Source organism: Talpa europaea, assembly GCF_964194135.1.
Source record: "Talpa europaea genome assembly, chromosome: 9".
Classification (NCBI taxonomy): domain Eukaryota; kingdom Metazoa; phylum Chordata; class Mammalia; order Eulipotyphla; family Talpidae; genus Talpa; species Talpa europaea.
In genome coordinates this window covers 57,345,710-57,417,798 of record NC_140076.1, presented here as the reverse complement: position 1 = coordinate 57,417,798, position 72,089 = coordinate 57,345,710, and the positions used below count along the sequence as shown (strand labels likewise).

The window sequence follows — 72,089 nt, the reverse complement described above, 5'->3', positions numbered from 1 at the left end:
TCCAGCCTTCACCCTTGAGAACCCTGACATCCAGTACCCACTATAACTGATTGACAAGCGTATGGTACTTAATACCAGCTAATAATACACAGTGGTTCTACTTCAAATAGACCAAAACCTAATTAATCATTCAATCCCACACACCCAGCTCCACTCATGACAATAAAGGCTTCATGGACTTGTGATCAATGTTCCCTTGGAAGACACCCATCCCAAGTTTTCTGCTGGAAGGTAAGATATCCCAGTAACTGAAAAACATGCAGAAAAACTTATTTCCAGAGCCCAAACAGACTGCTAGTCTACAAGGTCAAAGGAAAGTCTGTCATCTGTCCAGACAAGCAATGTAACCCTGTACTCAAGATGGCATGATCTGGGCAGGTGCGGCATCACCTGGATTCTATGGGTGATGCCACCATGGAGGACCAGGGCAGCCATACCTTGTGCCAACTGCTGTTTGCTAGTCAGACTGAGAAGGACCTCTTGCTGCAGCCTGAGGTAGAAAAAGTGAGAAACTAACATTCAACTTGCCTCAAGTTCTGATACATAGTGGACAGAGCCCCTGAAACCTGGGACTATAGCAAGGTTTTATGAAGAAAGGAATGCCTTGGGACCACCTGCCACCACCTGGGGTGGAGCCCCTGTGCCGAGGTGTGGACCCAGCCCATGAGCCAGGACACCTACATGTCCAATCTACTCTACATGGGCCTCTCCAAGAGCTACTTGGTCTCCTGAGGCCAGGCACAGGCAACAAACACCCCCAGAGTAGTTGTGCCTGTCCACACCAGCTCCTCCCTTGTCATCATTCTTTAAATGCTGCACTTTTTGGATTCAGTCTGGTCTATCCATGTCCTGGGTGGTCCCCCAGGTGGGTTAACCTGAGGAGTCCCCTTGAAAGCAGAGCTCTGTTTCAGCTCACCATTTCCTGTCTTGCTCTCACTCTGCTCTGAGTCCTCATGACTCTTTTGTCCTCCCCCCACACCCCAACACTTCAGGACTGAGGTTGCCATCACCACCTCTTCCTGCAGGAGACCACAGTCTGGAAATAAACAAAAATGTATCAGCAGCCTGGAGCTGCAGGTGCCAGGGTCACCCCAGACATGAGTCAGGGCCCTTTGCTTGCTACTCCTTGCTGTCTGCCTCAGAACCACCACAACATAACACCTGACGCTACATAATACCAAACTATCCTAGGTTGGAGAAAAGGGAAGGCTCCAGGGAATGAAAAGTTGGCCCCACCCTAGGGCCCAAGCAGACCCCTGTCAACCTGAAGCCTCACTGTGCAGGAGTGGAGTAGGAAGAGGATGCTAGCAGAGGAAACCATGGGCTGGCCCACAGGCCATTCTGAGTTGTGGCTTTTTCCCCTAATACACCCAGACTTTCAGGCAGCCTTTTGTATTCAAAACTGTTTCCTTGACAGTGTCCCACCTACTGTGCGGAGGGGAGGGGATAGGTGGTGGGGGAACCTGGGAGCCTAAATGGAACCACTAACCCTAATGACACAGCTCTACCTCCTCCCCCTGAATTTGGCCCCAATGCGGGGGGGGGCGGGGGGGGGAGGGGGGCATTTTGTGGTGCCTCTTGTCTGAGAGTCTCTCAGTGGCTTCCACATTGCCTTTATGCAACAGCTGTATTAGCTTCTTGCTTATGGGCTTTCTCAGTTATATAGGAACAGAAAAAAAAAAAAACAAAACACCTGAAGTAAAACTTGGCTTATATTAAAGAAAAAAGAAAGTGAAAAGACAACCCACAGAATGGGAAAACATATTTGCAAATCATCTATCTGATAAGGGCTTAATTAAGAACTTCTACAACTCTACGAAGGACAAACGGTCCATTCTAAAACCCAAAAGGACTTGAATAGACCTTTCTCCAAAGAAGATATATGAATGGGGGTCTCCCTGGTGGCACAAGAGATTAAGACACAGCACTGTGAAGTTATCCACAGCCACTGCAGCACTAGTTCGATCCCTGTCCAAGGAGCTGACCCACATGGCGCAGCAGACCTCTCCTGTCTTGCCCGTTGCTCCCCTCAGCAGTATATTTCAGTCAATCTGCCTGTTCTGTTCCCCACTCTGTCTCTGGTGAATCTTCTCACCACCACCCCCCGACCTCTGACCTATACCCCAGTTCTTGTATGCGTAAATAAATTAATCTTAAAAAAAGAAGATATTTGAATGGCAATAATCACATTAAAAAAATGCTCAGTATCATTAGTCAGGAAATGCAACTCAAAATCATAATGACATGCCATTTCATACCTAAGAGAATGACTTTTTTTTTAAGACTTATTTATTTATGTGCATACAAGAACTGGGGTATAGGCCAGAGGTGCAGGGCTGAGAGGGTTCAACAGAGAGAGAATGGGAAGCAGAACAGGCAGAATGACTGAAATACACTGCCGAGGGGAGCAGCGGGCGAGATAGGAGAGGTCTGCTGTGCCATGTGGCCGGCCAGGGATTGAACTTATGCTGCAGAGGTTGCGGATAGCTTCATAGTGCTGTGCTTAAACCCCTTGCACCACCAGGGAGGCCCCGAGGATGACTATTTTAAAAAATGGAACTAACAAGGGTTAGCAAGGATATCGAGAAATTAGAATCCTCATCTACTGCCGATAGGAATACGAAAAGGTACCGACCTACAGAAAATACTTTGGCAGTTCTAAAAAAGTGAAATATAGAATTACCATATGACCCAGCAATTCACTCCTAGTATACACTCAAAAGAAATGAAAAGATGAGAAGAGGGACTCTAACAAATGCTTGTATGCTAATTGTCGTGGCAGGGACTCTTGGAAACATTCACTCTTGGAAACCTTGCAAGAGTCCATCAACAGATGGATGAACTAACAAAGTGTATATACAATAGAATAATATTCAGCCATTAAAAAAAATGAAGTTCTGGGGCCTCCCTGGTGGTGCAATTGGTTAAGATACAACTTAGGGGCGTCCCCAGTGGCGCAGCGGTTGAGCTCTGGGTTGCGAAGCTTCCTGCAGCCTCTGCAGCGCCGGTTCGATCCCCAGCTGCTCCCCAGCCACCGGAGGAGGGTCCCACATGGTGCGCAGACCTCTCCTGCCGCCCGCTCCTCCTCTCAGCAGTGTACTTCGGTCCTTCTGCCTGCCCTGCTCCCCACTCTGGCTCTGGTGAATTCTCTCCCGCGCTTCTGACTGTACCCAGTGCTTGTATAAATAAATAAATAAATCTTAAAAAAAAAAAAAAAAAAAAAGACACAACCTATGAAGCTGTCTGCAGCCACTGCAGCACGAGTTCCATCCCCGGCCAGGGAGCTATCCACATGGTGCAGCAGACCTCTCCTGACTTGTCCTGCTGCTCCTCTCAGCAGTGTATTTCAGTTGATCTGCCAGTTCTGTCTCTGGTGAATCCTCTCACACATACCCCATACCTCAAGCCTGTACCCCCAGTTCTTGTACGCATAAATAAATAAATCTTTAAAAAAAAGAAGAAATGAAGTTCTGATGCATGCTACAATGTGGATGTACCTCTTCCCACCATGTGAGGATACAATGAGAAGAGGGTAGTCTGCAATCCAGAAGCGGTACCTCACCAGAACCCAGCATGATGCCACCCTGATCTCAGATTTTCAGCTTCCAGACTGTGAGAAATCAATTTCTATTGTTATAGGCCACCCTATTTATGGTATTTTGTTAGAGCAGCCTGAACTGAGACACTAATCTACTTTCAGGACAGAACTGCAGTGAGATTTAAATGTGATACTGTACCTATGGAAGTGCTTAATAATTCCTAAAGTACTACATATGGACATAACCCTGTCCATATACCAATATACCCATAATTCCTTCACTGAGTCTTGAATCTAAGCAACTCAAATCTCCTATGTTGTCTCTATTCTAAGCTGTTGATAAATGCCTCTTCTCTGGAACTAGAAAGAGCCAAAGAGGGAGCAAAACCTGTTGGGTGTTAATCATTTACAATCAGATCATTGTCCCAATCAATTAACCAATTACATCTAAAGTTAAAGCCCATTTGCAGCCTAGGATTAGGAGATTGATAGATTTTTATAATGGTAAACTCTTTAAGTATGTAAAGACTTATGCTATAAACCCCCATTAGCAATAATGAGAGTTATGCCTGTTAGGCCCATGGAGAGATGAGAGCTGAACATGATCCATAATATATCTTACTTAATGTCATCAGTTTCCCTATAGTCCCTTCAAACAATCAGACGCCACTGGAAAGCCGTAAATGGAACTAATAGCATTGATTTAGAAGAACACTGATGGTCTATTTCAATGATGCTTTCCAACATGAGAAGCCTATAACATTTTGCAATCTTGAAATGCCTATGCACATTTATTTTTCTGTTTATTAAAGGAGAAAGGCAATCCTTTAATGATGAGCAGGTACTGGAAGAATGTAATAAACATGAATATATCAGTCAAAATATTTCTCCCTGATACTTGAATTTCCCTTCTTTGCTTTATAAAATTGATTACATTTCTTGAGTCTTTTATAAATGGAAAACCTTTTATTTTATGAATACATTTGGTTTGCAAGAAATGAACAAACCAAAAGAAAAGTGATATTGGTCTTTTTAAATTCCCTTCAAAATAATCACTGAAGCCACCTTCTCTGTTAAGAGACATGATGCTTGGTTAGAATTTTTCCAGTTACATAAACACATATACCATCTCTCCCTTATTCTAATTCCACACATTCATTCAGTTATGAACTTCTGTCAGATCTCCCTTTAAATATCTGATGTCTGCCCCTTTCCTTCCAGTGCCATCATGCCCACCCGAGGTTAAGTCTCCCTTACAGCAGACCCAGGGTGAGGGTCTTTAAATCTCTTCACACTTCAATCCATCTTGCACTTCTATACTATAAAGAATGCAAAGCTTTTGAGGGCAGGGACTATGCTCTGTATTTCCTTATATTATAGATAGATGGCCATATTTCCTGTGTAAAAAAAAAATCTAGACACATGATCTGGCAAGTACATTTATAGAAGAAAAGGAAGTAGAAACCTGAGACTGGACTTTACTCTCCAAATATGTGGTTATTGTATCTACCAGATACATTCTAGCAGAACGCATTCTGCATTGTATGTATAGACTACACACGGATTGATTGCTTACTCTACTTAGAAATAAGTGGATAGAGTGAATCTCAGATACAGATCCTGGTAAATTTTTTTAGTCCAGCAAACAAACATATATTGGTTGCCAACATCTAAAACTTGCCGAGGGCCTCCTCGGTGGCTCAGCGGTTGAGCGCTGGGCTGCGAAGATGCCCACAGCCTCTGCAGCGCCGGTTCGATCCCCGGCCGCTGGGCGAGGGTCCCACATGGTGCGCAGACCTCTCCTGCTGCCCGCTGCTCCCCTCAGCAGTGCACTTCTGCCTGCTCTGCTCCCCGCTCTGACTCTGGTGAATTCTCTCACCCTCCCGCGCTTCTGACTGTACCTAGTGCTTGTATAAATAAGTAAATGAATCTTTAAAAAAAAGTTGCCAAATTCACATAAAATTCAAACTCCTCTTGAGAAACCTGAAGATCTAAGAAGACTGGGATTTAAAGAAATCAGCACAAGATAAAGTGCACCTAAGATGGGAAATCTAGTAAAACTATATAACGATGAACAAGAAACCTACTGCACAGAAAAGGACAAAAAGGATTTTGGATTTTGAGAGAAAATATTTTAAACTCAAACAAATGGAGTGATCAGTTCTTGAGATTTCATATTAGAAAACTCCCATTAGCCATTTTCACTTTTCAAGATCAACTCCCCTCGCTGGTGGGGCAGGGGTTAAGACACAACCTCTGAAGCTACCTGTAGCCACTGCAGCACGAATTCGATTCCCGGCCAACCGGGGAGCAACCCACATAGCGCAGCAGACCTCTCCTGTCTCACCCACTGCTCCCCTCAGCAGTGTATTTCAGTCAGTCTTCCTGTTCTGTTCCCCACTCTGTCTCTGGTGAATCCTCTCACCCCCCTGCATCTCTGGCCTGTACCCCAGCTCTTGTATGTATAAACAAACAAACAAACAAACAAACAAACAAACAAATAAATAAATAAATAAATAAATAAATAAATAAATCTTTTTAAAAAAATTCGGCTCTGGTCTTGAAATGATGCTATGAAAGGATTCTGTCCCATTTAGTACGTTCCTTCTTATCTTCATCTACATTCACTTGAAAATTCCACAGCCCCAACCATCCCCAGCGCCCAACATTCTGTGTGTCTGTCTGTTCCCCTCCCTTGCATCTTTCACGACTGCAGCCCTTCCCACTGACCCAAAAAGACCCAGCCCCTCCAGCAGAGACCCAGTCCTGTAGGGCTGGCTCCCCAGTCTGCCGCGCATGGTTTCCCTCTCCAGGGGTGCAGGCCAGCTTGGAGGCTGGTGACTCGACTTCCTCCTTCCCTTCCCGGAGGTCGCCCGCCCACATTACTACCATCAAGGCTCTGAGGAAGTCCCTTTCTTAGAGCTGATCTGAAGCTTCTGGGAAGACAAGGGGGGGTAACATTGCAAGGAACCCGGGAGGGACAGGCCCCTTACCTCCGCCTCTGTCACGAATTAATTAGAGGGCGGCGGGGCTAAACGATTTTCTTTTGGGAGGATTAAGTCCTTCTCCTGCCAGACGGGCTACTGCCTAGACTGACTGAGTCCCCTCTCCAGTGTTAAGGAGGGTGAATACCTAGATGTCCCCAGAGCGCTATAAAGAAAAAAACATTGAGGGACCCCAACGTGCTACTACAGGATTCCTGACTCCCAACACACAGTTTGAACATAGAAGCAAGGTGTGCGGAATGCTTTCCAACTTTTCCACTTCGATACCCAGGTGGGAAATGCTTTTTCAGCACACCTGGACAAACGAGTGGGCATCCGTCAAAAGTAAAATGACTCCTCGCCGGGGAGAGAAGGGCTGAGCTCGCAGTTGGCCTGTCTCACCTGTCACCTGTTCTCTGCTCACCGGAATGAAACTGTCAAGGGTCTGATCCAGAAAAGTGTGATCCAGCTGTCAGGACAAACCTAGATTGGATTCGCAGCTCTGCCTCCTCACTGAGTTCAAGCAAGTAACTTGGTTTTTCCGTGTCCTCGCATCCCAGTGAAGATTAACAGCAGGCAGGTCACTAAAATGGTGACAGAAGTAATGAATTTAGTCGAATGGTTATCATCGCGTCTGCACCCTGCGATCACTCAACAAGTTTAACTCTCCTAGAGCGGGTCGAGTCTTCGCTCCTTCCGCGACACCTGGTCGCGGGCAGGTGCAGCGCGGGCCCCCGGGGCGACCAGGGCGGGCCGCGGGCTGCGGCGTGGGGAGGCTCGGGCTTTCCGCGCAGACTTCTGCTTACTCCGCCAGCTGCGTCACCCTCCGAAAGTGCGAGCTGGGACGGCGGGGGCGGAGCGCGGCGCCGCTGGAAGCCCGGGTGCTCTTACCGAAAGCACAAGCCCGGAGTTCCCAGCCGCGAGCGACGTGGCGAGTTCGTCTCCCGCCGCCGCGTGCGCCCCTGAGCGGCTGTGCCCGCGCGCACCCCGATCCCTCTGGATCTCGAGCGCGTGGCGTGGCAGCCAGTCTCTGCCCAAGAGAACGGACACCCACGCGCTTCTCCCACCCCTTGCCCCTTGCAGGGAAGAGAGGCTTTCTAGGCCCACTTTCGGGTCGGAACCCTGCTGTCTTGGCTGCACCAATGTCCTCACATTTGGGGGAGGGGTGGAGTCGAGTGGGGGAGGAGTTGGCAGTGTAAAAGCCCCCACCCCCCACACTTCTTTCCACCCCTGACACCAGCCAGACTTGCCTATTGCACAACTCCTGCCGTGGAACTGCCGCGTGACACGGCCGGAGTCCAAAAAAAGTTTCCCCAACCGAGAAAGGATCGGTTGTGTATCCCGCCCTGACCCTAGGGGCCCTTTAAGTTGTATTTCTTCGGGTGATTGGGTTGCTCTTTACAATGCAGATGTGGCCCTTTACAAAGAAAGAAAAGCTCACTGGCCCGCTGGCACACTCGTTCTGGGTTGGCAGGTTGGCGCCTGGTGACTATAACTGGCATATTTCTTTACTGCCCGCCCTGACCGCCCCCCGCACCCCCGACCCCGCCCCCGCCCGCCGTCAATTTTCAGACCGCAAAAGTGTTCCCATGTAGTTGGGAGAGAATTCAGGAGCTGGTTTTAAAGGAGGGCGAGTATGATGCATAAAAGCCTTGGAAATACAATCTGGAGGTCTCCAAGATTTAGTGTTACTTTCACGGTAGGTACCAAATAACAAATGAAAGCTATTTCAAAGAGAGCTCGAAATGGCTGTATGTAGACCAATGCTTTCATTTTGCAGATGATGTGGGAGTCTCGAAGTGAACTGACTTGCCCAAGTTCACCTCGCTAATTAATGTGGAAAACAGGATAGAATCTGTCTCAAGTTTCAACTCCAAATACTTGTAATTATGAGACGGGTGTATTTCTCCCACTTAATGAAAATAAAATGCATTCTAAAGTAATCTCTGCAAAGGTTTACCCATGTCTTCTCCCTCTCCCCCATCTAAAAAGAAAACAAAAACAAAAAACAATCTCTAAACTCAATACATGCATGCAGTAGACTATAGCAATGCCAAAACAAGATCTTTTCAAGGAATTTTGTCTTTTCCACTATAAGTTAATAGCACTTCATCACACAAATACTCCAAAAAAGGAAAAGAGAAGGAAACAAAAGCAAAACACTGCTTCCCCAAGATTATGTGGAAGACATCAGGTTCCACTAACAGCAGGTCCTCACGTCTGTCAATAAGGTCTCCATGGGCACTGTTAGCCTCAAGAATGACCATCAGGATTGCTCTGAGGCTGGTAGGTTATTTCACTGGGACTTGAAATAGATTTGTTAGAATAGACAAGCTACAATCTGTAAGAACAAACAGAACTTCAATGATAGAGTAGGAGTCAGCTGGACAATTTGTTGTCTTTGATATTTCAAGGGTGACCAAGTATTCCAAAAGTATAATTTAGGGACCAAAACTGTCAAACAAGTAGATGTGAAGATCAAAAGAATCAAAACTATAAGTACCAATCATGAGTAAAATTTGATTCTTTTGTGGGTTGTCAACTATGGTTTCCACAATGATGATTAGTGACCCAGTTATAATAATATAATCCAAATGTAAATTTTTATCCAAGAAGATGCTGGATTTTCCAGTGAGGGGCAGAACAGCAGATTTATGAACTGTTTCATTTCTTAGATCAACTAGATTCTGAAATTGGGCAATCCTGTTTTTCTAACTCTGCTGTCTTGTCTACCTCTTCTCTATCTCTAGTATCTTGAATAAGGGAATGAATACTAATTGCTACAAAATTCTGAAATTCTAGGCAGCTAGACAGAATATATTAGTTCTATCTTGATAATCTTACACAATGTTCATGAAATTAAAATATCATTAAAATTCTCTCCATACTGATCAGGAAAAAAATAATTATAAGAAATTAAAAACAAAAATTAACAGGCAACTATAAATCAGAGACATTCTGCAGGGGAGTGGGAGAAAGAGGGATCAAAACAGGGGAGGCACAAGCACAAAGGACTATAGTGATAGTGCATAAGCGGACTGGTAATGGGAATTTTGCGGGGACTACACCTGAGAGGAGAAAGCATACATTGTACAAAAAGGAAGAATGATGTAAAAATATGTATCTATATATAATTATAAAATAAAAATAAATAAATTCTCCCCATACTGTAATTTCTAGTTTTTTGTTATAGCAGGTTTAAAAACCCAAACTTTAGAAACACAAGACTTTTGGTCCCTATTACTGCCCTGCTTTGCTGCTTAAGTAAAAGAACCTGATTAAACAAAAGCCATATTTTCCAAGTTAGAGTTTAAGAATAACAGCCCATTTGCATACAAATTATACTTTTTAACATATTACATAATTCATTAAACACCATTACATATAGGTGCTGAATTTTTTGCAAAGGAAATATCTCAGGACAGTTTTGATTGCTATCAACATTAATTATTGTTGATATTTATCAGTCTGATTTATCAATGTGATATTTATCAGTCATCAATGTCATGATACAACATTTTGGAATTGGTTAGGTTGGTAGAGAAAATTTAATTATATTCCTTCATTTTAGAGATGGGAAACTGAAGGCTACTGAAATCAAACAACATATGAAGTTCCTGACAGTCAAAAACAGAACTGAGGATTCTGATTTGCCATGTGTTTTACAAATTATCACCAGTCATGATAATTCATGACTGTGCTTGGAATGGGGGATATGAAAAGGAGCTCTCAACCATTTTATCATCTAATTGGTGATGCAGACCAATTCTTCTTCTTAAACTTTAATATTCCATTAAACTTTAATGTCCCTTTAAACTTTAATGTCCCTAAAAATCACCTAAGGTTCTTGATAAAAATGCAGATTTTGATTCATTGGTAAACTGGACTACATTAAAAATGAGAACATTTATTTAACAAGACTTCATTAAAATACCTTCTATCAAGTGGGAGCAAATACATATTTGCAAAACATTTAAGTGGTAAAATAGTATTAAAAATGTACAAAGAACACTTATGAATCAGTAACAAAGAAACACAAGATAGAAAAAATCGGCAAATGACTAAAGTGGATACTTGACAAAAAAGGGAAACTCAAATATCTACTAAATATATGATAAGATAGTCAACCTTATGAATGAGGAGGAAAATGGAAAGTACAACTACATTGCAATATTTATATATAATCATCAGATTAATAAAAATAAGTCTGACCATTCCAAATGTAGAAGATGGGAATTCTTATACAATGCAGTTAAGAGCACAAATTTGTACAAATTATTTGAAAAAAAGTAAGATTCAACATATATAAATCCTATGACTCTGCAATTTTGCTCCTAGTTATATACCTTAAACTAGAAATTCTGGCTCTAGGAAACATAAATATGAATGTTCATAGCAGCGTTGTTCATAATAATAAAAAAATCTTACACACAATCCAAGTGTTCACCAAGTGTGACTATAACGTTACTTATTTATGTGTGTATGGTATATAGGTATATATATACACACACACATATTCATAGAAGGGAATATTATACAGGAATGAAAATACTCAACTAAAAACTACACACATCAACATAGATAACATAAATACAATACTGAAAGAAGCAAATCCCAGAAAAAATAGTATATAATTCTGTTTATATTAAGTTTATTATTTATGCATACAAGAACTGGGGTACAGGCCAGAGGTGCGGAGGGTGAAAGGATTCACCAGAGACAGAGTGGGGAACAGAACAGGCAGACTGACTGAAGTACACTGCTGAGGGGAACAGTGGGGGAGACAGGAGAGGTCTGCTGCACCATGTGGGTAGCTCCTTGGCTGGCTGGTGATCTAACTCATGCTGCAGAGGCTGCGGATAGCTTCACAGTGCTGTGTCTTAACCCCTTGTGCCATCAGGGAGGACTTAAACATTCTTTTCTTTAAGAATACAAATGATACAGGGGTTAAAGACACAGCACTACCAAGCCATCACCAGCCACTGCAACATGAGTTTGATCCCTGCTCAGAGAGCTACCCACATATAGCGTAACAGAGCTCTCCTGTCCTGCCCACTGCTCCTCTCAGCAGTATATTTTAGTCAGTCCACCTGCTCTGCTCCCCACTCTGTCTCTGGTGAATCGGCTGACCCACCATTCTTCTGCCCTACACTCCAGTTCTTGTATGCATACAAGTTAAATAAATCTTAAAAAAAAAAAAAAAGAATCTACACGATAAAGCTAAAGAAAACCAAGGGAATGACTATGGTAAAAATCAGGACATTGACCATCTCAGTGGTGTCAGGGCTGAATGAGAAGGCCCACACAAGGAGTTACATTAAGAAGAACCACATTCTGGGTCTCCCCTGGTGCGCAGGCGGTTGAGCACCGCACTATGAAGCTGTCTGCAGCCTTTGCAGTGCTGGTTCGATCCCAGATGGCCAGCGAGGGTCCCACATGGCGTAGCAGACCTCTCCTGTTGTGCCCGCTGCTCCCCTCTGTAGTGTACTTCGTCAGTCTGCCTGTTCTGTTCCCTGCTCTGTTTCTGATGAATCCTCTCACCCTTCCGTGAATCTGGCCTGTACCCCGGTTCTTGTATAAATAAATAAATAAATAAATAAATAAATAAATCTTTTTTTAAAAAAGAAGAACCATGTTCTTTTTAAATATCTTTTTTTTTAATAGAGGCATGTTTATTTATTTATTTGTTTGTTTGTTTGTTTGTACATGCACTGGGTACAGTCAGAAGCGTGGGAGGGTGAGAGAATTCACCAGAGCCAGAGCGGGGAGCAGAGCAGGCAGGACCGAAGTACACTGCTGAGGGGAGCAGCGGGCGGCAGGAGAGGTCTGCGCGCCATGTGGGATTCTCCTCCGGTGGCCGGGGAGCGAACCGGCGCCGCAGATGCCGCGGGCAGCTTCGCAACCCAGCGCTCAACCGCTGCGCCACCGGGGAGGCCCGAACCATGTTCTTTTTAAACCTGGGAAAGGTCAGAGTGTTCAGTTTACATTTTATTTTTCAGAACGCATGTCTTATGAGCATCATTCTTTTTTAACCTATTCAATTGAAAGTAAAATAAAAATTATCCTGGACATTTTGTAGGTAGAAGTGTTTAGTTATAAACCAAAATAAATGAAATAAGATCATCAAAGTTTAGCAGTAAATATAATTTACAAATTCTCTTGATTGGAAACAGATGACACTCATTTTAAGACATTGCACAACTAAATCTTTTTCACCAAGTTTGATGTTCAAATAGAAGGTTGCATGCCTGAGTTTCTTTCTCTACAAAGTCCCCTCACCTGCTGCTTTGCTTCTAAAGTGTAAAGGAGTGGCAACAGAACAGACAGATCTACTGAAATACACTGCTAAGGGGAGCAGTGGGGAAGAGAGGAGAGGTCTCCTGCACCATGTGGGTAGCTCCCTAGCCAGCCTGGGATTGAACTCATACTGGTGAATCCTCTCACCCCCCTGCACCTCTGGCCTGTACCCCAGCTCTTGTATGCATAAATAAATCTTAAAAAAAAAAGTAGGGGCCTCCCTGGTGGCGCAAGAGGTTAAGACACAGCACTGTGAAGCAATCTGCAGCCACTGAAGCATGAATTCAATCCCCAGCCAGGGAGGTGACCCACATGGCACAGAAGACCTTTCCTGTCTCGCCCACTGCTCACCTTAGCAGTGTATTTCGGTAGATCTGCCTGTTCTGTTCCCCGCTCTGTCTCTGGTGAATCCTCTCACCTCCCCCCAGCAACCCTAGCCTGTACCCCAGTTCTTGTGTGCATAAATAAATAAATCTTCAAAAAAAAAATAAAGTGCAAAGAAATGGAAAACAGTTCAATACTGACACTTCCAGCAACCTGTTGATTCCCACTAATGGTCCCTCTCCCTTTTCTCCAGAAAGCATGAGTTAATTTAGCAAGTTGACAGAATTCAATAAGGAAATGTCCTAATAAACTGCCCCTGGCACATACAGCTGAAGGAAGCTTGCATTAGGTGGGGGTTTATCCAGAGATGCCTCTAGGTTATCCAGTGGGGTGATCAAGGAAGCCATCCCAGATCAGGAATAACTTGAAGGCAGATATAATCTTACTCACTTTTATGCATGCAAATGGAAAAAAAAAAAACAGCTTTTGCAAGTCCAGTAGCTGACAGAATCCAAGGCAGGAGTAATTGGGTCTACGAAAAAGAAGATCCAGATGCTATCTTGGGAAAACATCTAACATCTGTCTCTCATTTCTTCTCTATAGACCTTCTTATTTTTCTGTCTTTGCTGGCCAGCTTTGGCTGCATTTCTGGCCCCTATGAATCAGATAACCATCCCACAGCTCCAGGTGTGGCCATCTTGAGAGTGGCTGACCCTCTCCTTTGGCTCCAATTCCAAGTTCCCACAGTAGAGAGTCTTGGCTAGCATTAGCTTGAGCCTGGTGCCAAATTCTTGTTTAAACAAATTTGATCAGGGTTGGAAATCAGGAAGCCACCTCTCTGGATAAACAAATCATCCAGTGGTTACCCACCACGGAAGGATAGGAGAGAAAAGCCAAGGAGAACAGGAAAAGCTTTCCTAGTCAAAGGCCTGAGCGCAGAAATGTATATGGTATGTTTTAGTAACACCAAATGGGGCAAATTGGCTAGATCGGAGTTTATGCAAAAACACTAAGAGATAAAATTGGAGAAATAGTTAGAAGTCACATTGGAGAAATTCCCTGAAGTCAAGCTAAAAGATTTAAAACCTTGTAGACTTTTTCATTAGAGCTGTATAGATTCAATGAGTGTATCAGGTCTTAATCAAAAATATTTATAATGGGCCTCCCCGGTGGCGCAGCGGCTGAGCACTGGGTTGCGAAGCTGCCCGCAGCCTCTGCGGCGCCGGTTCGATCCCCGGCTGCTCCCCGGCCACCAGAGGAGGGTCCCGCATGGCGCGCAGACCTCTCCTGCCGCCCGCTGCTCCCCTCAGCAGTGTACTTCGGTCCTTCTGCCTGCTCTGCTCCCCGCTCTGGTCTGGTGAATTCTCTCACTCTCCCGCGCTTCTGACTGTACCCAGTGATTGTATAAATAAACAAACAAATAAATCTTTAAAACAAAAAAACTATTCACATTAAAAAAATATTTATATTCATGAAATCTTTGAAAGTTATAAAGTCCATTTAAATATTGATAATAATAAAAAGTTGGCAACCACTTGGACGTCCGTCAATAAAAGAATGGTTAAAGAATTAATGGTATAGGGCCTCCCCGGTGGCGCAGTGGTTGAGCGCTGGGTTGCGAAGCTGCCCGCAGCCTCTGCAGTGCCGGTTCGATTCCCGGCTGCTCCCCGGCCACTGGAGGAGGGTCCCACATGGCGCGCAGACCTCTCCTGCCGCCCGCTGCTCCCCTCAGCAGTGTACTTAGGTCCTTCTGCCTGCTCTGCTCCCCGCTCTGGCTCTGGTGAATTCTCTCACCCTCCCGCGCTTCTGACTGTACCCAGTGCATGTGTAAACAGAACAAACAAACAAATAAATAAATAAATAAACATGCCTCTATTAAAAAAAAAAAAATAAAAAAAAAAAAAGAATTAATGGTATAGTCTATCCTATAATATGTAGTATAGTCAATAAAAGAAGTGATGTCAAGTTAGAGTTACTAGCATGAAAAGATCTCCCATTATTACCCACAAAGAGCGATCAAAAGAAAGTGTATATGATTACACTTACATTAAAATAATTTAGAAATACATAGCTTTTAAATTGGCAGAAAATTTTCTGAAAGAACATTCATGAAACTGTTAAAGTGGTTTCCTGTGGGGAAGGAAGTGGGATTGATGAGTGGGTGGGGATGGAGGTGAAGGGCAACACTCACATTTTACTCCATATGTTGTGTGCTTAAAAATAAAAAAAGTACAAACATGTCAGAAAAACTAAACAAAAGTTAATTTCATATCAACAAGACAGGCATAAAACTATGTACCTAGTCTCAGAAATTCAACCAATAATACCTTTCATTTTTGAAGCAGCTTGTAGTTTACAACTGTTATTAACTAACCTGCTAAGTTTTAGGCAACTTTTTTTTTTTTTTGACATTGCTCCACAACTCTTATTATTAAAAAGTAGAAAGCATTCTAGACTTTTGGAGGGAGGGCACCAGGGATAGTGGAGAGGTGGAAAAGCATCTCATAAATGAGAAAAGGACATCAGATTAAGTTACAGGAGACTCTACGATGACTCCATTTTGGCCTGTAGATTGAAAAACATGCAGAACTGACAGGTCCTACCAAGTTGCCAAGCCCAAATGCCTGGCATCTCTGCAAAAGCCACAACAGACACTGACCATATGAAAAAAATTTTTTTAATTGATTTAAAGCTCTAATTTGTATTTAAGTCAAAATTATATATAGGCAGCTTTTAAAGCTTTTTCTATATGTAAGTTCATTTCTTCTCACCAGGACTCTATGAGTCATTCTCTGTTATTTTTTCGTTGTTATTCTCCCATTTTACTGATGAGGAAACTGAGTCATAGAGAAGTTGAGTTACTGACCCAAGCGTCAGTGCTGGAATTTGACTGCCAGCATTCTGATTCTTTAAACTCAGCTGTTAATTGCTTTCGCTAAACTATCAATGTACTTAATACAAAAGCATTTTCACGTATATTGACTTATGTGCCCATAGACATCTGTTGTCCCCCTCGTCACACAGGAGAAAATGAGGACCCATATCTCAGTGTACTGTGATTGTCTGTTTTCATGATAAAACCCTGTAGACTTGCAAGGAATTCTTGTTTAGTTATTGACTTTTGTACTCTGGCACATAGGAAGTAGGCAATAAATGATTTTAATACTGCCGTGGTTTAAAATGTCCACAAATTCCTTGACACTATCTTTAAGAAGTGGAACCCAATTCCCTTTCCTTTGGTTACAGGCTGGATTTAATGGCTCATTTCTTACAAATAAAATAAAGCAAAAGTGGCAATGTGTGACTTCAGAGACTAGAACATTATGTTTCAGCAGGTCTGTCTGTCTGTCTGTCTGTCTCTCCCTTCTTCCCTCCCTCCCTTAACTCCTCGCCTCAGTTTACCTGCCCTGAAGGCAAGTCAATTGACAGGACCTGAGCACAGGCAGGTAGTGAGAAACTGAGACCTCCAGTTAATATCTCTTGAACTGAAGCTAACAGCGATGCGAGTGAACCTGGAAGTTGATCCTCCAGTCCCAGTCAAATCTGCAGAACCCCTGTCATCTGATCCATAGCCTCTTTGCAGACCCTGAGTCAGAATCACCAAACTAAGTTGCTTCCAAAATTCATGATCCATAGATACAATGAAATAAAAAATGTTAATTGCTTAAAGCCATTAAATATTGGTATAATTTATTATATAGCAATAAGTAATTAATACAAATGCTTCTGATTTAAAATGATACATACATGTACCATGCATATTTCTGGAACATAGTAATGTTCTTTTCTCTTTGGCACTATCATTCATATGATCTTTTCCTCGATTGGCTGAAAGCATCCATTTGCCTGAGGGCGGTGTGTGGAGGGTGAGATTAGGACTATTAGTGCAGGAAATAAAAAGGAAGAGTTAAAACTCAGATTTCAACATCCAAAGAAGGATTTTAAAAATCAAAATAGCTATTTAGAGTACCAGAAACAGTGAATAATGACAATTAAGTTAAAAGTGAGTGAAGCAAAGAGGTGAGGAAGAAAAGATTATCCATGTTCCTTTGGCTACCACTGCCATATCATGGGTTAAATGTGGTAGACTAGGTCATGGAGTTTCCTTTACAGTGTAGGGAGACAATTTTGTCCACCCATGATGACTAGACCCAGATAAGGATATGGTGTTGAAGAAGTGGAGTGTTTGAACCTTTTTCCTCTTCCACTGGACTGAAGGGAGAAGTTGGAGTTGTGCCTGAGGTCAGATAGTGAGATGTTTTCCTAATGCCAGGAATAAGTCCCAGACAGGGAAGGTGTGTGAGACTGGTTGAGGGGAAAGCTAAGCCCAGAGGGACTTCTCTACTTCCCATTTGGGCTTCCAGAAATAAATCACTGTTTAAGATGAGTCAGCAGCAAGGGGGTTGTGCCTAGAAGAGAAACAGAGCAGAACAGAGAGCAAGAAGAGCATAGAGTAAAAAACACATAAAGAAAGAGCACACATAAAGAAAGAAGTGCCATGTATAGAATTAGAAGAAACAACGGGAGAAAGAGAACCAAAAAGACTTCACTGGAATCTCAGACATAGATTATTTTAAAATTATGCCTACTCTTATTAAAGGTAGAAAAGCAAGCTTGAAAGCATATTCAAGGTATTAGAAACTTTACAGATTGACTCCCCCCAATTTTTTTTTTGAATGAACCAAATAAAACTTCTCTAGACATGAAAATCACAATTACTGAAGTTAAAGGCAAAACAAAACCAGGTGATTTAGCAGTATGCTAGACATAAATGAAAAGAGAATTAGAGATTACAAGTAGAGAATACAGGTCATAAGATTTTACAAAATGCAGCACAGAGAATCAAAAAAGTATGAGAATATATGAGTGATTAAGATTCATGGAAGACAGTGAGAAAATCAATCCCATATCTAATTAGTGTTCTAGAAGAAGAGCAAGATGATAGAGCAGGGACAGTATTTGAAGAAATGTTCTATACTTTTCCAGATTTAATGAATGGTATCAATTTCACATACTACAAAAAAGGTAAAACAAATCCTAAATTTGTTCAAGTTTTCCCCTTGAAAAAAAGAGAGAGAGAAGAGAAGTTGCTGGTGCTCCAGGGAAGAGAAGGAAAAAGGAGAGAGAAAATGCACACATACATTATCAGAATGAAAATGGGAGTATTACTCCAAATGTTGCGGACATTGGAAAGATAACAAGAGGATATAGTAAATGACTAAATGCCAATGCTTTTCAATATGTAGTCTATGTGGACTAATTTCTTAGGGCAAAAATTAGTCAAGTCTATAATAATATAAAAGACGTGAATAATCCTCTAACCACTTTTTTAAAAAAACAGTGTCATTCCTAGAAAATTCACAAAGAAAATTGCAGAACCAGAAGGTTTTAATATGAATTTTACCATTCTTTTAAGTACTCTAAAATCCCATAAACAAAATAAAAGAGAGAACAATTCTCAAACTCATAGAAGAGTAGAACTCATCATGGACAGTTTGACAAAATATAATTACAGATTAATTTGACCAATGGACATTAGCTGAAAAATCTGAAACCAAACATGGGCAAAATGAACCCAGCAATACAGAAGTATAATACATATAGCCAAGTTGGACTTACCCTAGGAATACAAAATACTCAAAATATAACAGTATAATTTATATAATAGAATAAAGGCAAAAAATTAGATGTCCACCTTAATATATTCAGAAGAATCAAATGGTAACAATCAATATGGATTCGTATTTTAAAATCTAGTAAACTTGAAATGAAAGAACTTTTAAAGTCAATTAAGAGCTATCAACAGAAAAGCTATAGCAACATAATGCTGGATAGTAAAACATTTGAAGCTTTCCCCTTGAAATAAGGAAAAATTAAAAATTAAAAAGTTGTTTACTATCCTTTCTTCTGTTCAATAATATATGGTGGGTTCTTAAAGGTTAACTGCAATGTGGGACTCCCTGGTGGCACAAGGGGTTAAGATGCAACCTATGAAGCTGTCCGCAGCCTCTGCAGCAAGAGTTAGATGTTCAATCCCGGAGTTCAATCCCTGGCTGGCCAGGGCGCAACAGACCTCTACCCACATGGCACAGCAGACCTCTCCTGACTCGCTGCTGCTCCCCTTAGCAGTGTACTTTGGTCAATCTGCCTGTTCTGTTCCCCACTCTGTCTCTGGTGTATCCTCTCACCCCCCCCCCAACCTCTGGCCTGAACCCCAGCTCTTGTATGCATAAATAAATCTTTTAAAAAATAAAATAAAAATAGTTATTTTCTCACATACCCTTGAAAAGATCAGGAAACTTTAGTAGTCCATAGACCACTATTTGAGAACTGGTGCTCCAGGAGATAAGCCTAGGAGTGAGACTGCTGTGTGAGAAGGTATGACTATCTTTACTAATAGTGTCACTCCTTTCCAAAGTGTACTTTGGAAAGTATGCTTTTCTACTTCCATCAACAGCCCATGAGAATTCCCATTATCACCATGGGTTAGTATGGCATTGGTCATTCATTGGGTTTTCTGCTGCATTTCTCTCATTACTAACAAGGGGTATGAAGTAGAGAGAGTCTTTGTATATCCATTGTTTCCTTTATTTATGAGGTGCCTATGCAAATCTCCTGCACATGCCCTGTTGGGTTACCTGACTTTTTCATATTGATTTGTATGAATTTTTATGTTTTCAATTCAAGTTCCTTGTTGGTTATATCTAGAGCTAATATCTTCCCCTATATTGTAGCTTGAGTTTTCACTCTCTTAGATATCATTTCATGAATAGTTTTTTTTTTTTTTTTTAAAAATCTTTTTCTTTTTTAAGATTTATTTATTTATTTGTTTGTTTATTTTATTTATTTATTTAGTTATACAAGCACTGGGTACAGTCAGAAGCGCTGGAGGGTGAGAGAATTCACCAGAGCCAGAGCGGGGAGCAGAGCAGGCAGAAGGACCGAAGTACACTGCTGAGGGGAGCAGCGGGCGGCAGGAGAGGTCTGCGCGCCATGTGGGACCCTCCTCTGGTGGCCGGGGAGCAGCCGGGGATCGAACCGGTGCCGCAGAGGCCGCGGGCAACTTTGCAACCCAGCGCTCAACCACTGCGCCACCAGGGAGGCCCTCATGAATAGTTTTTTAACATTGTCTAATTGGCCAATTTCCCTATGGTTTTGCTTGATCTATTGTTTGTTTGTTTGTTTATTTATTTATTTATTTAGGAATTCTTTCTCTATCCCAAAGTCATAAAAAGTTCTTTCACAGGCCTCCCCTGGTGGCGCAGTGGTTGAACACTGGGCTGAGAAGCTGCCTGCAGCCTCTGCAGCGCTGGTTCGATCCCCGCCCACCGGCAAGGGTCCCAAATGGTGCACAGACCTCTCCTGCTGTGCCCACTGCTCCCTTCAGCAGTGTATTTCGTCAGTCTGCCTGTTCTGTTCCCTGCTCTGGCTCTGGTGAATTCTCTCACCCTCCCGCACCCAGTGCTTGTATAAATAAATAAATAAATGTTAAAAAAAAAGTTCTCTCACCATATCTTCTTAAATTTCACAGGTTTTTATTAAAAATATTTATGTTAATATGCAATAAGTTTATTATTTTAAATTATTCTGATTTAATTTCTATTGCAGCAAACATTGATAGATTAAAAAAATCCAAGATGTAAAGTGTTTATATCTAAGAAATAAAATGTAAACAAAAGTCCTATAAATTTTTTTCCTGCCAAGAAAATTTTATTTTTGCCCATCATTAGCCATGTATTTTTGTCATCAGTTATTACATAAATGCCGCTTGTGCCATTTTCCAAATGGCATGACCATTTTATATCCACAATTCACTTCTGTAATCTCAAGTGAATTTTTATGATTCACTTAAGTATATTTATCAGAGAAGGTTTAACAGTGAGATAGAGCATAGCATCCACAATATCTGATGTTTTTCAATAGTAACATAAATTTACTTTTAATCACCTCTCATTTGAGGCGACCATATGCAAAATATAAATCTAAAATAATTTAGAAATTCTAAGTCTTCAAAGGAGATTTTCAAATGTACTTATAAAAACTGTCACGGTAAGGTTTTTAAGAAACATCTTCCATGTCCACATCCTGTTGTAATTTTTGCACCATTTTTTCTTCCAGCTGCTTTCCTTTACCTGCAAGAGGGGCTCGGGTAAGATCAATGTTTTGTGTGACTTCTTTGATGTCCTGAACTTTCTAAATTTCTACATTTTCTTTAACCTGTTCATTATAAATTTAGCTTGGTGTTTCTGTTTGATCTCTTAGTCTCTCTTTCTTGCATCAATAGTTTTATTCCATAGCTCTCGCTGATATTTGACAGGTTCATTTCCATGTTTCTCAAATTCAATTGAATTATCCACTGTAAGCTCTTCACCAGCTGCTTTCTGGAATGCTTTTGTCCATCTGACTTTTCTACAATTATGCTTCTTTTTAAAGTTTTTATGACACTAGATTTACAGAACCCCAACACCTTGCAGTCACTGCAGACAAAAATTATTCTGTGGCTGGAATAGCTAGCCCCTGAACAGAAGTAACTTTTCCATATGCATGTTGAGCCTGTGTAGTTACCATCCAGCCCCAAAATTCTGTAACTTAAAGAGTCTAAAAGGGATCATAAAGTGTGATGACCACTGTCCTAGAGAAACTGCTGCATTTCCAATAGATGTAGGTATAAGAATTTTCTTAGCTTCATTGTTATGAATTGTCTGAAACTGAAAACAGTTCAAACATTCAACAACAATAGAAAAGATAACTTAAGAGTTGAATATTGTTCCCACAGAGCAGTATACAGCAGTCAAAATGAACAAAGTGCATTCCAGTGAAATGGGTGCCATATACAACAATATGGTTGATTCTAGCATAAGAATGAACAAAAGACACAAAATAATATCATAATATGATACCATTTGTACATAAGTTCTATAGTAGGCAAAATGAAACTGTAGTTAAAGGATGTTTACACAATCGGAAAAATGCACATTTACTGGTAAAATGTAGAAAGCAATGAAATAATTGCTAATAAAAGCTAAAACAAAGGTGACTTTAGCTGGGGGGTGGGAAGGTTGTATTTCTGGGGACCCAGCAATGGACTGTTGTCTGGATCATAACACTGGTTACATTAGGTGTTTGCTTCATTATTCTTCACACTATATATCTCCCCTTTTCTTTTCATTTTTTTTAAGATTTATTTATTTATGCATACAAGCACTGGGGTACAGGCTAGAGGTGTGGTGGCGGGGGGGGGGGTGTGTGTGTGAGAAGATTCACCAGAGACAGAGTAGGGAACAAAACAGGCAGATTGACTGAATGCACTGCTGAGGGAAGCAGCGGGTGAGTCAGGAGAGGTCTGCCTGTGCCATGTGGGTAGCTCCCTGGGCAGGGATCGAACTCTTGCTGCAATGGGGACAGCTTCATAGTTTGTGTCTTAACCCCTTGCACCACCAAGGAGGCCCTTATCTCCTGTTTTCTACACATGGGTTCTATGGCCGGAGTATCCCCTAATGACCTGGGGGAAGTCTCAGCTACCATTTCTTTGGAACCATGACTATTACGCTTCCTGTTTTTTGAGTGAGGAGAGTGAAGCCAAGAGAATTTGTGTTATCTGCCTTAGACTGTATAGTGGTACAAGAGCTGGGACTAGCAGCTTGGCCTCGTGACTTTAAGACTTATTTGGTTACCACACACTGGAGGAGTATGTCTTTTCCCTGTAACAGGTGGAGAGAGGAAATAGTAGCAGAACGATAGATTGTGATAAAGGTGACTCAGGGGAGAGAGAAACACACAGTAGCAGATGTCCTCTAAATATTAAGGCACCACAGGGAATAAAAAGACATTTGTCATCCTGCTGTCTCATTGTGCCAAGCTAGGGGATTGAAGATGTTTGTGCCCTGTGTTTTTCCACAGCAAGTGCTTTTCCAAAACAACTCAGTGTGATGAGTATTCAAGTGCATTCTAATGCGTTTGCTAATAAAATTTCCTTGGTATTGGAGAACAATGCCATTTTTCTTTTGTAATGTCTTTTCTCCATTCCCTAAAGGAGCTCACATTGCCTTTTTTTTTTTTTTTTTTAAATCAGGGAAGTCCACACTAGTGAGGCAATAATGATTGCTTCTAATAGCTAAAGCATCATCAAAATGGATATCCCAGTGAACCCACAGGGATTTCTGGAATCATGCTAGGGAAGTTTATAAGTGATTTTTGCATTTTAGGATTTCTAAAGGCTATCTAGAGCTCATTAAACTAGTCAATAAGTGGTAAGTGATGAAGCATAAGACTGAGAAGTAAAGAAAGAATTGCAGAAAATAAATGAGTTAACAAAGTAGAAACTTAGTATGTAAAGGTTGGTGGCTCTTTAACTTCCTTATTTTATTACTTTCTTTTTAATTTCTGGGTTTTAAGATAGACATCACCTGTTCTCTTCACTAAGTGTGATGGAGTGAAGAACTCTGTCACAAACCTTTGTAAGAAAAGAGGAGAGTTTGGAAATGAATGCTTTATAAACACATTCCATTACAAGATGAGGGAGAGAGCCTTGAATAACTCACGAATCAGGGCATTGTTTTGTACTCCTGTCAGACTGGGTTCTCCAGGAAGCAGATAGACACCAGGCTACCATTAGAAGTGAAAACAATTTATTGGAGGGTAATACCTGAGAAAGGTAAAAGCAAGCTGAAGGAGTATCAGGGAAAGCCTCTTACCTGTGACATGGGTCTGGTATTTGTAAAAGGAGAAGGGGAAGGGAGGGTGATTAGGTAGGTAGAACTTCAGACTGTGGTGAAATTCTGGAAATATTATAGCCAGTCTGACAGGGAACTCTGGCACAAACGTTGCCCTTAAAGGAGTCCCATGTTACATAACAGTGCTCATGCCCTAGTATCTCTATCATGGCCAGTCATTGGCTGAGGACGGCCAATGCATCTCAGATACTGGAGTGGATTTAGGAAATTCAACAGCTGGAGACTGTCAGCTATCTGCAGACCTGGAAGCAGGTCCTTTCTTGAATAGAGGTCTGTGTGGTATCCCTTACAGCTGCCATCACTCCAGACATCCAGCCAGCCATTCCACTCTTGCCTGCCATCATACTCACAGAAGGAAGCAGGAGTGCTGTTATGCCGCGTGGAACTGCCTGGAATTCATTTATGACTCCCAAAGGGAACTCTCAGTAAGTCATTCTATGTCTTATTTTCCTTTTCTCTGAAATAGTTCTTCTACCTGGAAAGTTCCTCCCTCAGACACTCTCATGTTTAATCCCTTCCTCTCCTCAAGTCCCGGCTCACATGTGCCTCATCAGTAAGTTCTCTTGTCTAATTAAAACAGTAAGCCCCTCACAATCCTTATTACCCTTCCTGGAAAATTTTCTACATAGTACTTACCCCAGATGTTTAAAAGTTTGTTTCTATACTTACCATCTGTGCCCTTTGATTAGTATACAATTATGCCAAGTCAGGAAATTTTTTCCTGTTGCTCTATCTTTACTGCCTATAATAGTGAAGGCACATAGCAAGTGCCAGTAAATTTATGTCAAATGAAACAAAGGAAAGAGAGGAATAACATACTGTAACTCCATGAATCATCTAAAAGTTAGAGATACCATTAGGCCTTTCTCTTTCTGCTGCAGACTTCATATCTAGGAAAATCACCTAACCTCTTAATGCAAATCAAACACCCAACCACTAGCAAGTCAAGTAATTTGCAAAACTGTCACCAACAATTGGAATTTGTAAAAAGATTTATTTATTTATGCATACAAGAACTGGGGTACAGGCCAGAAGTGCAGGGGGTGAGAGGATTCACCAGAGACAGATTGGGGAACAGAACAGGCAGATCAACTGAAATACACTGCTGAGGGGAGCTGCAGACAAGACAGGAGAGGTCTGTTGCACCATGTAGGTAGCTCCCTGGCCAGGGATTGAACTCAGGCTGCGGATAGCTTCATATGCTGTGCTTAACCCCTTGCACCACCAGGGAGGCCCAACAATTGGAATTTTATAGGGAGAAAACATTTATTAACTGCTTTCTTTTTGAAATAAGCACATCAGCTCTATTTTATGGAGAAAGAAACTAAAGTTCAAAAAAGTTGCCCAGCATCACATACACAACTGAAAGTCTGGGATTTAAATCCAGATTTGTCTGATGGGAACAACGAAAAACAGGTTTTAATGCTAAGTGAGAGAAGAACGGCTAAATTCCTTCACCGTTTGATAGTAACATTAAATAAAATTAATTTAAAAAATAAAGTTAGGCATATGGGGAAAAAGTAAGCAATTACTTTTATCAACAGGGGTTTCCAGTCTCACTTTTCAGTTATTTGGTCCAAGGAAAAAACTGTCTTCTTACAGTGTTTTTCTTTTTCTTTTTAAAAAGTCTATTATGAGGGCTTCCCCGGTGGCGCAGCGGTTGAGCGCTGGGTTGCGAAGCTGCCCGCGGCCTCTACCGCGCCGGTTCGATCCCCGGCTGCTCCCCGGCCACCAGAGGAGGGTCCCACATGGCGCGCAGACCTCTCCTGCCGCCCGCTGCTCCCCTCAGCAGTGTACTTCGGTCCTTCTGCCTGCTCTGCTCCCCGCTCTGGCTCTGGTGAATTCTCTCACCCTCCCGCGCTTCTGACTGTACCCAGTGCATGTATAAACAAACAAACAAATAAATAAATAAAACATGCCTCTAAAAAAAAAAAAAAAAAAATATCTAAAAAAAAAAAAAAAAAAAAAAAAGTCTATTATGAATAGAATATTTGTGTCCCCCAAATTAATTCATTGAAGACTTGACCCCCAGTGTGATGGTATCAGGATAAAAGGAACTTAAGATGTAATTAGGTTTCGATGAGGTCATAAAGGTGGAGTCCCCATGATGGGATTAATGAGTTTATGAAAAGAGGAAGACACATCAGCATTCTCTCTCTCTGTCACAGAGACCAGAGAAGTTGGCCATGTGTAACCTGGTAATGTAACAGGGTGGTCCCCAGGAAAAGGGGAGGTTCCAGGTTCCCTGCCCCACCCAAAGGAGGGAGGAGCTGAGCAGGGAGGAGAAGAAGCTGGAGAGGAGACTGAAGTGGGAAGGAAGCAGGAAAGAGAGCCAGAAGGAGACCTGGAAGAGGCACATGGAGCAGGGAGACATGTGAAGAAGCTGACCTTTTTTCTTGGTCCTGGACAGGTTGAAACAAATGTGGGTGAGAGACCCATGGGGAGGTTAACAATGGCAGCTTTCATCTTGATTTTGCTCTTTTCCTCCCAGGCTTGTCTGTTTCTGACCCTATTCTATGGGTCCCCGCCAGAAGGTGCTTTAGACTTGAGGCAGGCTTTTGGGCCTTGCTTTGCGCCAGTCCTCTTTGGCTGGACTCTTACCCATAACAGGAAACGTTGGGTGCTAGATTTGGAAACTATATTCTTTGTCTTGTCTGTATTGCACACTAATTGTATTGTTTCCTTTCCATTAAAGGTCTTATAGGGGCCTCCCTGGTGGCACAGCGGTTCAGTGCTGGGTTGTGAAGCTGCCTGCAGCCTCTGCAGCGCCGGGTAGATCCCTGGCCGCCAGTGAGGGTCCCATATGGCACACAGACCTCTCCTGCCGCGCCCGCTGCTCCCCTCAGCAGTGTATTTCATCAGTCTGTCTGTTCTGCTCCCTCCTCTGGCTCTGATGAATCCTCTCACCCTCCCACGCTTCTGAATGTACCCAATGCTTGTATAAATTAAAAAAAAAAAATAAAGTTCTTATGTTTTGTCTTGATGTGGGGGATGGCAGGACCTATTTAGAAAGGGCCGGTTTGGGGATTCTGGGGTGCCCCTCTCCCTGCCCTGTAACAGGAACAGAGCTCTTCACTAGGTACTGAATTGGCCTACATTTGATCTTCCCACCTCCAGAACTATGAGAAATAAATTTCTATTGTTTAAGTCACCCAGTCTACCCACTCTTGTTATTGTAGCCCTAGAAAACCAAGACAAAGTCTCAGAAGCATTTAGCCACACAGCAACTGAAACTTTCTCTTAGAAAACTATTTTTGGAAAATCATCACTGTATGCTAAAGCTAGTAAATGAATGTTGGATGAGGACAGGAATATTTACATAGTCCCCCAAAACGTCCTACAAATTATTTATTAATTAAAAAAGAAAATAAATTTACTGTAAAGAAATCTGGCAGATGCCACCTTAACCAGTGAGCTAAGTAATCATAGGATGCACTGAGAAGGACAAAACACCAACTCTGTGAAATGCTAACAAAAATGTACATTCTGAATGTAATCATGAAGCCTGAGTGTAATCTAGGTATTATGAACAGAAGTGTTTGTTTACAGTGAGTCTTTTTGCAAGCACACCCAAGTTGAAGGACATGCAACTAAATAACTACCCTGTATTCTTAAAAGAATGTCAAATTAGAGAAAGTCAAAGAGAGGCTAAGGAACTCCATGTGAAAGATTAAAGGGAAATGATAACTAAAGCATTGCACCATCTGAGACAATTCTGGCCTGAGAAAATAAAGTAGCTACGAAGGACATTATTGGGGCAATGTACATGGACCATGTGTTAGGTAATGTTTAAGGATCTTATAACATATGAGGTCTATAAGCCTTATAACATATGAGGGAGTGGAACGGGGGAGAGACAGAAAGTATATGGGTAAAAATGTTTACAATTTTACTGGGGCTAAAGGCCATACAGAAGTTTCTCCAAAATTTTAATTTCCTTCAAAATTTGAAATTGCATCAAAATTTAAAATTATAAAAAGATGCACTTAACCTCAAAAAAAAAAAAAAACAACAACCCTTTGATGATGTTAATATAGGGGCTGAGAAAATACTTCAAGTAATTGCCATAGATTTTCCTTTCCAATGGCTGAATTGTTTTGTAAATCAAAATAAGAAACTCAGGAGAGTTCCAGAAATGTGTAGCATTTCTATTGGAAATGTAATCTACTCTTTCTCTCTAAGTGCTCATTAGATATTGCCCCGAGTACTGGTCATTTTGTCAGAAGTGGTTGTTTACAGTAGTCTTTTTGCAAGACAGAACATTTTATAATTCCAATTTTGTAAATGGAAATAAAATGTATGCAAAGAGTAAAGGCTGAAAGAAACACAATGAATGTATTTAAAATGATTTCAAATGCTTAGGCCTTATTTTATTAATCTTGATGTTAGTTTTATAAGCATTCCATACACTACACCTGAGTGACAGCAGGGTTGTTTAGGGAGAAGATAGTGGGCATTTGCTTTCTTATGAAGTATTTATATATTAGAAATCAGTGTGACTACTGTCTCTTTAGTTTCATTTATCAGTCTTCTAAATGACCTTTTCCCACTCTCCATCTTGCTACATTAGACTGTCTACCAGTGTTTATGGAGCTTCTTCTAGGTATTATGAACAGAAAGGCAGCTTACAGATGGGTTTTGTGGTATAAGCCATTAATCTCCTGTTTAGCATCTATTTTTCCCCCAGAAACACAATACTATTATTGTTGGGTGGATCAGTGTACTTAGCTCTAAAATCTTTCTCAATCTTCTTTGAAGATGTGGTGATCAAAGAGATATACACAGAAATTGTAAGGTGAGACTTCTAGAAATGGTCTTTAAAATTTGGCTGAGAGGTCTAACTCTTCCCTTTCTTCCATCTTACTTGGAACACAAATATGGTGGCTTGACTGTCAGATGCCAACACAAGAATAAGATCTACATCCTGGGGACAGAAGGGGGAGAACAAAAACAGGGACCTCTCTTAAGGGCCACATTTTCAGTCTTGACCTGCTTTCTCTGGACTCCTTTCAGTCAGAGAAAAATCAAATTTTTTTTTAAGATTTATTTATTTATGCATCAAGAGCTGGGTTACAGGGCAGAGGTGTGTGTATAGGGGTGTGTGTGTGTATGTGTAAGGATTCACCAGAGACAGAGTGGGGAACAGAACAGGCAGATTGACCGAAGTACACTGCTGAGGGAAGAAGCGGGGTGAGTCAGGAGAGGTCTGCTGCACCATGTGGGTAGCTTCCTGGCTGGCTGGGAATCGAACACGTGCTGCAGTGGCTGCAGACAGCTTCATAGGTTGAGTCTTAACCCTTGCGCCACCAGGGAGGCCCAGAGAAAAATCAACTTTTACCTTAGATCTCTGTAACAAGCAACTGAATGCAATTCTTAAAATTATATAGACCCTGATTTTAAGAATTAATTGAGGAGAGATGACTAGTGCACACAAAATGCTTGCAGAACACAGCTAGGATGTATGGTAGTTAAGAGCATAGTTGGAAAAGAGTAACAGCTTTAGAACCTGTGATGACTGCAGATCATACCTCAGTTTAACAACTGAGGGTATGTGATCTGGGCAAATTATCTAAACTTTCTGAACCTCAGTCTTCTCATTTATACATTGAGGATGATAGTAATAGTTACCTTGTGTAGTGTAAAGAGATGAAGCACCTGGAACTTAATAGGTACTCAGTAAATGATAGTAGTAATTTATAAGTTATATAAACTCACAGAAGGATGAATCTTTATGTGTTGAAATTGTCAGGAAAGTCTTAAAGAACAGGCTGGATTTTGTTGGCAGTGAAGGATGAGTGTGTTTGGGATGGATAAAGGGATAGGCCAAGTACAGCTGAGTAAGGATATGGGGACTGACTGAATATAACATATTTGACAGTTACAAGGAAATCAATATAGCTGGTATTGCAGAGTTGAGGAAAATGGGGTTGCATGGAAAGGGGATGACAGGGTAGCATAGATTGGGTGGGATCAAGTTGAAAGCCAAAGAGAAGCTTTATGGCTTGATGTGGAAGGACACAGGAGAACCCATACATTTTATACAAAAGGAATGACCAGTGCAGTCATTTTAAAAACTCATCACACTAAGGTGTTCAGTTATCCTAAGTGATTTTATTTTAGAAAAAATGACCAGGAAATGAGTCTTGAGTGCCAAATGGAAGGAGCGTCTCATCCAAAAACATAGTCATTAGTTTAATGGAAAAAATTGTCTAATAGTAAACATTAATCTTGTTAGAAAGGTGCTTATGGGGTAAGTTGAGTCCATAAACTTTCTTCCTGTGTTTTTTTTTTTTATAAAATGAATACTTAAGGGATTTGGCAAAGATATTTTTCACTAAAAAATTTTTAAATCAAGCCAATCAGACAAAATATGTTTCTCTATACAAACCATAAAACATCATCAGAAACTCACCCATTCTGATTCTAATGGTATCTTTTTCTCTCGCTTTAAAAATCTGCTTAGTAATACCATTTCTTTCCAGCAAATATTTCAGAATATTCTCAAGGTATAAATTAAGAGGTCCATTAACCAATCTCTTCAACTTTCTGGTTTTCACAGGATCAGCATTGTACATTACATTATTATTGCTAGGTATGTTGTGCACTTTGTATCTTTGTTAGGATGGAAACTGGTAAACTAAACCAGCTGTCAAATTTTTTGTAGACTTGTGATTCCCATAGAGCCCACCTATAAATTGTAGTTTAGAATTTTTTGCTTCTTTTTCATAATCTGAGAAAAGCAACTATAAATAAACAGGTAGAAAGCTTGACTAAGTAATCACATCTTTGAGACATCAAAGAAAGTCACAAACTTGGAGTGAGAAAATGACCTTAAGTCTTGACTCAAGATCAGAGATGTCAGGCAAGTCAGGTTTCCTGAACCTCAGTCTGCTCCCCTGTAAAACCTCTTCCTTTTTTCATAAGTCCTTCCTTCCTCGGCAGAATTGCATAAAAGAAAGTGTGAAAGTGCTCTGTAAGATGTCAAGAATTGCAAAAGTGTGGTATCAGCAGTAGACACTTGGAGTGCCTAACTACTTTGTTTGTCTCATTGGGCAGGTCCCCATTACACCCTTGCTTCCAAAGGAAGCCATATTTGAAATACCATAACAATGATAACTCAAAAATCGAAAGCTACAGTTTGTGATAAAAAAAATTCTGGGCATGTTTAGTAGTGATGGCTGCACCACAATGCAAATGTAATTCATCCTACTGAATTGTACACCTAAAAATAGTAAACATGGGGCCTCCCTGGTGGCCTAGTGGGTTAAGTCTCAGCACTATCACCTCTATGTCCTGAGTTTGTTTCCCCACCAGGGAGCAAACCCACGTGGTACAGCAGACCTTTCCTGTCTTACCCACTGCTCCCCTTAGCAGTGTATTTTGGTAAATCCACCTGCTCTGCTTCCCATCCTCTCACCCCTGCACCTCTGGCCTACACCCCAGCCAAAAAAATATAAACAATAAATGTGGCAAATTTATGTTATGTATATTTTTCCATAAAAAAACTTTTAAAAGCTAACACATGTTGAGAATTATGTGTCTTTCTTATAACCCCTGACAAGGATTATTATATTTCATCTCCCAATAACTTCATGCAGTAGGCATCAATGTTATTCTCATTTTAAAGATTCTCACTAATAGAAACACAGAGAAGCTAAGTAAGTGACTCAAGGCTACATGGCTAGTAAGTGACAGAGTATAAGAGTTGACTCTAAGCAGAATCCAGAGGCCTGTGCCCATTGTCAATGAGATTCCCCCACCAATGGAGGAGAAAACAGGCCACAAAGTCAGGGGAGCTTGTCTAGTCAGGCTCTTGCTCAGGAATCTGATATAAGAGAGAGAAATTTAAATCAGATAGTGGTCCGCTCCAAACTTGTGGTCTCTGGTTTCTAGGCAAGTCAAAGTCTTATGTGATCCAAGCTTATAAGGCAACCAGGAATAGGCAGAGCAAGTCAGTCTGAAGAAAACAAGAGGCCAGAGATGGGAGATGGGGAGTGTTGAACAACTTTCCATTTCTTAGGCATGTTGTGCACTTTATATCCTTGTGGTTTTTTTTCTATATGCTTACCATCAAAACCTCTTTTACTCAGGCTATTTCAATGAACTATGCAATTTAAAACCAAATGAGTTCTAATTATTCTAATAAGGTATTTCAAAAGTGATGAAAAGCTGTGTATGCAAAAATACCTAGAGCACTGCTCCTTATAATAACTAAACATGGGAAAACGCTGAGTCACCCAATAATAAATAATAAATGATACTATGTTTGCTCAATGGAATATTATGCAGTCATGGTAATGCATAAGTAGAAAAAAATGTATGTAAGTAAAATTTTTTCAATAGGGAAAATAAATTGACAGCTAATAGGAAAGAAAGGTAGGAGTGTGTGTGTGTGTGTGTGTGTGTACATGCACACACACTAAGTGTAAATGATCAATATTGTCAAAAATTGTGCTAAATTTTTGAGAATAGGTTGAGCATATTTAAAATCCCCTGAAAGTATTTAACAGAATTTTCAAGTCTCAAAACTGGACAAAATTTTAGAAGTCAGTATAATTTTTATTTCTTTAGATTCTGAATATTTTTAGGCCATTGATACAAAGCCATCCGTCAAGATTCCTTTCCTCAGAAGTCCCTGTTTCAGGATCACAGAATTAACCATGTTAAATCATAATGCCTAGTAACACCCAGCTTTCCCTTTCATTCCTCAATGAGCAGCATGAAGAACCCACTGAAACACACTTAACATGCAAGCCCTGCTCAGCCAGGAAAATGATTTCAGTGATTGCTCTCAGCTCCAAATCCTGCACCTGGAACAGACGTGATAGGCTAGCTCCTAATAAAACTGGATTCTGCTCCAGTTTAATTTACCAAGGCATAAATTCTAAGCCACCTGAGTGAAATCAATGTAGCCCACTGGATTAAAATTCTAAGTGCAGCAGCGCCTAAGAAGGGAAAAGAAGGAAGCAGGAGAGAAGATTGGAGGGCATGAAGCAGGTGAGTGTACAAAACCAGTTTCATGTTTTCAGGACGTTGAGGGCTTGGGGGAAGAAGGGAGAAAAATAAACTATCCCAGTAATTTAATGAACAGTAAGATGGGAGCATTTATGGCTATTCCGGGACACTCCAATAAAAAGCTTTTCCTGGATGCACAGACATCGATAATACTGATAATGCTCAGGAGACAGCACTGGCTTGTACACGTGGTCGCCTTTTGCACAGCCTGACATGAGCACAACAGCCTGCCCAAGAGGCATCTGGACAGCACACAGAAAACAAAAGCCTGGGCTCCCCTCCACAAAATCCACTAGAAAGCAAAATCAGTCTGTTACAAAAACATGTTTCCTATTTTCTGTTTTATAAAGTCAGCGATGATGGAGGGTGTGTAGCAGAATCTGCTCTCCAGGAATAAGTAAAAAAGGGGAGCGTAAGGCTCAGGGATATCCCTCAGTGAGCAGAGGGAAGGACTGGCTGTAGAGTTCCCACCCGGTTTTGGACAAACACACATGTCCAGTTTGGGGCTGCAGTTGCTAGGTCACTGCCAGTCTTACTGAAATAATGTTCTCCTGGAACCAAAGACAAAAGGCCCATAGATGTCCCAGACCATGGACTTTCCCTTAACATGACCAAGATGAAATTCTCCCTGCAACAGGATGCCAAGCCCTTCCATGGCCAAATCCACTTGCCACCATTTTTATTTGCATCAACTTCCCGCATGGACTTAATTTCCGTGCTGCGCTGTCGAATTTTAGGGAGGGGCCATGTGGCTATAAAACTGCCAGAACTGCCCTGTAAGGCAAAGGTGCCAATCTTTTTGCTATTCTGTTCACAGTCTCGTGAGCTGGTGGGATGGCAATCCTGGAGCATGAGAACGTGTAGCGGTACTGCCAGGGTGCTCTTTTGGTCCAGGCACCATAGCCCTTCTCTTGCTGGCACTGACATTCATCTCATCCCGTTTCTCCCTTCTCTTCCCTTCTATGTGCGGTTTACTTCCTGCTAATCATGTTATTTCTCAAGGCCTCAAACTTACTCATCTTCTCCCTGCTACTGTTGTTACTGCCTCAAGGAGTAAGTTTGCTACTTCCTACGTGACGGGCTTCATGGGTATGTGAACTGTGCACCAGGCACCGTGTTCAGATGAGCCCTGTGCTTGGTTAAATGTTCTGCTGGCTTAATGTTCAAGAAATTCTTTTTTTTTTTTAAAGATTTATTTCTTTATTTTTACAAGCACCGGGTACAGTCAGAAGCGTGGGAGGATGAGAGAATTCACCAGAGCCAGAGCGGGGAGCAGAGCAGGCAGAAGGACCGAAGTGCACTGCTGAGGGGAGCAGCGGGCGGCAGGAGAGGTCTGTGCGCCATGCGGGACCCTCCCCCGATGGCTGGGGAGCAGCCGGGGATCGAACCGGTGCTGCAGAGGCTGCGGGCCGCTTCGCAACCCAGCGCTCAACCGCTGCACCACCAGGGAGGCCCTTGTTCATGAAATTGTTAACAAAATTTTGAGCAAGCAAATCTACTTTTTCATTTTGCAACAGACCCCACAAATTATGTAGCTAGTCCTGAAAATCCTTCCAGTAACTTCATATCAAATCCCCCTACTCCTTTGGACTTTCTTTTTTTTTAAAGATTTATTTATTTATGCATACAAGAGCTGGGGTACAGGCCAGAGATGTGAGGGGTGAGAGGATTCACCAGAGACAGAGTGGGGAACAGAACAGGCAGATTGACCGAAATACACTGCTGAGGGGAGCAGTGGGGTGAGACAGGAGAGGTCTGCGGGACCATGTGGGTTGCTCCCTGGCTGGCTGGGAATCGAACTTGTGCTGCAGTGGCTGCAGATAGCTTCACAGGGTGCGTCCCAACCCCTGAGCCAACCAGGGAGGCCCTGGACTTTTTTTTAATGACCTGATTGAGGGCCTCTAACCATTTTAATTGTTCTTTTCTGACCTTTGTCTGCAGAAGTTGCCACAGACCCTACATATAATCTAGTCAGCATGGACTGCAGAGATACCTCAGACTCAGCTCTTGCAGTTTCCTAAAACTGTACGTATGGTGTTAGCAATAGCAAATGTTTTATTGAGTGTTTACTATATGACAGGTATTGTGTTAAACACATACATGGGTTTAGTCCTCACAACAATCCTTGTAGCTGAGGAACAGATTTATCTTCAGATTGCAGATAAGAGAACTAGTTCAGAAAGGTTGTGATGGCAGTCTTCATTTCCCCAGCTCCACAACATGGAGTCACCTTAGACGGGCTGAGCTGAGCAGCCAGGTGAAGTTCTAGATCACTGAAGCCACATGGGCTCTGGGTGCTCTCTTGCTTCTCCAGCTTTGACTTGCACCCAGAGACTTGGGGGGACTTGGAGGAGACACATGTAGGAGAGGCACTTAAAAGAGATGTGGGTGAGACATGTGGGAAACTGTCCTTGGCGGAGACAACTGCAGCCATTACCTTAATTTGTATTCTTGTATTGCTCCTTTTGTCCCAGACCTGCCTTATCCCTTTCCTGCTCTTCCCAGCTAGGAGGTACTTAGCACTGCATAAGTTTAACCCTGTTTGACTGGACATTTGTGTGTGAGGGGATGGGTAATTTGGGGGGAGGTGGTTATTGGGAAAATATTATTAGGACTGTCCTCCCTTGTCTTCCCTCTCTATGCACACTAACTCTGTTAAAGATCTTTCACACTAAGACTACTTCCCTTTACTTCACATGGTCGATGGCAGGACTCCATTCTAGAACATGCACTCCCTTAAGTTTGGGGTCCCTGGGTACCCCTCAGTCACATGCCAACAAGGTTACATCACCTGCTTAAGATTATACTGTGGCAGGGAAGAACTGAAACCCAGGTCTGATGGGCTTTTCCACACTGTCTACTATAACAAATTCTCCCAAGTCACTCTTAGAGGCACTGATTATTGGGAAGCTAGCAGCAGTATTTACTGAACTACTTTGCCTGTTCTGAGCTTATTGTCAACTAATTTTCATCTAGGATGATTCATCTGGCAAGGCATCTTTGCACACTGATTGTTCTCCTTCCACACAGCCATTTCCTTCTCCAGCTTCATGCTGTCAGCTTCTCCTCTCCCATCCCCACAAATACACTCTTTAGCTTAGCTGCTACATTAGTTTCCAATTGCTGCTGCATTACCACAAACTTAGAGTGATTTACAACAATATTAATGTATTGTCACACAGTTCCGGAAGTCAGAAGCCTGAAATGAATCAGATAGGGCTAAAATGGACAAAGATGCATTCTTTCTGGAGACTTAGGGAGAAACCATTCTTTACCTTTTTCATTTTCTAGAGGCTGTCTGAACCCCTTGGCTTGTGGCCATGTCACCCTAAACTCTGCTTATCATTATGTCTTCTTGTCTGACCCTCACCTTTCTGCTTCTCTGTAATTACTTAGCCCATCTGGATAATACGCAATAATCCTCCCATTTTAAGGTGAGCTGATTAGAAATCTTAATCCCATGTACAACTGGAATTCCCCTTTGCCATGTAATGTAACTTATTCACAGGTTCCGGGCATTGAGACGTGGTCCTTATGGGGGACCCCATATTCTGTCTACCATAGCCTCCCTACCCCCCGAATCTCTGCCTCCACCTCCCAGTTCCTCTTGTGACCTGGATTTCAGGGCTTTCCCTAACCTGCTCACCTTCCTATGGATGCATTCTGGTTCTTCTATGCTGAATCAGTAAACATTTACAGAGCACCAAGCCTCCCCTGGTGGCGCAGCGGTTGAGCACTGGGCTGCGAAGCTGCCGGTTCGATCCCCGGTCTCCGGCGAGGATCCCATATGGTGCAACAGACATCTGCCGTGTCCACTGCTCCCCTCAGCAGTGTATTTTGTCAGTCTGCCTGTTCTGTTCCCCGCTCTGGCTCTGGTGAATTCTCTCACCCTCCCGCGCTTCTGACTATACCCAGTGCTTGTATAAATAAATAAAATATTTCAAAAAAAAAATTTACAGAGCACCTGTACGTGCTAGGTTTTGCTAGGGACAGGAGATATGAAGTTGGGGTGGAGGGCATAGTCTCTGCCTTGAAGCTTACATCTTAGTGAATCTGACAGAAAAATCATGACAAATAAGAAAATATAGCAATTACTGGGATAAAAGGGAATACAAGTGGTGAAGGGGCATTCAGGGCTTGGGGTGGGGACTGGTATGGAAAGCTAGTCCTACTGCTCCTAATCCTATCACATATCCACAAAATCACTGTGAAAAATAATTTATGTTCTTGTCTCAGATGTTTCTAAAGTGCCACTGCCTGGCAATGCCAGGCAGGGCTGGGCTGCACAGGAACTCGCAGCCCTCCCTCTGAGGTCCTGAAGGCCTTCCTTTAGCGTGTGGTAGTGGCAGCTACAAGAGTCACTCATGACCAAGGCGAAGAGGACCCCTGCCAAGTGCAACAAGCTATTTGCAGTGTTCAGGAGGGGTAGGGTTCATCCCCAAAGGTGATCTTCTCATTTCCCCCAGTCTAAACCTGACCAAAAATTCTTATTTTGAAAACTGAATAGGAAGAAATTAAATACACAAAGATGTAGCTTAGTTTTTCTCTGCATCTCCAATAGAAGTCTGAAGGAATCAGAACTTAAGCTTTCAATGATTTGTGTTTGTATTAGATAATTTATCACCGCTCGGGTCGTGGATGTGCCTGGTGATTATACTTTGTTCCTACCTGTGGCCATTTTGTAACTCTTACCATAAGAAAACCAGAAGCTATATTCTGAGGCTGTAAATTCCTACCTACAGATACTCACAAGAACCAAGGGGCCTTGTTTCCAGCTCTGTACTGAACTCTACTGTCTCCTTTTAGAAGCACAAGCAAAGTGTGTATATGTGTGAATTTTTTACATGTATATAAATTTTGTTTGACCTCCCTATTTATGACAAACTAAGCCACTTAAATCACACACACACACACACACAAAACCTTTCCAAAGGAACATAACCAAAAAACTCCTTAGATGAGACTAAATTCATGTTAAATCAGGTGACTTTGAGAAGTCACCTGTGTTGTATGGGGCTTTCCAGTTGATCAGAGGTGTTCGTGGCCACTGAATTTTACTCCTTGTAACAGCTTGTGAAATAGCTGTCCTTGATGGAGGTCCATTAAGCCCTAAAGACCTTTCAAATGTAGAATCTCCTTCTGAGAACATGGACTGAAGAGGGGTTTTCATTTTCTACTTAGTCTACAAAGGACTAAACTAGGGTAAGTTGTCCTCTCTGCTTTTAGTTCCTTATCTGCCATATGGCCATCAGCCTCATGGCCTCACCTGCCACATCTAGCAACATGGACATCAGCTCCCAAGGCAACCTCCATCTTTAGTTGATTCTGACTAGTGGTGAGGGTCACAGATTCTGAAGTGCATCTGCAAGAAGGCCACAGAGGGCAACACCTCTCAGGAGTCCACTATGGGTTGTCTATGCTGGAAATAGCTAAAACAACCCAATCAGATCCTTTCACATGGACAATGTGAATGACAGAGCTCACAGAGAAGGTACATCATTGAACTGCGTATTTCTTCCTCTAAATAATGCGCCAGGCCTGCTGTTTATCCCAATTCTTTTTTTTAATATTTTTTTATTTTTAAAAAAGATTGATTGATTGATTGATTGATTTATACAAGCACTGGGTACAGTCAGAAGCGCGGGAGGGTGAGAGAATTCACCAGAGCCAGAGCAGGGAGCACAGCAGGCAGAGTGGTCTCCCCAGTGGCACAGTGGTTGAGCGCTGGGATGCGAAGCTGCCTGTAGCCTCTGCAGCACCGGTTCGATCCCTGACTGCCAGGCGAGGGTCCCACATGGCGCACAGACCTCTCCTGCCGCCCGCTGCTCCCCTCAGCAGTGTACTTCATCAGTCTGCCTGTTCTGTTCCCCGCTCTGGCTCTGGTGAATTCTCTTACCCTCCCATGCTTCTGACTGTACCCAGTGCTTGTATAAATAAATCTAATAAAAAAAAAAGAAAGAAAACTGATTTCTTTAAAAGGGCCTCCCCAGTAGCGCAGCGGTTGAGCGCTGGCCTGCGAAGCTGCCCGCAGCCTCTACAGTGCCGGTTCAATATTCGGCCGCTGGCAAGGGTCCCACATGGCGCTCCTGCTGCCCGCTGCTGCTGCCTGCTGCCCTCAGCAGTGTGTTTCGTTTGTCTGTTCTGCTCCCTGCTCTGACTCTGGTGAATTCTCTCGCCCTCCTGCGCCTCTGACTGTACCCAATGCTTATATAAATAAATAAATAAATCTAAAAAAAAAAAAAGAAAAAAAAAAAGAACAGGTAGACTGACGAAGAAATACACTGCTGAGGGGAGCAGCGGGCGAGGCAGGAGAGGTCTGTCTCGCCATGTGGGACCCTCACTGGCGGCCGGGGATCGAACTGGCGCTGCAGAGACTGCGGGCAGCTTTGCAGCCCAGCGCTCAACCACTGAGCCACTAAGGGAGGCCCTGTTTATCCCAATTCTTAAAGTTCTGGCACTTGGAGTTATAATGTGGCTAAAGAGACATTATCAGGCATCTACACAATATGTCTCCATTGATGAACAAAATACAGATGCCTCTCCTCCTTGAAACTTCAAATAAAGTCAAATAAATACAAAGGCCTATTTAGACTGCTCATTCTAAAGATAAGGACACGAGTCTCCAAGAGATTAAGCAATCCATAATCTTTCCTGGCTAGGCAAAGTATAGATAGCCTCTGTAACCCTAGCTCCAGGCTGTAGTTAATAAGAACAAATTTAAAAACTGAGTGAAAATTTAAAATATTACTTAAAACTAAAAATTGTTAATTGTATGTTGAATGGGGGGGCAGTTCCAAAAGGTTACATACTATATGATTCTATTTACTCACCATTTTTGAAATTACATTTTAGAAAGGGCTGTCAGGGGTTGGAGACAGGGACAGTGATGGGGGCCAGTAGGCTTTGGCTGATTTAATTGGCAAAGTGCAGGGTGAGTTTAAGGTCAGATTTTCTCCATTGAGCCAACCACAAGGAAACCTTGGCTTCCAGGGCAATTTCTCAACTTAGTTTCCACCCTAGAGAAGTTAAGTGAAGTTGGAAGCTTTCCAAATGATTAGTGTGAGATTAGGATTAACATCCAGATACTTGCCTGGTGAAAAAGAATTTATGCTACCTTGGTGCTACAGAGAGTCAACTGGACTTTGATGAGATGGTGAAGATTGCTGACAAAACCTGCAAACCATTACATGTGATTTGTGGAAAGACAGGGTGACCAGATGGCTTGTGAAGCAGAGCCTGAAAAAAGAGCAATTCCAGCTTGGTCTGGCTCAGTTCTCTCTGAGCTGGTGACTATTTGTAGCCAATATGCCAATGGCAAGGACAGAGATGTACAAGAAGTTTGGCAGACAAAGCAAGAGGAGAGTGAAAGGAAGAGACAGGAGAGAGCTAGTGCAGGGTTCACAGCTTAAATGGACTGTGTCTGTTCTCAGCAGCTTACAAGGGCTCTAAGCAAGGTTCTCAGTCTCCATGAGCTTCAGATTCCCTGTCTGCAAAACATAGCACAATAGTGATCCCTTGCCCAGCCTATGTTACCAGGTTGTTGGGAGGAACAAATGGAGTAATATAAGTCAGAAGTATTTTATGAGCATTTAGATCCCATGCAAATGCAAAGATTAATGATATGATTTGCCAAGATTCCTACTAGGGGTCCCTAAATAAATCTGTCACTATGATTCAGCAAATAAGTTAATTTAGACCGAAGATTGGTGGGTCCACGGCCTTCAAATGAGCCTGCCTATGGATCAGGTCTTGGTAACAGCTGCTGCACTCACATGAAGAAGGGAGCACGATGGGTCACACCTGAGCTAAGTGCTCATAACTTCAGCTGATTTCTCAGTTTCCATGGCTCATCCTTGGCCCAAGGCTATATATATATAAGAAGCCCTTAGTAATAAATGAATGCTAACTTAAGAGTTTTTCCCCTCCTCTCTTTTTCCTTTTAGGAAATTTGGTAGGTAACTAGATTCGCAGTTGCTGGACAGGAGGGAGACTGTCACAGTTGGTAACAGCCTAGCCGGAGGCCCTCTGGGAGAGAAGAAGTTATTTGAGCTGAAACCCTCTGACAAGTAGCAGAGTGTGCTAGCATTGGACTCAGGCACCTATGAGTGACCTACCTTTATCCTGAGCCATGGTTTCCTCACAAGTGGTGCTTGTCTTCTAGAATTGTTCTGAGGACTAAATGAGAGGAAAAAATATGGATCAGGTGGCACAGAGCAGAAACATAACCATCAGGATCCTTTCTCTTTTTCTTCTTCAAAGGATACAAAGGTGGTACTACAGCTCCTTTAAAAATCTTTCAAGATTTATTTTCAGAAAGAACGAAAATAGGACCCTTGGATAGCCAAGCTTATCTTCTTTGGAGCTCCGGGAAATGCATCTTGTCAAGCTTGGGATTTGGAACCAGACATAGATTCATATCCATGCTCCACTAATCACAAGCTATTTGATTTTAAGCATGTTAATCTCTCCTAATCTCAGCCTACTCAAGTGTGAAACAGTTTAATAATATCTATAAATATGGCTGCTGAGAAAGGTGAAAGCTATTGTAGTGTCTAGGACAGGGTCTCACATACAATCAGGATATACAGTCAATGTTATTTACTGTCCTGTGTGTACAGGAAGGAATGCACAAAGAAATGGAGAATTTAGTTCACAGACATGGCTCTAATTTTGTGTAAGTATCAGTCATCTCTGGTTCCATCTGTGCAGTACTTTCTTGCCAGTGAAGTTAGACAATAGTTCACATAAAAGATCTTGGGGGGCATATATGAGTCAACAAGGTGATGTGACTGCCAAGAAAAAAGAGGATATAATCCCAATGCCATACCTGGACTTGAACAAGCTGGAAAGTCTGTGAAAGGGAGCAAGCAGGTTGGGGAAATGGCAGGAAAGCTATCTTTTGAGAGATTTCTGAGGAACTGGGACAAGAGAAATTTTAGAATGAGTAAATAAGCCAGTATTTGAAGGGCTGGTATGTGAAGGGATGATTTTGTTTACTGTCATTTCCTGGAGGGCAGAAATCAGACCAATGGGTAGAGTGGCATGGGGATGAATTTCAGCTCAATACAAAGAATGTACTGACAATGCAGTGATCCTGTGAGAACGCAGAGGAACAAGGCTGTTCAGTATAGGTGACATGTGTCCTAGAATTTGGCAGCAGGGGTGGGGGAAAGGAGAGTTGGGTGGGCTGGCCTCTCTTCACAACTCTGAAATTCTAACTCATGACAGGCCCACAACTGCTCCAACAGAACCAGTCTCCTGTTTAGTGATTTATGTGATCCTATTGTTCCCTGTTAAAAATCCTGGGAGCATCATAAAGTAACAGAAGATGTATTATGTACCTCAATTCCAGTTACAGGTGACTACTACAAATGAAAGGTCCAAAAGAGGTATTTGACAAACACATACTGCTCATCTACTCTAAGGGTGGGATGCCAGAAGTATAAAACCTAGCTCTTTTTGTGTAACTTTATACCAACAGTATAATAAAGAAAGTTATCACCATCACTAACACTTAAAAACTGATTTTGAAGTAAAAAATGATTGCTTCCAATTCAAGCACAACATTTAATATCACAAATCTGTTTTCTTATCCGTAAAATGGGGGTGATAGTGATCTTTGTGTGTTTAATCATTAGGTGAACATCTTTTATGTACCAGAGCTGGTTCTACTTGCTGGGAATTTATGTCATACCACTCTCATGGGCTTACCTTCTAGTGGGGAGATGTAGCAATAAACACAATAAGTAAACGAAGGGATGTCAGTGTGAACATACCAGGAGAAAGTGCTATGAGAAAATAAAGCAATAATGGGGACAGGGAGGGAGAAGTGGTTTCTGTCAAAGGATTAAGTGAGCAATAAGGGTAAAAGTTATTGCATGGATTGGTTGAGTAGAAAAACTTTAATCAGTGTTAGCTATTATTACCAGGAAGACTTCTGAGCTTGTACAGTTACAAATGTATCACCCCACTGCTGAATTACTGAACAGTTGCAGAGCATTCAAAACCAGAAGTAGTGGATCCTGATATTTTGTGCAGGTGGAATAAAGGAATCAATGAAAATGTCATGACTTTGGGGTTCTGGCATTGCCTCAGTTGTGCAAGGATGCTGGTAAAACTCTGCAGGAAATTTAGAAATGTAGAAACCAGAGCTTGAAATGAGTTACATCAGATAAGTGACCCGACTTTTCTAAGCCTTAGTTGTTCCTCCCTTTGACCAGGGCTGTCACGGCTTAGTGGTAACATGTGAAATACTGGGCACAAGCAGGTACAGCTTCCATTATTACTACCACCGTCCAAACAAACATACTGGGATTTTCAGAGTGGGAGCATTAAGAAACAAGGCAGTATTCCTCAGGAGGGAACATTCCACAATCATGTGTTGCTAGGAGTTGGACTAAGGTCACTTGTTATGAGAACAAACCAGGAAAACATAAGGAAGCGTTCAACTGATTAAATGCTCAGTCCAGGGCTCAGCTTTGCTAACTCCTTGGCTGTAGTCTTCAGAATTCCAGAAGATGCAAACAAAGGCACACTGATTCACTCAAAAGAGTTCTTCGTACAAACCTGAGGAGTTAGCCAAGAAACAGTCCAAAAGGATTTATGAAGTGTGCTTCCCTCCACAGGGCCTGCAAGTCAAGGAGATACACAAGCTCCCTTTAATCACCCTTATTTTCCCAGAGACCTCTGCAGCATAGTCCCTCTGCTTCTTACCACTGTGACTGAGTGTCTTGGGAAATGAGAATTTAATTTGTACTGTGCTGAACTTTTTTTCATGGGGACAGCTTTACAAGGAAGGAGCTTTTTGTGCTTTCTCTGAGGGGGAAAGTAGAAAGTGCATCCCTATTGATCCCATTTCTGCAAGTTCTGAAGGAAAACTTTGGGGTCTTTATTGGTGTTAGTGCCTTTCCACTATCCCCCTTCTTCCAGACAAGGGAAGCTATTTCTAGAATTGGACAGATAGCACCACAACCCTTCCTCTGCTGTTAGGGGACCTGTTTCTAGCAGTCTTGCCCTTTCAGGGGTAGCTAGGACCACCTGGTACTTCAAAAGGAGTAAAGCGGCATCAAAGGACAAAGTCAAATTTTGCTGGTCCAAGTGTGTTCTCCTCAAGCTATCTGAGGTGACAGGCTAGTGTGCTTTTATTTTCAAATCATCAGGAACTGGTACTTTTATAACACATTATAAAAACTACATATTGCTACAAGTTCTTAAATTTCTGCTCGTCTTCCTTATTACTCCATGAGGTCATTGTTTAGCCATGGACTTGAAAGAAACGTCACATAAAGTCATTTTACCCCCTTTATGTTTTCCTCTAACTGAAGGTCTGTGACATTGAAGGTCCTGCATTGAGATGTCTAACTTTTCTTATCCATATTTTTTTTAATTTTTTAAAAGATTTATTTATTTTATTCAAGATTTATTTACTTATTTTATACAGACCAGATGCGCAGGAGGGTGAGAGGATTCACCAGAGACACAGCGGGGAACAGAACAGGCAGACTGATGAAATACACTGCTGAGGGGAGCAGCGGGCACAACAGGAGAGGTCTGCCACGCCATGTGGGACCCTCGCTGGCCGGCAGGGATCAAACCGGCGCTGCAGAGGCTGCAGACAGCTTCACAACGCGGTGCTCAACCGCCTGTGCCACCAGGGGAGGCCCCAATAAAGTATTTTTAATGAAGGTGTGCACCTTTTAAAGACATTATTATTAGACACTTAGTAGACTACAGTATGGTGTAAACATAATTTTCATTTGCACTGGGAAACCAAAAAATTCATGTGACTTGCTTTACTCCAGTATTTGCTACATCACAGTGATCTGGAACTGCAAAACTGCAATCTCTCTGCAGGGTACATATATTCAATACAAAGTCCTGCGCTATTCTCTAGCTGAGGTGAGACGTGAGGATCCAGGGGTGGAAGAATGAGTTGGTCTCTTTCTCACTCACTTTTCTCCTTCTCTGGGAGATTACTCTCTCGGTTTCCTTTTATAACCATGTACAGGACATTTGAGAGCTGTTTCTGCTGAGATGCCATCTCCAGATAAGTTCTGTCTGCATGGTAATGCTGGCTTACTTCATGAAGGTCAAAAGAGGGTGTCCATTGAACTACCCCACCTAGGTTGGGGTGAGTTTTCTGACTGACCAAGAGGGATGCCATCTGACGTCCGTGGTACCATCCACTTTATAGTTCACTCCTAGCGACACATCCATTACTGTTGAGAGGCACTGCCAAGTCCTTCCAAGACTTGTGGGGGATGTTCTGTGGGGCACCAGCCAGGAAGCATTAAATCCCAAGCCACTGTCTATGAATTCACGTGAGAGCACAGCACAGTGTCCAGGAAATCTCACATCATGTCCCACCAACTACAGCATCTCTTTCTTCCCTTAGTTTTGCAGAGTCTGGGCATGGGAGCTTTTTCTGTAATAGGGCTCACCAACTTTCAGAAAAAAGATGATCTCCCAAATTGAATGTCCCCCTTCTCTAAGGTAGGCTCCCCCCAAAAAGTGACATCCTCCAGAGTGTGATGGGTGAGAGTAATTTATGAGCTGGTTCTGCTGAAGTATTTTTTGAAAAAGTGATGCAGCAAAATGCTGGCCACAGAGTTGGCTGCAGAAAGGTAAAGATTTTAAACACCTTAGTTTTCGCTACCAGCTCTTCTCACCCATTCTTAGAAAACAGGTTAAGACTCCACACAGCATCTCATACATTAGAATTCTACTGAGTCATGTGCCAGGCACTGTAAACACAGTAGTGAACAGAGCCTTTGTCCCTGCTCTCAGGGAGTTCACAACCTAACAAGTCATTAAACACACACAAACACACACACACACACACACTCTCACTCATACATCTACCTAATTCAGTTGTGAGAAGTGTTCTGCAGGAAAAACAGAGTGCCAGGAGACTGGACATGTTGGTGATGGGGTGTCAGGGAAGGATCTCCGAGGAATTAACCAGAGATCACAGGGTAAGAGATAACTAGGTGAAATGAGTGGTAAGGGTGTCTCAGGAAGAAGGAAATGCAGCTGAGGAAGGAGGTGGATTGCTTCCCTGGGACAAAGAATGGCCTGATCAACTGGGATGGAGAGATGGATCTTGGCAGGTAGGTGGAAACCAAGTTGCCTGGACCTCAAGGAACACACATGAAGGACAGTAGTCTTAATGTCTAGAGTAAAAGAAGTCACCAGAGGGTTTTAAAATCAGTGATGTCACCATCAAATTTTCATTTAAAAAGGTTATTACAGGGCCTCCTTGGTGGCGCAGCGGTTGAGAGCTGGGTTGCGAAGCTGCCCGTAGCCTCTGTGGCGCCGGTTTGATCCCCGGCTGCTCCCCGGCCACTGGAGGGTCCCGCATGGTGCGCAGACCTCTCCCGCTGCCCGCTGCTCCCCTCAGCAGTGTACTTTGGTCCTTCTGCCTGCTCTGCTCCCTGCTCTGGCTCTGGTGAATTCTCTCACCCTCCCGCGCTTCTGACTGTACCCAGTGCTTGTATAAATAAATAAATCTTTTTAAAAAAATAAAAAAAAATAAAAAGGTTATTATAGCTGCAGTCAAAAGTCCAGACTTGAGGGAGGAAGGTAGAGTGTATGGTGGTAAATTTAAAAGCACTGTAACATACACTGAGTCTAAGTTGTACCAGAAAACCCGGGAAATACTTTTAAAACTTCACAGGTGAGAGAATTTTAAACGCATAGAGACTTGGAGGCTATACTTTAATTGCTTACTTGAAACCTCAGGTATCTTCACACTGAAGACTCCCTAAGGAAGAGAGCCGTCAACTAAACCCTATTGTCAGCTACAAGAGTGCAATTACCTTGAAACGTATTTGGTGATAGTGGTAAAATAGACAAGCCACTTTTAAGTGTACAGTTCAGTAGCTTTAAGTACAATCACACTGTCGGACAGCCATCACCACCTCTCTCCAGAATCATGTCATCTTCCCCAATAACTGTATACCCATTAAACATGAACTTCCACTCCCCTTCATCTTGCCTTGGGCAAACTCCACTTTCTGGTCCATGAATTTGACTACCCTAGGAATTTCGTATGAGTGAAATTCCACAATATTTTTGTGCATGTATTTGGTTTATTTTACTTAGCATATTGTCAAGGTTCATCCATATTGCAGCATACGTCAGAATTTTCTTCCTTTTTGAGCGTGAGTAATACTCTGCTGTTTACATACGCACTTTGTGTATCCATTCATCTACCAATGGACACCTGGGTTGCTTTACCTATTGTGAATGTCACTGTGAGCACAGGTGTACAAATATGTTTGAATGCCTTCATTCACTTAAATAGCCAAAAGTGGAACTGCTGGGTCATATAATATTTCTATGCTTAATTCCATTCTTCCCATTCTCACATACCTAAGCTGAAGACTGCAATGAACACAACCAAACACACATTGTGTTTTAATCAAAGCAATGGAAAAATCCCATCAGCTTTCTCTTGCATCACTTCTCACTTAACCTGTTGGAACATCTTACATCTATGAACTATCTCAAAGATGCCAAGGCCCTCCAGGCCTAGGCAAGCCTTCTAGAACTCTTGCCAGACTCAGCTTCAGGGTTTTCTGTTGACAGGAAGCAGGACTTAGTAAGAGTCTGCATGTAGAAATGCAACAGTGGCTCCATCCTACAACCAACCCTTAGATTTGCAACATCCCATAGGATTGATTGAGGTCAAAGTCGGGTAAGTATAAAACCTGAGTTTTTATAAAACCAGTAATGGGAAAACAGGAAGATCAGGGAAGGTGCTGAAATCCTCACCACGGCCAGCAATTGCACAATCTATCACTCCCTGAAGCACTTTTTTCCACCTGTTATAACACTGAAACTTGAGTGATTCAAATTACTTGGGAATTCATCAATCCCAGAACTTTCCTTTCTTAGAAGCTCTTCCAGAGTTTCTGTCAGAAATTCCTTTTCTGTTTAAGGGAGCAGAAAACTCCAAGGAATTTCAGGGCTGGTAACACAATACATAATAAGGCAGAGCCAAGCTTCCCTATAATTAATCAGAAACATAGCCCAGAGGCTGAAGTTTAGAAAAATTCTAAATACACGAGGTCATGTGAAGGTACGGGGCCACAGTGTAGTCAATGCTATGAGGAAAACACTTCAGGGCCCAGGTTTGGTCCCAGGGGTTATTCCCAGGCATGGTTCCTCTTGGGTGCAGGAGAGAGAAGAGAGATTAAAAAGAGTTGTTTGAATCAGCAAAGGAACACTGTGACCAGGAAATGTTTGAGGACTGGTAAGACGAAGGGTAAAACTCAACTGCTCTAGATGGAGAGGCAAGGCTTTGCCTCCCTGCTTGCACCCTCTTTCCTTCCTTTCTCATTATGTGCCAGGAAAGAACCTGATAAAACAATTGGCCCAAATCTGGAGCATCCCTGGTGGCCTAGGGGTTAAATCTCAGAGCTATTACCACTTTGGCCTGAGTTCGATCTGTGGCCAGGGAGCCAGTCCACACGGCACAGCAGACCTGTCTCGCCTGCTGCTCCCCTCAGCAGCATATTTCAGTCAAGCTGCCTGTTCTGCTGCCCACTCTGTCTCTGGTGAATCCTCCCCCCAAACCCCACATCTCTGGCCTACACCTCAGTTCATCTATGCAATCAATCAATATAAAAAAAACCAAACCAAACAACTGGCCCAACTCTAAGACACTGCTGGGTGGTGCTGATGACTGGGTAAGGCCTCTGTTCAGAGGCCACACATATGGCTTCCCTTTCTCTGGCCTTCTTGCCCTATAATACACAGGCCTTAACCTTAGCAGGTTCTCTGTTCTCTTTTTGACTAAGCATATGGGTCGCTGCTTTGAGTTACTATACCAGTAGCCTGTCTGCGGGGTGAAGGGTCCCAGACATAGACATGAGCCTGGGAAGAGGCAGGAGCCCCTGACTAGGCAGGGGCTGAGCCTTGTAGTGTACTATCATCTAGCACGTAAGGTCACGTACTCTGATTCCCACCTGATCTCCACCTATACAGCTTCCTTAGGAGTCTTGAGAGAGGAGGAATGTGGGAAATCCTGGGCTCTCCAATAACCCTCTTGCCCCCACCAGTATTTCTAGAGTAGGATGCAGCTGAAGATGTGTGCTTGGTTTAACTTCCCAGTCTTTTATGCAAACTTGATGTTAGCTTGGTCATTTATAAGCTTCTATCACTGAAACTAATTTGTTCTAGATGTTATTGCAGAGAGTCCTTAACTGCTAGATAGAAACAAATTATTTACACTTTATTTTCATGTACAAGTGACAGTAGCAGCAATAACATAGCATTCACTAAATATACTTTGAATCAGACTAGGTTCTAGAAATTTTTTGTTCCTGAAACACTGTATGTCCCTATCCATTCCTTAAACACAAATTTATTTTATTTATGCAACAATATAAACAGCGCTCAACATGTAGGTTTTTTTCTCCCTGTTCAAGATCATTTTAATTTGGAATATCTACTATTGACAGGTGTTGAGCTATTCCAATCAGGTTACCTCTCACATTTACCTTTTTTTAAATAGCAGAAATTCCTCTGCATAGTAGCTCCAGAAATAACTAACCCACACTTAGTACTTACCTAATATTGGTCTCTTAAAAGTCCCAAACATCTTACTATATGTCTGCTCAGTACAAGTCTTTCTGCTGCTATGCAAATGACTCCCCATCTCCTCTTTATGCCCATGTTACAAATGAAGAAAAAAAAAACAGATGGCAGGATATGCCTTCCATATGAGGAGAGGTACGATACAGAGATAGGTTGAGGTAGTTTCTGGGTCCCCTCCACCTGTTTCCCAGGCCTCTTTCATCTTCTGTCTTCCTTCCAGGGCACGTGGGGACTCCTTTGATGGAAGGCAAGATGGCTGCCATCCTTCAGTTATCACAGTACTGTACCTTTAGAATGGACAGCATCAGCACTGTGATAACTGAGCCAGGGCAGCCTGTCAGTCACTGTATCCGCCAACAGCATCCTTTCTTGGTGGCTGTATTACTCCCTCCGAAGGCTCCCCATGAAGTGAAGGACTAAATGATCCCCTCTTCTGGTTCTAGATATGGGGAAGCAGCAGAAAAAGTAGGTCAGACCCCAGGAAATGGAGAAATATTAAAAGGCCCAGTAGAATTATATTAGAATGAGAGGTGAACACATGATTAATACCTATTAATGAAGACGAGCAAGCTTTTGCTGACAATACATGGAGCATGCAATAAGCTTTCTTGTTCTGCTTCAGTGTGTCCCTTTTGTGCAGGCGTTCCCTGGCTCCATCTCCCTGACCTCAGTCATTCTCACCGTATTTACTGAGAAACTACTATGTTCCAAGATCTCTTCTAGATATTCAGGAAATGAAAAATTGTAAGACAGGTCCCTGTCCTCAAAACACTCATAATCAAACAAGGCAATAACACTTTACACTTGTGCAACATTTGATGCTTTCCTATGTGCTTTCTCATTTGGTGTTCGTAAGAACCTAAGGGGTTGTCAATGAATCGTTCATTAATTCATCAAAAAGGATTCTGGCAGTAAGTTCAGTATCCTTATCCCATTCCACAAATAGAATATAAAAACCTCTCCTAAGAGAGGTTAGGTGGTTTACCTGACCATACCACTATGTCATGGTGAACCTAGTCCTCAGTCCTTATCTAGTAACGACTGACTCCTGTGTTTTTCCCCACCACCCCAACATAGCACTTCAACTTCATGAGTCGAGTGTTAAGTTTACACAACCAAAAAAAATTTCTGAAAACATTTATTTTCTGCTTAATATTTTTAGTTTTCTCAGAATCTTAGATCATGAAACAGAAACTAGTAGGGGTTTTATGATTTAAGAAGAAATGCACATTAGCCAAAAAATGATGTTCACTGTTCGTGCTCTGAGTGCTAAGAATGTACTCATATTGAAGACAATGAAGATGATTATGTACTTAGTACAGCTGTGGGGTGATTTTCCCTACAGTTAATGTCAATTCTACCGTTATGTAGTGCAATAATTGTTAACAACCTTTGGGATGCCTTTCAAAAAAAATTGAGAGACACACATCATTTGTTTTGAAATTATCTGTACCTTTGAGATGTACTGTGTAATCTCAGGGATGAGTCTTACTTTTAATAAAGAGTACAAAAAGATGCCGAAATTAGAATTCAGACTTCAAAATATCAACTTATTAAAACCATGATTCACTCGTTTTGGTCCCCCCCCTCCATCAGTCATAAGGTCTTAAGTTATTTCATTATGAGTGGAACCTGACAGATATTGGAAAAATAATTACGTTTTCAATTAAGCATTTGCTCAGTTGCAAAGACTCGTCACATGCAAATTAGGTAGCACTGTACTTGAATAAGTCAGATAGATGAATCAATTCTTTAAATCAGAAGTCAGTGGGCCTCCCCTGGTGGCGCAGCGGTTGAGCGCTGGGTTGCGAAGCTGCCCGCAGCCTCTGTAATGCCAGTTCGATCCCCGGCCACCGGCGAGGGTCCCACAAAAAAAAAAAAAAAAAGAAATCAGAAAGTAGGAGGACACAATAAGTCTAAATCCACTATTAATTCTATGCACTGTGAAACTGACCTTATCTTCTGAAAATTAATATCCAATGAAATAACCCACCTACAAACAAATTAAAACAGCATTCTCTAACGTGCAAAAATATCTAAATGTTAAGAGGTCACTGTCTAGGTCTTAGCCAGCTGATGTAATACAGAGTTGAAACACGAGAGGGCAATGAAGATTTAAAAAAAAATTGGATCCCATAACCTAAGGTTCCTGGAAATAGTTGCAGTTTCACCCAAATTATAAACATCTGTTACATGAACAAATATATTATGATTATTGGAGAATAAAATTTTAGATAGCTGATCCATCAAAAAGGACAGAAGATTACCACCTAACATTTCCTGGCCACAAGTCCTGTCAGCTGTGGAAAAGATGAATACTTTGAAATATTGCTGGGTGGATAACTATGGGAACAAATAAATAGCTCTGATATTACTTAGTAGTTATTAGCTTTGGAAAATATGAATACTGCAGGGTGGATAACTACGGGAACAAATAAATAACTCTGATATTACTTAGTAGTTATTAGACTGTTCCTCACTAAGATCGAGTACCAGTGCAACCGAATGGCTAAATATGTAGTCTACAAGGATGAACTTACTGTTTGTAGTGTGCTACAAAACTAAAATTCACTCTATTAGTCATGACCAAAAACCATACAACTAAACATTTTGGTACAATAAGAATATTTCCTTATTTTCCTCTCATTTCATTTTTTTTCTACCTAAATGAAAGGGGTGGGGGAAACCCAAGTGACCAAGTCATAATAAAAAGCAAACTGTCATTCTGTGAATACATATTATCTCTCAGAATAATTCTAAAGTTTTAAGGAATTGCATTTCATAAATCCTAATAAGCAAATGCTTCAAAATTGTTTCCTCTTGGAAATTACTCTTTCAAAATGTACATTTTGATTTAAAAAAAATCAACCATATCAGACACATTTAATAGAGATTTCTTTTAAAAATCAAACTTCAAAACAAGTAACTACAGGAGTTCATGCATTGTAAGAAAGTATACTCATAGGAAGAGGGAGAAAGAAAATTATGATGTAAAATGCTTTATTCTACCAGAGAGCAAACTGAATAGAAATACTAAAAACAATTTCTTCATGCTACATGCACCAATCATTACCATCTAGAAATTCAAGTAATTCTGGCAAACCGTATACTAAAAAACTTGCTCTCACACTATGTAGAGTACAAACACAAGCACACACACACAAAAAAGTTATGTCCCTCTTACCTATGGCCTGAAAATGCAAATACGATGATTTCGAACCTTTAAATATCAAATTACATATTGAACAATTGTAGGTACTGTGAAGAAACTTGCTGGCAATACAAAGCATTTGAAAATATTTTAAAACTAAAATACTTCAAACAAGTTGTTTAATTTAAATCTGACAGTCTTTTATTAAAGAAGGGTTTTTTTTTTTCAACTTGAAAAGCATGATCCAACTCAATGACATTGCAAAACATGCAAACTGGACCAAATTGCAATGTTATAAAAACTGCACTGTCGAGAAAAGATGCTCAAATGCCAACTACTGCTTTGTCGGAGGTACACAGAAGCTGTATTTGCATTTTATTGCAAAGATTTGCTATATTCTGTGTTTGATAACTTGTTCTAAATCTGAGTAACAGATTCCTTTCTGTTTTTGTGGGTTTTTTTTTTTTTTTTTTAAGGAGAAAAGAATTAGCTAAAATGGCAAGGAAAACCCAAGGACCACAATCCAGTGTAGTCAGCCCTGATGCTGGCACAGAAGCATCAACTGGGAATAAATGAAGGCTCATTGTGTTTTACTACTTCAGCACTGTCTTCTGAACAGTCCCATGTTGCAGTTTTAGCAGGTCTATAGAAGGAAAAGTCTATCAGAGTTGGTATGCATCTAATGACACTCAGAAACAGCACAGAGCTTTCTCACTCATGCTGAACTGGGGTTTCAGCCCAAAGCTTCCAGGAGACTAAAAATTTACAAACAATTGGATTGGCCCATTTACTATTTAATAGAATATTCTAGCATGTGGTCTGTCCTTCCTACACAAGTAATCCACTTACATTATTTCTTTTTTAAAAAAAGATTTATTCATTTACGCTATAAGAGCGAGGGTGTAGGCCAGAGGTGGGGGGTGGGGAGGATTCACCAGAGACAGATTGGGGAGCAGAACAGGCATATCTACTGAAATACACTGCTGAGGGGAGCAGTGGGCAAGGCAGGAGAGATCTGCTGCACCATGTGGGTCACCTCTCTGGCCGGCTGGGGAATCAACCTGAACTGTGCTGGCTGGAACTCATGCGGCAGTGGCGGGTGAAAGCTTGATAGTGCTATCTTTAACCCCTGAGCACCAGGGAGGCTCCAGCTTCCATTATTTCTAGCCCAACTATTCCACAGTTATTTTCTTTTCTGATTTTTCTCTAGATTCTACTCCCCCCCACTCATATTTTAGATATCATAATCTGCTCACAAGTCAGTTTTATTCTGATTTCACCTCTCTATTTTACTCTTTTAAAATAACTATTCAAAAATATACCACCTGACTTCAAAATGATTCACCCTAGCTAACCATCTCTAAAAACCTGACTGTCTCCTATTAATCTATGATTTCCTTTTAACTGCAGCACTGCCATTTAAAACTGCTGGGTCTTAGACTCTCAAGTTCTCTTAATGGACAGCTAACGAGGGCAATACTAAAGACTTGCACTAACCTCTGATTCCAGAGCCTGGGGCTGTTCCAGAAAAAACAATTATATTCCTCTTTTCTAGAGTCCACCATGCTCAGCTTCTAGTCCTACACCTGTCAAGTGAATACATTTCTACTAGTAGCATACACCACAGTGGCAGCACACTCATTCAGAGCACTATTCTTACACTGATTTAATTTGATGCTGTTTACATACTATTTCCTCAAATCAACAATACCATCCCTAAAGTCACAGTCTGTTTTCTGCATGTCCCTTCACAATGCTAATCTGGGTCCTCTCTACACAGTACAAGTTCATCAGATATTGGATTAAATGATGAGCCTCTTCAACTCTCAGGAATTCTCTAAACAGGTTATCAACTAAAGTACATGTTCAATCACAGCCTCTGTCTGCATGGTCTTATGCAAGGCACTTGACAGTTTGTGATCTAGAAAATGAGGGGGGGAACTAAATGGCCCTGATGTTGCCTTCAGTGCACTACTTTCTCATTAGATAAAACCAGATCCCAGGGGCTCCCTTGGTGGTGCAGGCGGTTGAGTGCAGCGATGTGATGCTATCCACAGCCTCTGCGATGCCGGTTCAATCCCCGCCGGCCTCAGAGCAACCCACATGGCAAGCAGACCTCTCCTGTCTTGCCCGCTGCTCCCCTCAGCAGTGTATTTCATCAGTCTGCCTGTTCTGTTCCCCGCTCTGTCTCTGGTGAATCCTCTCACCCTCCCACACATCTGGCCTGTACCCTGGTTCTTGTATAAATAAATAAATAAATATTAAAAAAAAAAATCCCAAAGACAGCACTATTTCTATCCAGTATTATGCTTTTTTTAAAAGGAAAGAAGTCAGCAACCTTGTGGGGTCCAATTACCACCAGTGGAACTATAGTACCAGGGCAGAAAGTAAAGGGAGAGAAGGAAAATTAATGACCGCAAGTGGTTAAGTGAGACCGGTAAGATGCTGCCAGGTGCCACAACAGTTACTGTGCCACACGCTATTCTCTGACATATCCCGGTATGCCTAGAAACCGTGGACAAAAGCAGCTATAGCTAAGTGGGTGGGTACCTAAATTTTCCCGTGACACTCCTCTAGTATTCAGTATATTTGTATTGACCTTTCCTGATCAGGGCATGCCTCCTGCATGGAAACTGTAAAGAAGTCACTAAAAGGGCTCACATTCTGTAACAGTAATTCTTGGGATTCCCAAATATCCACATGGAAAATAGCAGAGGAATGCAAATGGCTGACGCACATGAAATAACTGCATTGTATGTAGTCAACTCTTTTGAAATTAATCCATGGACACAAAGGAACAGATTAGGGGCCAGCACTGTCCAACCAAAGTAAAATGCAAGTCACACATGTAGTTTAAAATGTGCTAGTAGCCACATTTTAAAAACATTTCAAAACAGACAGGTGAAATTAACTTTAGTTGCCTATTTCATTTAGTTCAATGTATTATCATTTGAACATGGAAGCCATATAAAATTTGGGTATTTTACTTTCCTTTTTTGTACTAAGTCTCTGAAATCCAGGCTGTGTTTTAAACTGAAAACTATATTTTACACTGATAACAATTTCAATTTGAGCACTAAATTTTCCTCAGAAATACTTATCTATGTTTAGATTTCATAAAATTTACAGTTCAAAAAGTAGGTCCATATGCCCCATTTTCCAAATATTGAAGTTTTCCAATAACCCAATCTAGCATCAACATTAAAAGTTAAGTAACTATAAATTCAGCTCTTTATCACTCTAGTCAGATTTCAGGTGCTTAATACCACATATGGCTAGTAGCTACCAAGTTAATGTGGGTCAGACAATTCTGTCACTGGATTCTTTAAACCTGAGCAAGATTAAAAGACGTGTTATCCCATCAATCAGCAAGTCCTTCTACAGCACCTGAGAGGTGCTGAAATTATGCCAATAATTTTCTGCCACACCCATAATCCTTGGGTGTCAATATTCCAGGGCTGACCATTTATTAAGCAGCCTTCCCAAGGCTTAAACAACATTAGTTCAGAGAGACAGGCACAACTCAATTCAGGGGGAGGATGGAGAAATGGAGATTCAAAGATATGAAGTTAATTTCTGAGGTAAGGGTTGGAAATCCTGACACAGTTACTCCTTACCCAGGATATTAGTCACCCTGCAAGTAACAGTCATTGCTTATAATAAGCCTCTCAACATCCATACTCACAGCAGCTATCACTGCATCCTCAGGTTCTTGGCCTTCCTCAAGGCTCCCTCCTAACTTCCTCCACAACCTTCTCATTCTCTAGCTAACTCTCTAGTGCACATTCCAGGAGCCCCTCTTTAATTCATTGAAAAGTGCTTGTTCTGTTGACATGCAGAAACATATGAATAATTCAATAAATGACTCTTGAAACATCCTATTAATCATTCATTGGTCTAGGTACCCAAGTTATCTGAGGAAAGCTTTTCTGAAAATACATGTAAAGTCTCCCCCAACCATTCCCCCAAAGGAACCAATTACAAATACTCCAGCTTTCTATCCCCAGGTCAAAGTTCAGCGTTCCTACTGTGGAAGATTTAAAAGTTGATCTTCTAAAGGAGCTGGATTCCTAAGGTAGTTCTATTTTCAGCCTTCTTCCTGTTCTGAAGCTAAAGTTGGAAGGGCTTAGGTGGTGATGTCATGGAAGGGAGACTACTGGCAAATTTTACAGAAGGGTCTTCTCCAGCGGCTCCGGGAAGGCTCATATGGGGGCAGACTAGGGGGGAATGTTCACTTCTCATATCCCCTGCCTCCCTCTTCAGTTCCAGTTATCTGTTAGCCAGCAAGAAAACAAGTTCCAATAAGCATGCAAACATATTTACATATTTTCCTTCTAAAACATCTCAAAAATGAACAGTCTGGGGAGAAGGAAAATGTCTCACTCTGAAGAAGAGGGGAGACAATCTCTCTCCACCCTTCACTCTCACGTCCCCAAATAGCTATCATAGGAATAGCGGCCAAGAGGCTGGGAAGGACAGAGAGCAAGAGGAAAGGGATTATTAAATCTAGAGGTTTGAAGTGGGAAAGGCTGCTGGGGAGATTCGGGTCAGAAAGGAGACCCTTAGGTCTCTTCCCTTGCAAGGATTCCTCCTCCCTTTTGGAATGGTTAGTTCTGGGGCTGGGTGTGCCTTCTGCTTGGGAAGCTTGTTTGGCTCTGGAAAACTAAGAGGGGCCAGGGTGGGGCCTAGGGAAAAAGAGTCACAGAAAGGCTGCTTGGTTCTGATTCTGGGTTAAGTAAGGCAAAGAAAGAAGGGGGCTGTAGGGGGGTGAGTGGCTGACTCCATTCGAAGACCCAGTGGAGAAAAAAAAAACACACTGGGGCAAAGGCGAGTTCACCTCTCTCTCGTTCTGGCTGCTTGGTTGGTGGGGTAGGGTTGGTAGGAAAGAGAAAATTCCAACACATCTGTAGACCACAACTTGCCCGGGAGGGGTCTGGTTGTGTGCTCTGCTGTACAATCGGCAGGTGAAAGCAGCACTTTTTGCTCAATTCTTGGATGGGGGTTAGCTAAGAAATCTGGGGAATTGAGGGGTCTCTGGTTTCCCTGCTGACCTCCCTTTAAAGCAGGAAAAAGCACAGGTAGGATCCTTCCCCAAGAAGGTGGCAACAGGCACGCAGGTAGCTGAGCGAAGGCAAAGATTCCTTGGCCCAGGAAGGCAGGGAGAAGTCCTGGGGTCAGCTCCGGCCAGAAGCAGGCAGTCTCGGCCAAGTCCCCTCCCCCTTTTCGCAAACCGTCCTAGCCCGGCATAAATTACAGCAACGCACCCCCCCCCACCCCAATAACGTTTCCAATAAAAGCAGCAGCCTTTCATGCCTATATTTAAAAATAAAACCCTGCAAGCTCTGGATGCTGGAAATAAACAGGTGAGCCCGGAGAGAAGCGGGAAAAAAAAATTGGGGATGGGAGAAAGAACGTGCAGAGAAATCGAGGTTTCCCCGCCCTCCCAGCACACCCCCGCCCTTCCAAGCCCGGGAGATTCTGCGTGGCAGGTTGCAAGCTAAAAATGTCTCTTGGACAGACCCCCTTCTCTCCTCCCCGCGCCCATTCCCCCTCCTACCCCGGGGGTCGGCGTCCCGGCCGGGTGGCAGCGCCGGGTCCCAGAGCGTCGCGCGGGGCTCGCCCTCACCCCGGACCGCCGCCGCCGCGGGGACTCGGGTCTTCCTCTCTCCTCCCGCCCTCCTCCGCCGCCTCCTCGCAGACTCCTCCCGCCGGGTCCTTCATGTAAACAACATCCAGGCTCTATTTACAGTCGCCGCCGGACGGCGAGGGACCCACGCCAGCACCCTGGAAGAAGGCGGGGGTGGGGGAAAAGCGAGTGCGCAACATTTACACACACACACCCCGCCCCGCCCCTCCGCGCCGCTCCCCCTCAGGGGGCCGCAGCCGGGCGCCGGGGGGCTCCGCGCGCGCGTCCGACCTGCGCGGCTCCTGACACCTCAGCGGGGGCCCAAGGGGAGCGGCGGAAACGCTCCCGGGCGAGGAATCCCCCCACCCCGCAGGGAACCCCACACACCCCAACAACAACAAACCCAGACCAGCAGCACCCGCCGAGTCCGAGCGCGAGTGCGGGGCCCCCCGCCGCCCCCGCCCCCAACCCTGAGGTGCCTACCCTGAGGCGGCGAGCTCCGTGAGGCGCCCCGAGCGGCCGGAGACGGGCGGCCAGTGCCGGGCAGCGGCGCGCCCTCGGCCCCCACCGCCGCCGCGGCCCGGCCCGCCCTCGGCCCGCCCCCCGCGCGGGCGCCGAGCGGGCCGAACCCCGCGGCGGCGGGTGCGTGAGAGCGCGCGCCGCGGCCGGCCTCGCCGGAACGGCCCCCTCCGTCCGGCCCCACGGCCTCCCGCGCCCCCGCGGGCCCCGGCGCGCCGCGAGACGGTGCCAAGAGCGCAACGGCCAGCGCTGGCGGCGGCGCCCGGGCGCGCACTCGGACGCAGACACTCGGCGGCTCCGAGTCCCGCGCGGCCGCACGCCCCCCGCAGGCGCCCGGCCCCGCGCGCGTCTCGCCGCCCCCGCGCCGGGCCCGCCGCCCCCACACCCACCTGCGCCCCCGGGGGGTCCCGGGCCCCCCCGTTCCTTTGTTCTTCCCGCTATTTGCATGAGGATTATCTAATGACGCAGCAAGGCTCGCCACAACGTGACCGTCGCCATTTTTCTGTTTTTATTCTATCTCTGCCATGTGATAGATGGGCGGGGGGGGGGGGATGGAAAAGGGAGAGAAAGACAGGATTAAAAAAAAAAAAAACAAAAAACTTCCGGGTCTCATGACCGGGAAGGGAGAAAAACAAAAGGGAGACGAGACACAAGTCCCAGGGAAGGATGTGTGTGCGTACGTGCGCGCCTGTGTGTGTTTGTGTTTGTGTGTGCGCGTGCGTGCGCGCCGGCTCCCCGCCGGTGCTCGGAGAAGAAGGGAGGCCTCACGGAGGGCTGGGAGCATCCTCGCAGCTGGGGAGCTCGGGGACCCCGGGGGGGGGGCGTCCAGATCGCGCACCCCTCAGCTGTAGCGGTCGCCTCTCCGGGCCTCAAGCTCGTTCCAAGGCTCCGCGGAGCTGTGCGCGGGATGCCTTGCGCTGGCCGCCTCCACAGACCCGTTCGCCCCCTGAGGTCTCCCTCTCGCTCCGGGGCAGGGCGGGCGTGTGGCTCGGGGCTGCGTTTGAGAGGTCTCGCTGTTCCCGTGAAGGAGGGAATGATAAACTTGAAGGCTACTGTACTAAGTTTTCAAATTGTTGTGGTTGTTGTTGTCTATGACAGCCGCGTGGCACCACTAGGCAGAGTCTAATGTGGGTTCTCGCCCTTCCTCTCTTTCTCTGCCCCTTTTCTGCCCCAAACGGACACACCCTCGTGTGGTGTTCCTTGGGGCCATTCATCATAGGTTGATTTATATGAAAAGAAAAATTTTAATAAATGGCTGTTCAGAGTCAAGCAGCATTGTTTCAGGAGACAGTAATAGAGCAAGGTGGGTTCGTGTTACACTCATGTGATTCACATTCAGAGAGCTTGATAGGCATTTCCTTTATTCCCAAATCTGTTCACCGTAACTGAAAACACAACGGTGCTCTGCCTTGTTTTCAGTGAGATAAATTTATTTTTTTTGTACTTTTGTTGCTACTGTATTTCCTTCGGGCACTTTCACTTTTATTTCTCTTGAGTTTCCTTTCGGGTTTCTTGTCTCTCATAATTCAGAACAGAAGTGAACTGTTAGAGTTATCTCGGGTTCCTCACTTCATGCATGAAGAAACTTAAGTCCTTAGTTGAGTTGCTCCAGGTCACACATTTAATTAGAGTAGAGTTTGGATGGAGACCTACTCACCTGGTATCTCTGTTACAGGGGTGTATATGGGGGCGGGAAGGGGGTGGTGGTGAGGGATGGACTTGGATGGGGGAATTGCTCTGTAATAAATGTATGGCAGCAAATCTGCACATATCCTAGAAATGAAAAATGGAGAACACCAGATCATTCTCTTCTTAGGACTGGTGTGAATTGATTGCTTCTCCTAAATCCCCTTTCTTATGATGGACTCAAATATATCTGTTAATTCGTTTCCGTTTCTCACTGAACAACCCTACATGATTGTTTTAAGTTGTTTTTATTAGAATCACAAAATGGACCTCCTTTGTACACCTACTGTATCCTTTTTGTGTTTATTTCATGGCATTTTTGCAGGCACAGAGGGTTAATGTGTCTCCCTGAACTAATGGGTAAATTTGGAGCGTAACAACCATGCTATGTGTTTAGCACCTTGCCTGGCAATGAATGAACAAATGAGAGCCCCAAGGGAAGTTTTTTCCCCCCTAATTCCATCCCGACCACCTCTAGGAAATCCTTCTATGTTTCCCGTAGAAGGCAAAACACTGGAGATGCTTTTTTATTCTTACACCTTTGCAGACCATGTTGGGCAAATTTCTAATCTATAGGGCCAAGCAAAACAATTTGCTTTCTCAAATTTTTAAATCAAGTTTGGTTTCTCTTTTATATATTCCCTCTTATTCATATAAGTAGATATGCCAACACATGTCTTTTGACTTTTGCTTTCATAGACTTCCAGAGGTTAGTGAAATTTAAACTATGATTTTGCCCTGTTTAGTCTGGAATCTTATTTTCAGTGGTAGTATTCTGGTGCTTCCTGGAATCCTGTGAATTAGGTGAGGAAGCAAACAGTTGAGCAGGCTGAAAAGGTGTACAGCCTCTGGACAAAAAGTGCACATTGGCAAATTTAAAAGACTGGAGGAGGGGGGTGGGGGGCGGGAGGGGAGGGATTGGGGTCAGAATGGGGGGTTTGCAATTGTATGGGGGAATATAAAAAAAAATTTACTATTTAAAAAATAATAAAGTAGATTCTCCTAAAAAAAAAAAAAAGACTGGAGGGTCTTTTTAACTGATGTATGCAATTATGTTTACAGCTTGGAGTAAGGTCTGGATTGTCACAGATTGAGTTCATGAACTAATGCATCATTACAAAGAAGATCAAACATTAGTCCTCTAGGCTACCATGTAGCTAATGATCAAAGAGAGAGCTCTCATAGCCTCTCCAACAATCTTCCATCTCCCCAAGACACACTTGAAAAATGACAATTCCAGGTGTGTGAAAGGGTGGATTTTGGAATCAGCCAATCTCAGCTAATCAACTAATCTCAGCTCTGCCCAGTATCAGCTGTGCCATCCCAGACAAGTTACTCATCACTTCTGATTCTAGGTTTTTTACCCATAACATAAGTATAATAACACCTGGCTCAACCAGGAGGTTTTAGGAGTGAAATTTAATCAAAATTGAATAAAATATGTGTAAAGCACATACCATAATACTAGTAACATAATCTTCAGTAATAAGTGGCTGTAATGATCATTTAAATTGTATTTTTATTTCTCCCATATACTTCCCAGAATTAGTCTTTCCCCTTTGGCTTTCTGATTCTGAAAGTACAACAAACCTACTATTAATGAAAGTTCTGTGACTGTGAAGATAAATAATAGAACGTGCTCTCAAGAAGTTCACACTTAAGTCTTGAAAAAGATACATAAACAAGTGAGGATACTGGTGGATTGAAGACAAGCACTCAGCTCCTACCACTTTGTGATGACCTACCTGAGAAATATTTAATTACTATCTAAATGTATTAATATCCAGGCAATGACAAAGCTTATGGAAGCATGAAAATGCAGGGGGGGGGAAAGAAAAATCACTTCTCAAACCAACTTATATTTGTACATTAATGAAGATTACCTGTAAAACTCCTTCTAATCAGTATAATTCCACAGCTTTCAAAAAGTTTTCTGGTCTGGTATGAGATTTCCTTTGCATTTGGGCAAAAACTATGCCAGGTTTTTCCTTTGAGGTAACGTTGAAGAAGTGTAGTTAATGGTAGGCACTTTTGGTTGTTAATTAATTAGGCCATTTTAATCAAGCACTATTTTCTGAGAAACTTATTCCCAGTCCTGGTGGTTAAGAAGCAAAGCTGACAAAGATATAGACGTTGCCCCTAAGGAATTCATTCAACAAATATTTATTGATTCCCTATTGGGAATGAAATAGTAAACACGACATTGAATTTAATGAAAGATTGATATATAAACTATCTTCCCAAGAAGTATGTGATTGACACAGGGTGTGGGAAAACAAAATATATCCCTTCGCCTCCCATCCCCCCCCAAGGAGCAATGTTTGCTCCTTGAAAGAACAGTTTTGTTTTTTTTTTTTTTAAATTATTTATACAAGCACTAGGTGCAGTCAGAAGCACTGGAGGGTGAGAGAATTCACCAGAGCCAGGGATCAAACCAGCGCTACAGAGGCTGCGGGCAGCTTTGCAACCCAGCGCTCAACCGCTGCGCTACCAGGGAGGCCCGACAGAACAGTTCCTAAGAGAATAATTTGGTCTCTACAGCCCAAGTGAACCTAGGTATCTTGCTAGTGTTAGGTGGAATTATGAAGTGAGTGAGTTTATGTTCAATTCCCCTTTGGTCTGGGTTATTTAAATAGCTTTCTGGTCTCACATCCTGTCTTTCTGAACTGTTTTGTTCTCAAGAAACGACTAAAGTGATGAATCTAAAATGCAAACCCAATTATATTATTCCTCTGCTTGAAAATTTTCATGAAGCCTCATTATCTGCTAAGCATGGCACACTAGACCCTTTGTGATCTTGCAATGCTAGGCCTTCTGTAGAGGCAGGACAGGACACAGTGCAGGTTTTCTGATCCAGCAGACCGGGTAAAGGAGGAGTCAGTCCTCAGTGGCTTTTGCAGGTCTCTTATTTAGATTTACCAGGCACATGGCAGGCAGGGGTGTGGGGGGCCGGGAGGCTGGCAGTCCTCCCAGACCCCAGCAAATCTTCACTCTATCTGGGCTCTCTGGCGTTCTCTCTGCTTCTCTTCTCTCGGCTTCTGTTTGTTCTTGGCTTCTGCTGGCATCCCCGTGACGCCGCCCTTATAAACTCAGTCTCTCAGCCCAGGTGTACCCACTTCAGGTGCCCGCCATCAGGCATGCATTCAGGACCACAGGGTTCCCTCATCTATCCTAATGGCGGGAGGGCAGAAAAATCTGATACTTTTTCCTTACCCTACACCTTCCAAGTCTCATCCTCCATAAGATCCCCCATGTAGAGTTTGACAGATTTAATAAATAAAAATTCTGGATACCCAGTTAAATTTAAATTTCAGATAAATAGTATTTTTTGGGGGTTATGAACATGTCCCCCAGTATTGCATACTTATGCTAAAATGTATCCTTTGTTAATGTGAAATCTAAATTTAAGTGAGCATTCTATATTTTGTCTGGCAGCAGTACTGGAGCTAATCTGATTAACTTGCCATTCCCCACTAGTCTCTTCATGCCTTTGTCAGTATTTGACCACATCTCCACCCTGCTCCTTTTCCACATGCGATTCTTCAGCTTCTTCTTGGGCTAGACGTGGGGCTCTGGAACTTGCCAGGTGTGAGCTCAAAATTGACTCTTGCTGGGGACCGACCTGACCACCTGTTCAATATCTAGGTTTCTGCCCTAGTTCCTATCATTTCCATTCTCCCTCCTGAAACTGGAGTTCTGCTGTGAATCCTAGTTTCCTTAGCAGGGGGGTCCACCCCTGGTTTTTCACATGTCTCTCCCTGGCGCTGTGGGGTTAAATCCTTTTTCCAAGTTGCTGGCTGGGCTCCTGACCAATTAGGATGGATCATTAAAGCTGCCTTATGTGCTGCCACTTCCCTGTCGTACTTACTACAAGTGATGGAAGAGACTCAAATGAGATCAAGTTTGTGAAAGTGGTTTGTAAAGTATAAAACCTCTATGATGGTAATTCAGTTTGGAGATTAATTTCAAGTTCTTCACCTGGTCCTGTATATGAAAGTGCCTCACAAAAGTGCTCTGGGTGTCCCTTGTTCCCATTCATATCTAGTGATGTTTGATGCTGAAAATTATGTGGACTTTTTTTCTGAATTTCCTCTAATTTTTGATTAAGTGCATTCGATCACACTGACTATTTCATTATGAGTGGATCTGGATTTAATTAAAAAAAATTAATGTTATAAAACAGGGCACACCTCTTAGTGACTGCAACTAGTCTCACAAACTATGTCATACCCTGGGCTTATGTAATAAACTCTGATCTTTTCTATTGTATTTCATTTTTTTTTAAATTGGCTGACCCACCAAATTAGTTTCATAACCCACCAATGGGTTGTGACCTGCATTTTGATACATGCTGATCCGCGTTACCCATTGAGATTTTCTATATTAACCAACTGACCAGGACAATTTTCAAATGTCTACTTCATTTGGTGCTATCTCCAATAGCAACCACCTTTGCCCACAAAAGGAGTTGAAGCTACCTCATTGAGGTAGCCTCCTGTTAAGATCAGTAAGAAAAGTACTGTAGCCAGACTTTCTAAGCTACCTGACATTAATATATAAAATTTCTGGGAAGGTCATTTATAGAGATAGCTGCAAAATTTTCACTAACGGCAACTCATTCATCTTAGAACAGAAGGATATTGTTGGGGGGCTCTTCTTTCTCAAATTTTTAAAATAATTCCTGGTTGGGTTAAAGAGACATTTTGGTTTCTGAGGAGTCATACTAATTTCAGGGCTAAAACATAAACAACAGTTCTCTAATTCATGGCTATAATGTTATTTTATTCTCCTTTCTCGTAAATGACCAGCAGGTTAATCTAATATTCAGACTGCCTTTTAAGAAGCTGGAGAACAGTAGATTCCAGAGAAAATAAGGAAAATATTTGCAAAGGAAGCATGGTCCAAATGGAATGGAAAGAAGACAATTTATTTAAGGAATTTTTATGATACAAAGAGTCAATCCAGGTGCTAGAATTTAGGACTTTCTCTCTCCTCCCCTTCTTTTACATAGGATTGCCTCATTTATTTTTCTTTATGGTCGGGTTTCAGTATAGTTTGTTTTATTGGCCTGCAAAATACCAGTTTTAGATCAGCAGTGGTACAAAAACTAGATTGGAGAAAATCAAAGAGAAAACAGGAGAAGAGGAATTCGAGGCAACTAGTCAAGGTGATGATTTGGGTTGCAGAGAAATACAGTGGTAACCAGATGAGGAAAGTAGAGTCAAGGGGAGATTTTTATTTATTGGTTTTTTTTAAAAAAGATTTATTTATTTATACAAGAAGCGGGGTACAGGCCAGATGCATGGGAGGGTGAGAGGACTCGCCAGAGACAGAGCGGGGAGCAGAACAGGCAGACTGATGAAACACACTACTGAGGGGAGCAGCAGGCGTGCCAGGAGAGGTCTGCCGCACCACGTGGGCCCCTCGCCGACCCACCGCCAGGATCGAACCGAGCTGCAGAGACTGAGAATAGCTTCGCAATGCTGCGCTCAACTGCCTGAGCCACCAGGGGAGGCCCTTTTTTGGTTTTTAAAGTGTTTGAAATGGTTTGTTTGTACACAGATGTAAATGACCCAGTAGAAGAAAAATTCGTGATGGACAACAGAGAGGGAGGATTTTGTTGGTCTAGACCTTGAGTCTTTAACAGTGTAGATCTAATGCATTAGTGGAAGTTTTTCTGTAGGAGCACTGGGAGTGCGTTCTTCCTGGCAGGAGACAAGGCAGGATCTAAGGGGATACAATCCTATAGTATGTGTAAGAGTGAGTTGAACTCTTCCCGACTCCGGTTTCCTCAATGAGGAAAGCAGTGGTTTTCAACTGAGAGTGAGATTAGGGAGAAGAAAGAAATAGGTGTGTGTAGGGTAAAGAAAATGTCAGGCTTTTCTGCCCTTCCGCCATCAGGATAGATGATGGATCCTTGTCCTGAATGCATGCCTGATGGCGGGCACCTGGAATAGGGTGTGGGCATAGGTAGATGGGATTCAGCTGAGCTAAGACTGGGCTTTTTTTTTTTTTAAAGAGGCATGTTTTTATTTATTTATTTGTTTGTTTTGTTTATACATGCACTGGGTACAGTCAGAAGCGTGGGAGGGTGAGAGAATTCACCAGAGCCAGAGCAGGGAGCAGAGCAGGCAGAGGGACCGAAGTACACTGCTGAGGGGAGCAGCGGGCCGCAGGAGAGGTCTGGGCGCCATGTGGGACCCTCCTCCAGTGGGCGGGGAGCAGCCGGGGATCGAACCGGCGCCGCGGAGGCTGCGGGCAGCTTCGCAACCCAGCGCTCAACCGCTGCGCCACTGGGGAGGCCCTAAGACTGGGCTTTTAAGGGCGGCGTCACGGGGACGCCAGCAGCAGCAGCAGTAGAAGCCGAAAGAGAAGAAGCCCGAAGCAGAAGCAGAGAACACCAGAGAGCCCAGATAGAGTGAAGACTTGCTGGGGGCTGGGAGGCTGGCAGGCCTCCCAGCCCCCCAGCCAGCACCCCTGCCTGCCATATGCCTGGTGAACCCCAAATAAAAAACCTGCAAAACTACTGAGGACTCTGACTACTCCTTTACCCGGTCTGCATGGGATCAGAAAACCTGCACTGTGTCCTGTTCAGCCCCTACAATTGGCGTAAGTCGGCAAGATCCATGTAGTCGGGTATTGGAGCCCTCCGAAGACCTGGAGGGACTGAGACCAGACTGTTTGCCTGTGATGACGCTGGAGGCGCCATGGCCGCACAGAAGGTGGACACTGTCCATGAGCTACAGGATGAGACCTGGCGTGAAGGAGACGCCCGAGAGAACCAGACAACGACACCGGAAAGGACCCGCCATCGACCCCTGAGGCAGCAGAATCGTCGGGGAGGAGAGGACCAGATTCAGTGCTCGCCGGTGCTGATACAGGGAGAGGCCAATGGACTTCAACTGATGGATATGGACTGATAAACTTGGACTGACAATCCCGCCAGAAGGCGGAGGACCTTGCAGGTTGATATGTTTTGGGACCCTGGGGGTGGAACAGTTTTGTTTGTAAACCCCAGGAGATGGGAATCTAGGGGTGGCCAGTGGGACTTATGGCCAAAAGCAGCCTGTTATGCCCAGCAGCCAGGTGGAGGAGAAAAGCCAACTAAGAAGGCAAAAGCTGGTACTGATGCTAAGTTGAGAAGCCCTAAGCGGCTGTTAAGCAGCCTGGGTATGCTGAAGCCCTGTGAGTCTCGTAAAATCACCTGTGGGTGATGCCCTGCTCATTCTTGAGTGAGGGTGAGGAGCTGAGGAACCTGTCCTTGGGGGACGGGTGGGGAACGTGGCTTGGGGTGGAGCCCAAGCCGAATGCAGAGTTTGGATCCCCGACCCATGTGCTTGTGCAGTGGGTTGGCCTGAGTGCAGGGGTCTGCGAGTCGCATTAGTGGCTATAAAGGCCGAGTGTTGGAGTGACAGCAGACAGAAACCCTGAGGGTTGGCGATTACCCCCAACAGAATAAAATTGCCAATCCCAGAGCTAGTGCATCCTGGGGGTGGATGCTGTGTGTGGCTTGTAGCCGAGACTACAGCCAGAGAAGGCCAGGAAGTCTGACGGCTCCTGGTGTGTTGCAATAGATGTCGTGAGTGATTCACCTCCCTCGTGTGAGCAGTGCCTTCGGCAGCAGATTTGGTGGCTCATCTGCTGGTACCAATAATTGTCTTTTGCACTAGGTTGGTGCCCTGCCTGAACTTATTTGTGTTCTGTTGTATTTTGTTATATTGTATTTTGTTATATTTGATGTATTTGCTTTTGTGGGCCATGGCTGCATTGTTTGTTTGCTTAGAAAATTGTATATATATGTATAGATTGTATGGCAGATAACCCTGAGGGGGTGGACTGTAGGGTAAAGAAAATGTCAGGCTTTTCTGCCCTTCCGCCATCAGGATAGATGATGGATCCTTGTCCTGAATGCATGCCTGATGGCGGGCACCTGGAATAGGGTGTGGGCATAGGTAGATGGGATTCAGCTGAGCTAAGACTGTGCTTTTAAGGGCGGCGTCACGGGGACGCCAGCAGCAGCAGCAGTAGAAGCCGAAAGAGAAGAAGCCCGAAGCAGAAGCAGAGAACACCAGAGAGCCCAGATAGAGTGAAGATTTGCTGGGGGCTGGGAAGACTGCCAGCCTCCCAGCCCCCCAGCACCCCTGCCTGCCACGTACCTGCTGAACCCCATCAAAAAACCTGCAAAACCACTGAGGACTCTGACTCCTCCTTTACCCGGTCTGCATGGGATCAGAAAACCTGCACCGTGTCCTGTCCAGCCTCTACAGTGTGAAACAGTCTTTTAGCAGAAAATGAATTCAGGAATGTAGAATGTAGGAAAGCAAATAGATTTGAGAGATTTTTGGATATTAGCTGGGAAACAGTAATCGCCTTCTTAAATTCCTGGTGAAAGTTTAAAGTGAGGCCAGACCAGTGTGGGTGGAAAGTTGGATTTAACTGGGGTTGTGATTTTTATCCACCTGTGTGACAGATTAAACTGATAAAGAGAATTTAGGGAGTGAGTATACTTAATGACTCAGGTTTTTAAACTAGATAAAGGGGGAATAGCAGATCACAGTGAGCGAGGGACAATAAAAACAACGGTGCCCAGGAAGCTCCTCCCTCTGGTCTTTGCGTGACTGGCGCCCTCTTGTGGGTTAGTCATTCCCAGGTCACTTTTTTAAGTCCGATGATAAAGGAGTTTTCTTATCTGTCATCTATCTGTCTGTCTATCATCTATCTATCTATCCATCCATATCAATCATCTATCTTAGTATCTATCATCATTTTTATATCTTTGTGTCCATCTATCTCTGCATCTACACCCACATGTGTATATACTTCCCTGCTACACCTGTCTGTCCAACTATGCGTCTGTGCTTGAGTCCATCAACCCACTAATTCATCTGTCCTTCCATCTATCCATCCATGGTCCATTTTACTCCACTAGAATATAAGTCCAATGAGAATAAGTACCTGTCTGTAATAGTTACTATTTTATAAACATAGCACTTATTTAGCACAGGAAAAATATATGATAGATCAAAAACTATGTGATACAAGAATAATGAATGACTAGGATATGATTTTAAGGTGTTCTCCATGCTGTTATAAAAGGAATTGATTTAACGCAGTTTCAAATTGTTTATTAACCCTTTATAGATATACTGTTAGTTTTTTAAATATTGTTCTAATATCTTGCAGCCTTGTTAAGTATAATGACTAGTTCTAGTACTTTTTTTGGTAGATTCTTTGCATTAATTTTTTTTTAGTTTTATTCAGGTATAGTAATATATTTAAATATATTTGTAATAAAATTGTGGTATATTTAAAGTGTACAGTAAGATGATTTAACATACTATACATTGTGAGAAAATCACCACTATCAATTGAAATATCTCTCACCTCATGTTTTTACCTTTTTTGGTGAGAATACTTAAGCTCTCTTAGCAAATTTTAATTATATGATACTGTATTACCAACTATAGTAAATACCATGTTATACATTAGATCCTAAGACCTTATCCATCTCAGGATGCACTCTCTTACCAGCCTCTCCTTATCTCCATCACTGCCCAGCCACTGGCAACCACCATTCTGCTCAAAGTTTCTATGAAGTCAACATTGCTTTGCTATTTTTTTCCCCTAAAGATTCACCAATTTTATGCATTCAACAACTGAGGCATAGGCCAGAGGCGCAGGGGGTGAGAGGATTCACCAGAGACAGAGTGGGGAGTAGAACAGGCAGATTGACTGAAGTACACTGCTGAGGAGAGTAAAGGGTGAGTCAGGAGAGGTCTGCAGTGCCATGTGAGTAGCTCCCTGGCTGGGGATTAAACTCGTGCTGCAGTGGCTGCTGTTAGCTTCATAATACTGAGACTTAACTACTTGTCACCAGGGAGGCCCCTGGCTTTTTTTTTTTTTTTAATTTCCAAGTGATGTGTGTGCACAGTCATAAGTGAAGGATGAATCAGATATCCAGTGATAGCACTAACATCCACTTCTCAAGTCACACTTTTAGTCAAACTCCATAAAACTTTTATACACATCACTATTAATTCATTTTTAGCCTCCAATTGATCTGTATTTCAGACTTGTTTCAGACTTTCTTTCTCTCACAGTTACACTTGTTAGATTTGGCTCATTATTTCAGACCACTTAGATATTTTTTGCATCCTAATTTTCTAACATCCATCATAATTTATCCCAAATTCATGAATCCCTATATTTGAGCAATAGAGCTCAGTCTTTTTTTTTTTTTTTTTTTTAAGATTTGTTTATTTATACAAGCACTGGGTACAGTCAGAAGCACGGGAGGGTGAGAGAATTCACCAGAGCCAGAGCAGGGAGCACAGCAGGCAGAAGGACCGAAGTACACTGTTGAGGGGAGCAGCGGGCGGCAGGGGAGGTCTGCGCGCCATGTGGGACCCTCCTCCGGTGGCCGGGGAGCAGCCGGGAATCGAACCGGCGCTGCAGAGGCTGCGGGCAGCTTCGCAACCCAGCGCTCAACCGCTTCGCCACCGGGGAGGCCCCAATAGAGCTCAGTCTTATCAAATAAATTCTGAACATCAGGCTCAGGGCAGGGGCTAAGTACAGTGGTATGCCATTGTGGAGACCTCTGCTCGCTTGTGATCAGCAATAGCACTCTTTAAGAATGATTGCTCAAGGGCCTCCCCGGTGGCGCAGCGGTTGAGTGCTGGGTTGCGAAGCTGCCTGTAGCCTCTGCAGCGGCGGTTCGATCCCCGTCTGCTCCCCGGCCACCAGAAGAGGGTCCCAAATGGTGCGCAGACCTCTCCTGCCGCCCGCTGCTCCCCTCAGCAGTGTACTTCGGTCCTTCTGCCTGCTGTGCTCCCTGCTCTGGCTCTGGTGAATTCTCTCACCCTCCCGCGCTTCTGATTGTACCCAGTGCTTGTATAAATAAATAAATAAATAAAAACCTTAAAAAAAAATTAAAAAAAAAAAAAAGAATGATTGCTCAAGGGCGTCCCTGGTGACAGCGCTATCAAGCTATCACCAACCACTGCAGCTCCAGTTCAAATCCAGACAGGCCAGGGAGCTAACCTACATGGTGTAGCAGACCTCTCCTGTGTCTCCCACTGCTCCCTTCAGCAGTTTGTTTCAATGGATCTGTCTGTTCTGCTCCTCAAGTCTGTCTGGTAAATCCTCTCACACACACACCCCCGTACCTCTGGCCTGTACCCCAGTTCTTGCATGCATAAATAAATCAATCTTTTAAAAAAAGATTGCTCAGCTATCAACAGTTACACAGTGACTGATGCGTGCTTCCTTTCCTTCTTCTGTAAAATCATGATTGTATTACAAACACATTGGACTATTGTAAAGATAAATGATTAAACACCTGGAATGAGCTTAGAGTAGTGCACAGCACAGAGCATCTGCTCAAGAAGGTGAGTCATTATTATTTGAGGAAGCAAGGACTTTATAAACAAAAGTTTATCCTTTATCTTCATCTTGTCATTTCTTAGCTGTGCATCCTTAAATAAGTTTTTTTTTTAACTTCTCTAAATCTACCTCAATTTCCTCATCTTAAAGTAATTATAATTACATTGTCTTTTAAAAGCTGTGAGGAATAATTGAAATAATGTATGTTTACTGCAATGCTTGATACTGGATA

The 72,089-nt window shown here is 43.0% G+C and overlaps 1 pseudogene across 1 annotated transcript; it reads right to left on the bottom strand.

The window, feature by feature from the left end:
• Window positions 1–21,201: 21,201 nt before the first annotated feature.
• On the bottom strand, window positions 21,202–58,365 carry LOC311176705 (putative ribosome biogenesis protein RLP24; annotated as a pseudogene). Its single transcript has 2 exons — window positions 58,271–58,365; window positions 21,202–21,731 (listed from the first exon to the last, which is right to left on the bottom strand). The product of its transcript is annotated as a putative ribosome biogenesis protein RLP24 (transcript).
• Window positions 58,366–72,089: the final 13,724 nt, after the last annotated feature.